General features: G+C 48.3%; 2 protein-coding genes across 5 annotated transcripts; both read left to right on the forward strand.

Moving 5' to 3' along the window:
- The first annotated feature begins 1358 nt into the window (after positions 1 to 1358).
- On the forward strand, positions 1359 to 21406 carry PEDS1 (plasmanylethanolamine desaturase 1). Of its 3 annotated transcripts, XR_009819828.1 has the most exons (7): positions 1359 to 1617; positions 4840 to 4959; positions 15144 to 15235; positions 16681 to 16825; positions 17458 to 17670; positions 17972 to 18172; positions 20230 to 20306. XR_009819828.1 is itself a non-coding variant. In XM_062008806.1 (6 exons), the coding sequence occupies exons 1-6, from the start codon at positions 1359 to 1361 to the stop codon at positions 20349 to 20351; spliced, it is 951 nt and encodes a 316-aa protein (XP_061864790.1). In that variant the 3' UTR covers positions 20352 to 21406. The 3 variants fall into 3 exon arrangements, 2 of the variants coding, with proteins under 2 accessions (XP_061864790.1, XP_061864792.1); XM_062008806.1 differs by lacking the exon at positions 17972 to 18172 and having other exon boundaries at positions 20230 to 21406; XM_062008808.1 differs by lacking the exons at positions 1359 to 1617; positions 17972 to 18172 and adding an exon at positions 3626 to 3887 and having other exon boundaries at positions 20230 to 21406.
- Positions 21407 to 25901: 4495 nt separating this feature from the next.
- On the forward strand, positions 25902 to 40904 carry UBE2V1 (ubiquitin conjugating enzyme E2 V1). Of its 2 annotated transcripts, none has more exons than XM_062008809.1 (4): positions 25902 to 25950; positions 36359 to 36507; positions 39715 to 39840; positions 40212 to 40904. In XM_062008809.1, the coding sequence occupies exons 1-4, from the start codon at positions 25929 to 25931 to the stop codon at positions 40356 to 40358; spliced, it is 444 nt and encodes a 147-aa protein (XP_061864793.1). In that variant the 5' UTR covers positions 25902 to 25928; the 3' UTR covers positions 40359 to 40904. The 2 variants fall into 2 exon arrangements, with proteins under 2 accessions (XP_061864793.1, XP_061864794.1); XM_062008810.1 differs by having other exon boundaries at positions 25903 to 25944.
- The last annotated feature ends 28817 nt before the right edge of the window (positions 40905 to 69721 follow it).

A 69721-nucleotide genomic window follows, 5' to 3' on the forward strand; every position in this document is an offset into this window, starting at 1 on the left:
CTGTATTTTATCTGATAAAAACATTTGTGGCAGAGGTTATTTTTTTTTATAGATGTGATGTAGGGGCTTTTTTTCCAAGCTGGGATGTGACCATGTAAAAGAGAAATCTAATCTGGGAAAGAACAACCCCATGTACCAGAATAGCTTGGGGAATGAACTGTTAGAGTAGCGTTGGGGAAAGGAACCTGGGGGTGCTGGTGGACATCAGAATGACCATGACCCAGCAATGTGCCCTTGTGTCTAAGGTGGCAAATGGCATCCTGGGTTATATGAGAAGGGCTGTGGGCAGTGGGTCAAGAGAGGTTCTCGTCCCCCTCTACTCTACCCTCATGAGATCACATCTGGAATATTGTGTCCAATTCTGTGCCCCTCAGTTCAAGAAGAACTGGTAGCTGCTGGAGAGAGTTCAGCTCAGGGCCACAAAGATGATTAAAGGAGTAGAATATCTCCCTTCTGATGAAAGGCTGAGGGAGCTGGAGCTTTTCAACTTGGAGGAGTCTGAAGGATGACCTCATTAATGTTTACGAATCTGTAAAGGGCAGGTGTCAGGAGGATGGAGCCAGGCTATTTATGTTCAATGACAGGACAAGGGGTAATGGGTATAAGCTGGAGCATAAGAGGTTCCAAAGGAACACAAGGAGAAACTTCTTCACTGCTCAGGTGAGGGAGCACTGGCAGGGGCTGCCCAGATGGGATGTGGAGTCTCCTTCTCTGGAGACATTCCAAACCCAGCTGGATGAGTTCCTGTGTGAGCTGGTGGCCCTGGCAGGGGGGTTGCACTGGATGATCTTTCGAGGTCCCTTCCAGCCCTCGAGATTCCGTGATCCTGTGATGTACCCGGTGTGTACCCCAGGTTTCCCGCGGCTGTCAGAGCGCTGGCTGCGTGACCGAACAACCGTGTCGGGAGTGACGGTGTCACGAGCGGCCGGAACCGCAGGAACCGCAGGAACGCAGCACGGCCGCCAGGGGGCACGAGGCAGCGGCCGCGGGGCAGCGCGGGGGGAGGAGGCACTGCGGGGGCTGCCCCGCCCCGCTCCCGCGGCTCCCGCCCCGCTCCCCGCCCCGCTCCCGTTCCGCTCCCGTTCCGCTCCCCGCCCCGCTCCCGTTCCTCTCCCCGTTCCTCTCCCCGCCCCGCTCCCGCTCCCGGCCCTCTCCGGCCCCGCTCCCGCCCCGCTCCCGCCCCGCTGCCAGCTGCAGCCCGCGGGGCGGGGCGCGGCCCCGCCAGATGCGCCACGGCCCGTGCCGCCACGCCATTGGCTCCTGCGCGTGGGGCGGCGCTCCCCATTGGCCCGGCGGCAGCGCCGCTGCTGGGCGTGGCCAGCCGCGCCCGCCCCCTCCCGGCGCGGCCCCATTTCCCGATGCTGCCGCGGGCCGCAGCGCTGGCGCCGGGCGCCTGGCCGGGGCCTGGGAGCCGCTCGCCGCCGCCCCCCGGCCGCCCGCAGCAGAACGAGCCGCCGCCGGGCCGGGCCATGGCGAGCGGCGGCGCCGAGAGCGTCCCGCGGCGGGCGGAGGCGGCGGGGCCGCCGGTGGAGGCCGCGGAAGAGCCGGAGGGCGGCGGCCGGCGGTGGGGAGCGCAGCACGCCGGGGCCCGCGAGCTGGCCGAGCTCTACTCCCCAGGTGAGGGGGCGGCGGGGCGCGGCGGCCGGGGAGGCGGCCGGGAGGTCGAGGCCCGGCGCCCCGCGGGGACGGGTGCTTCGCGCGGGGGGGCCCGGCTCCCCTCGTCCCCGCTCCCCGCCCCAGAGGTTCCGCGGCCGCTCTCGGCGTGGCTTGGAGGAGCCCGGGCGAAGCGGAGAGGCCGGGCTAGGCCTTGCTGGCGAGGCGGCCGGGGGCTGCCGACCGGGCGACGCCTCGCACAGTCGGCCCCGTGTCCGTCTGCTGCCCGCTTTCTCTCGGCCTGGGCAGAGCTGGGCAGCGTGGCTGCTTACAGCGGGTCTAAGAAGTCGGCTGTGCTGCTGGGGTGCAGCTCTGCAAACTGGGAATTTCTCAGAATGAACACTTCCTCTTAAAAACAACCAGAACCTTCAGCTTTCCTTGCAAAAGCAGATGTACACGTTAGGTTTCTAAGCAAGACAACAACAGAAGCTTTTGCTTCAAAATATTTATTCAGTGGGACAGCCGGTCTTGGCACTTCAGAAAGGGACGCAGGGATATGAGTTTTCATTTTGGTCTTGCCTCCGTGAAGTTTGCTGTATGTCAAAGCTCCCTAAAGTGACAGCAGCTCTTCAAAGATGCCATGAGAATAACTGCAAACTCCTTATAGTGAAATATGGAATGTGTTGTTTAGCTCACAGTGGGAGCAGTGCTGCATGTTATTGCCATTCTTAGTGAAATACCTTGCAGGTGAAGGATTAGGAAAGGGAAGCCATGTTTTCAGCATCTTGCAGTTCCCAGCAGGTCAGCTGAAAAGCTTAACTTGCACAGTGAAGGCAATTAATGGAAAAGGAGACTTTCATGCTTCCATGGAGGCCAATAATGATAAGAAAACAACAACATTTGTTAGTGTGTCAGTTTTTTAGTCTGCCCATTTCAGCTTGTATTGGTTACATCTTCCTTGCCTTGAGAGAAGTTGATGTATGTTATCTTTCAGCTGGTCTAGATACATGGTTCTGATGTAGGCAGTGACCAGTTCCTGTGCCTCACACCGTTTAGTATTGGGCTGTGCTCTTGGTCATAAGGGAAAGATTTCCCTACCCAAGCAACTTACTGCCCTTGTCTTTAGCTGTAGATGGAGCTCCTTGGGAAGTCTGAAGTAATATATGTATGGTGATGTCTGTCAGTAGTGAGCTGTGGCCATGTATTAGATGGGTAATTTTTTTCCCCAGCGTTACTTAAATGACTTAGGTAAATGATGTCAGAATATGTGTTACAGTGGAAGCACATGATGTTGAACTCAGTTCTTAAGCACAGGGACAACATATAATTGTGCAGAGTAAGCATGACTGGAGTATTTCCCCTATTTTTTTAAGCATATGCTTTGTGACTTTGCTACCTTAATCTTTCATGTGGGATGTACTTTTCAATTTGAGTGCTCTTTAAACATAAGTTGTTGGTGCTGAGTCAGCTCCTGATTTGCCTCCCCAGCCTGTCCAGAGCTGGGGCTGTATTTCTGGACTCTGATGTCTCCAGACAGCCAGCTTGGCTCCCAGTGTTCAGAGTACAGTGGTGTTGGCCTGGACTGAACTTGTGGGACTTGCTAGAGAGGAGCCTGGTGCTTTCCCAGCTAATTGTTGCTGAGAATGTACCCACTTAGCTCCTCTAATCAGGGTGTGGTTTTCTTGTGCAGGAAGTGGGTGTTAATTAGCTCTTACTTTCATTACTCCAGGGATCTCTTTATAGAATCTTCCACATTGTGACCTTCTGCTGTCTTGAAATATGTTTGTTCTTGTGTTTTAATTTAATTCTCTGCTAGTGCAGAGGATGTTAATTTACATACTCACAGCCTTTCTACAACAAAACTCTGAACTATAAAATCTTTGTTCTCACTTCTCTAAAATATTGCGATTTAGGCACGTTGGAGGTAATATTGATCCTCCTTTGATGTTCCTAATTTCCTTTTCATTGCATGGTATAGCTGAGAAGAAGGACTTGATTTAGCATCTAGGGGGAGAAATTTGATCAGGCAGTAGATCAACACAGAGGAGTAGCAGGAAAGAAGCTCATGTCCTGAACATGTGCGAGGCGTGTGAATGTACCTCTGCTCCTGTGAGAAGGTGTGCACCTCCTGTGCAGCCCTTGCTGATTGCTTCTCTGCATGATGCTGTGTCTCAAACTTCAGTGGTGCAAAGTGTCTAAGGCTGCAGGAAGGAGTGGGGAATGGGCTGCAGGGTCAACTCCTCTGGGAAGCCCTGAGCAAGAGACAACTCTGCTAACTAACCCTTCTAAAACAGGTGAGGACTGACTGACCTCTCTGCATGTGAAGAGCAAACTACAGCCAGGGCCCTTTTGGGCTAAGGTGGCAGCTCAGATCTCCCATTTGGATTAAGGCATTAAAAGTCTATCTGATGCCTTAATCCCTCTTGCACCAAGTGTTCCCTCACTGTCAGCATTGGTGCCTTGTGAGGATCTAACAGTGATTGATAGGCAGAAGCTTTCTGCTGCTAATCTGAATATTTAAAGTGTAACCAGGTTCTGATGTGTCTGTTCTTTTTATGGGTTTTTGTAGAGGTACAAAATGGTATAGCAAGGTACAAGAGAGAATTTGTGCCAGTTCTTTTTCTTTGCTTCTTCCATCTCTTGCCACCTCAGGGTGAATGAGAAGTTATTGTCTTCTGCCTCTGACAAAGAAGGCAAATACAAGACTGTAGGAGTTAAATAAGCAAGCTTAAGTATACCTGTGATGTTAGTAAAGCAATTCTAGAGCCACCAAAATAGGGAATGATGCTTTTTCCTGGTAGTACAACAGCTTTATTTACAAGCTGTGAGTTTTTAAGTGTTAGATTTCATAAGGTGATTTAACGAGAGGGCATCCAAGGCCAGAAGCTTGTTCCCAGATTCAGCCATTCCAGCAACACTGAATGTTGAATGCAGTGCAAATTGGAAAAAAGATGTGGAGGAAGGTTACGCCAGCAGCTGCAGGGAAAAGGAACCTAGGGCAGCATCAGATGATGTTGCATTGGTCCCTGTTATTTGGGCAAGGGCAGAGGGGGTTAGTAGTGGCTTGGGGAAGAAGAATGTCATTTAACATACTATGCACACCTCCCATGGATAAATAAGTCTGTGTTTCAGTTTGTCGGACAAGTGGACTGAGTCATCCAGGCACCAGAGTACGCTGTAGTATTTCTGGCTTCAAAATGTCCTCTCACATAAAAATAAAACATGCTTTTTTTCCTTTTCCAACAGGAAAGAGACTACAAGAATGGATCTCTGTCATCTTATGCTTCTCTCTGATCTGTTTCAATTTCTACAATCTCCTCCTCTACTTACGACTGGAACACACGCTCTCCGTTATTGTTGGGATATGTAAGTAGGAACCTCTCACTGCATGAACAAGGCAAAGCTGTTGTAATGCTGGAAATAAATCTGACCTTTTAGGCTTGGCTTGCTCTTGGAAAGGGAGAGGGACATTTGTGCTTGTGCAGTTGTAGTGCCTCTGGAACTGAGACCATCTGCAAAAGTTGCTACTACTTTCTGTATTTCATTTCAGTGGCTTCTCAGTATCTCACAAGTGATGGTTTTAACATAGTTATTGATAAGTTTGATGTTCTTATGTAGTCCTTGCAAGTGTAAGGACTATTGAGGGGGAAGGTAGCTGTCAAGACTGCCAGAGTTGGAAACAAAATGCATTGATGGACAAAAACGTTTAAAATAGTTTTGCAGAAAGCAAAAGCCTAAGAGAAATCTTTATAAAAGGTTTGCAGGAATCAGACAGGCTTGGTTTGTGGGGACCGATAACTAAACCCAGCTGTTTTAGAGCATTCTGCTTTCAAGTCAGGATGTGACATTTGGCCTTTAGCCCAAGTTAGAACCTTTTTTCCAGCGGTATCAGAAAAGCTGAAGCTTTCTCATGGTAATAAATGTGACTCTTGGTCTCATTACTTCCTTCGACTGGAAGCATTGGCAAGCAAGCTCTGCCATAGATGTGTAGGGGTGTTTAAGTTGACTGGATCTTGGCAGTACAGAGCTAGCTGGTCTAGGTGCAATATGAGGTGGCAATTCCACTTTTTAAGTGAAGGAGGGGAAGAATTAGTAAAGGATGCTGTTTTGATGCTGTACAGCTTTACCAGTAGCATCAGGAATTGCATAGAATTAAAGGAAAAACTTCTCAGAATAAGCTGGGGGTGTGAAGGGACCCCACAACATTTGTTACATTATTCAAAGCCTAAATGTGTGTACAATTTGAATGTTGCTTGGTGTGCAGACCAAAAAGTAACAGAGTTTACAATGAGCTTTGTGTTACTAGAGTGGTATTGGAACACTGTTGCACAGCAATTTCCTTGAGAACAGGAGAGAGGGCGGGGAGCTGGCTGAGCTGAGGCAGGTGCTTCTCTGTGTCTGACTCAGGCTGTTGGCACGTTACTAGTAGCTGTCTGGTCGAGTAGGTAAGGTGGGGGAATGGGAAAAGAGGAGTATTTAGAAATGGGAGTCAGCTCTGTGGTGCATACCTTTCATAACTTGCTGATTAACTCCTAATGCAGAGTGAGGGAGGGAAGAGAATAGCAACCAAGCGTTTCACCAGTCTTCTGCCCTATGTGCGATGCAGATTGAATGCAATATTAACTTCTGGTGGGTGTGTATAAATGTTTGCATGTTATGTGAATTGCCTTGTTAACTAAAAGGAGAACAAATGATGTTATTCATAAGGACACCATGTCAGCTACCTGCAGGTGCTCAGTTTCCATGCTTTATAATAAAAGTAACTTTTCTGTGAACGTGAGGTGTCACATGCTTTAGAAGAGCATTGGACTTGTTCATAATCACTGCTGTGTATTGCTAATGATTTTTTTTTTAAAGACAACCAAAACAAAAAAAACCCTCTCCAAAACACAAACCTCTCCAAAACATATTCAACCACTGAGATATGTTAGAGACTGCATTTTGCCAAAGCTGAGAAGTGGTAAATTCTGATGTTGATTTAAAGGTTATTGGCTTTGTGGTAGGGCTAAGGGGGAGCAGTGTCCTGCTGGGAATGACACCAGCTCACTTGGCTAATTTGGATGAGGTGGAGGTATTGAGACCAATAATGAACACAGCATGAGAGCTGCCCCATAGTGATGGGGACAGTTGTAGACAATAGTGTCAGCAATGTTAGTTAACCTGTAGTGCAATCTATTTGCTACTGGCTTTCATCTCAAAGTTAATATTGATAAAAGCTTGATTTCTCTGATATCCTGGTGAGCAGTTTAGCTGATAAAATAGTCAACTCACTGATAGTATTATTTAAGTAGTAGTGAATGATTAAAGCACTAGAATCTGGATTCTGTGTAAATAGTGTGGAAATAACTGATAGTGTTTATAAAAATGAGCTCAATAAAATAACAAGTGCTGCATAGCTGTCTTCCTTCAGTACATTATTTCTCCAGGTAAAGCGTGAATGATATGTCCAATTCACAGTGGTGATTAGATTTTACAAAGTTTTATGAAGCTCAGCTCCATAAATTTGCTGATTCCTAAGTACCACATGCAGTACAGCAGGGAAGATGGGGAATGTCGTCACAGATATGGTCAGACGTGTTCCACTTCAGAGCTTTCCTGAAGCTTAGGTTGGAATATTGACCATTGACTTGAGATGACAAAATAAACGTTTGACTGGCTAATAAAGACAGCTCTGGATCAAGTTCATGTCAGGTATTTTGGAAGTCTGGAAGTGATCAGTGACCCAGTAGGCTGAATCTGATCTGCTGCACAGACCTGCTCATTAAGATGTGTTGTTGGGACCTCTGTCTACTCTTATGTAAATATTTCTTTGAAGAAATTGCTGAAGGTTGCAACTACTGGCTGTGTTTCTCCTGTCTGAAACCTTTCATCTACAAGTAAAAGCTGTGCTAGGTTTTTTTAAATACCTTTAAAAGCAGACATAATTGTAACATGGATAATACTGTAAATACCTTGATCTAAAATGTATTGGTATGAAAAAGATCTGACCCTCCATTTACTGGCAGCCTGGAGGCATTTACTTCCTTGTGTGGGGTGAGGCAGCAGCCTGCTGAGTGTGAACTCGCGGGGCAGGCCCTCATCTGCTGCCGGGCTGGGGCAGGAACTCTGAAGAGAGAACTTCATGGTCTTAGTTTAGAAAAGCTTTTGAACTGGATTATTTTCTGCTGACTAAAGGTGAACTTGACAGAAAGGAAGAGGCATGTGAGTTATGTCTTCAAGGCTGTTTTAGCAGAGATGAGAATTCCGTTCCTCACTGATACTGGGCAAAGGATGGGTTTAGTTGTTTGCTGTTGTTTCAGTGTGAAGTCCAGTCTTGCCCTATTCTGAGCATCTTCAGCTGCTGAGAAATTCACCTCGTGCAGGCTGACAATTATATGGATTTGAATGTAGTGTTTTATTTGCATATGCACATGGTTAACACAGGGCAGCCTTGGTTGTGAAGGCTGGACGTGGTGGAGGTTTAATACCCCCATTTTTTTTCCAGCTGCAGTGGAACACCAGCCTAGCAGTGCTGCAGAACCAGAGCTTGCCTCTGCCACTGTAATAGGAGACCAGTAGTGCTGGGGATGAGGCTGGCATAGGCATTGCTTGTGTGATAAGCAGAAAAGCCTGACCAAAACACGTTAGATTAGGCTTGAAAGCTCTTATACCATCAGGTGAGTTTGTGGTGTCCAGCATATATACATGAGTTGTGTCTATAGGTGGTATATTAATAGCATCTAGATAAAAAGTTTGGCAAGTCACACTGTGGATTCTGGTTTTCCTTTCTCTCTCTCTCCTCATGTTTTTATGTAGGGTTTTTAAGTGTCTTTTTAAAGTGTCAGACCTAAGTCAACTAATTTTACTTTTCAGCCACATTTGTTCTTAATTTTTTAGGACTGCAATAAACAGTATGTTAGTTAAGTTTGTGTTGTAACCTGTTTATATTCATAAGAACTGTCCCATGTAGGGCAGATATCTTTAGAAACATCTTGTGACACAACACAAAATGAACCACTGCTGACTCGAGAGATGAGGAAATAACTTTTTAAAGATGTTGAGGTACATGTTTCACTAATACAGGTGGTGTGGGTTAGCCAGAGAGCATGCAGAAAGAAACCACTTCACTTTTGAAATAGAAACTTGCTCTGATGGAGGCCCAGACCCTTTTTGTTTCAAGCTTGAGCAGCTCTGCAGAGCTGCACTTAACTGCATTGCAGAGCCACATGGTGAGTATGCAGTACCTATGAAAGCTCTGGCACATGTTGGAATAAAAGCACTTCAGAGACCATCAATGCTTTATGAAATGAGTGGCTGTGGCTGTCTACATGCATCAGTTGCTTCAAAGTCTTGCTGCCTTACAGCAGGAGACAGAGCTGTAAGGCTGTCACTTCACTTTGGATTCACTTTAGGTTCAGTTTTTGTACATTTGTTTTCATTTGCAATTTTATTTTTAAAGGTGCTTGAGATTACACCAGAGAAACCTCAGTTAAAGAAACACTATCCTTTACCTCAGTCTTGGTCCAAGTAAGCCAAATCTTTGTCACCTGCTGTCTCATCCCACCTGAAGTAACTATCAGTTACTCTGTAGCTAGCTTTGTGCTTTCCATCCTAAACTGTACCTTCTCAAAGATAGAGACTCCACAAGCTGTGATTAAATAGGCAAAACTTTGATTCTATGTTTTGTTGCGCTGTGTATTTTACAGCTAAAGCTGCATTGCACTAACACACTTTGTATTGCATCTTTTCTTGATCCATTTTGCAGCAGTTGTGTTCTCATAGAAGTTCTAGACCTTTCCAGCACCAAAGGATCCTGGATGACATTGGTCTTGAAAGTGGAATTACAGAGTGCACTTGCTGGTTTGCACTTGAGCTGTTAATGTTCACACCAGTTACCTGTTCTTCATGCAACTTGTATTTAGGACATGAGCTTCTCAAGTGTGTTAGCAGCTGTTCTGAGACAGGGTGGATGAAGACTCTGCCCTGATAGGAGAGAGCTGAGCTCTTCTCCTTGTCTGAGACTGCTTACCCTGGCAGTGAAGGAAAGCTGGTGACATGGCCCCATCTGTGCTCTCCCCGTTGTGTGCACAGTGGACGTGCTTTTGCCCTTCAAATGAGCAACAAGGACTGAGACAAAGGAAGCTCTGTGTGCTTGCTGAGTTCTCAGGGGCTCTCTTAAAGTTGCAGGGGACTGTCTTGAGGATTTAAGAACTGTAGTTCTTAGTGGCCTCAATTCACTGGGAATTGTGCTTCTTACACATCAAAACATGAACACATGTTGGAGTGTTCCCTGATAGAGTGGTTTATAGCAAGTGGTGACAGAGATCAACTTTAATGAGAGAATGCAGGCCTTGAACAAGTCCAGCAACTATGGCTGCTTGTGGCCCATGCCAGGCAAGTGTTCTGGTATCAGGTCTCCTCTGGGTGCCAACCTGCATATACAAAACTGCCCAGTGCTTCAAAGAGCTGACTCAGCCTGCTTAGTTGCTGGGATCACTTTAAATGGATGAAACTGGAGGGTCATACTAATGAAAGTGTTGGATTTTTTTTAGTGAGGGGAAAACTTGTTCTTGGTTTTCATATCCATTGTTCTCTTTTAATCACTTTCCTCAGGGATGGCTTAATTGCATTTTCTAGTAATGCATTTTGGGGGAAAGAAGTGCACACAGTGGTACTTTTTGTTTCAGAACCTGAGACCTAGGTGAAGTTGTCAGGGCTTTGTCACTTAAACGTGGCAAGGGCTTTGCAAGCATGCCAGCTGATGGAGAAACAGTAGGAATACCTTACTTTGTGCTAATAAATGAAGATTAAAGATATGAGCCCTGTGCCAGGGCTCCCTAACAGCAAAGAAGTTTCTCCTTATGTTCAAGTGGAACTTCCTGTGTTCCAGCTTTTGCCCATTACCCGCTGTCCCGTCCCTGGGTATGACAGAAGTCTGTCCCACTACAGACTGTCCCCATCCTCTCAATGCCCACCCTTTAGGTATTTCTAAGCATTGATAAGGTCCCCTCTCAGTCTCTTCTCCAAGCTAAACAGCCTCAGGTGTCTCAACCTGTCCTCAAAAAGGGATGCTCCAGTCTCCTAATCATCTCCCTAGCCCTGCACTGGCTTCTCTCCAGCAGTTCTCTATCTCTCTTGAGCTGAGCAGCCCAGAACTGGACACAGTACTCCAGATGAGGCCTCACCAGTGCAGAACAGAGGGGCAAGAGATCCTCCCTTCACCTGCTGCTGTTCACACTCTTAATACATCCCAGAATGTCATTGGCCTATGGGTCATGAAGGCACATTGCTGGCTGATGTTTAATTTCCTGCTTACCAGCACTCCCAGGTCCCTGTGCAGAGCTGCTCTCCAGCAAGTCACTCCCAGCCTGTACTGGTACATAGGATTGCTCCTCAAAAGCAAAGAAATCCTGGTGTTCTGAGCAAGTTCTGCAGCTTACTTCTTGACTGCAATGTCTTCTTCCTCTCCTGTGTTTTCTGAGTCATCATCTTTTCAGATACAGGCCATAGATGGGCTGATCCTCCATCCCACCTCTCAGCAGGCTGGAGTAAAACTGATATGTACAGAGCAGTATTTCTCTAATGCTTTGCTGATCTTGCTTCTAATGAGTGTGTGAGTCCACTGTTTGCAGTTCATATGTGTCTGTACTGTGGATATCCTGTTTTCTCTGGCTTTGGTTAGCTCTTAATTCATGTTCAAGGCTGTCAATCTCTCGCCCTCTCAACCTTGGTGGTGGAGCATCAAGATCTTATACCACAGTAGAGAAGTTGCTGAGCATCTGTGCCTTGGTGTGGTTTTTTTTTTCTCATTTTAATTAGAGACAGTGCTGGGTATATGATAATATTGGGTTCAATTCCTTGCTGTCTGATGTGCCCTCAGAATCTTGAGACAGAAGGTAAAGAAACTGTTACAATGCTGGTTGGGTATAACCTTTGGTACAGTTTTTGCTCTTTTATTGCACCTTGTCATACACAAGTGCTGAGGAGTGAGCAAGCCTTTCTGCAGTACAGCTGAAATTTCTGGTAGCTAGTTTTTCTTCAGATTGCCTTAGTAGTATGATACACAGCTTCAGGCACCCCTCATTCTTTCCTCTTAGCTTTCTACCAGCTTACATCAAAATAGCATGCAAAATATCTATTGAACTGTCAGTATTTTGCCTCTATTTTTCTTGGTCTTCCTGCTGTTATTTCAAGATCTGAAAATGCAGTGTGCTGGAGGCAATGTGGGTTAATAGGGCGATTACCTCAGCAAGAATGGTATTTTAGTTGTTGCAAAGTGCAGTGGTGTTTGGATATCTTCCCCTTGAATCAAGGCTGTTTGCTCTTTCAGCTGCTAGGCGCAGATCTAAAAGCTGTTGTGCTCCACCCTGTCCCAGAGTAGCTCGTATCTGTGGTCTGAAACAAAACCAAATATGCAGAATTTACTGCTTAGAAAAAATAAGTTGTTCTTCTGTAGAATAAGGTGATACATAAAGAATTGTCTCCTGCTGTATTTAAGAGTTTGGACCAGCTGGATAATGGATTCAGCATCAGGGACTGATTTTGGATATGAAAAGAAAGCCTTTTGAGGGAGTAGATGCCACACTAATCCTGACTCTTATTTCTTCTCCCTTTTTGAAAAGGAAAGGTGAGAAGGACTGCAGAGGTGAGGGATCAGCTAAGCAAAAGGTAATCACAAGGGAAGAGAGTATGTGAAATATGCCATGCTGCATGCACTGTAGGTGAACCACTGTGCCCTGAAGATCCAGAGCATTGATCAATTGCAACAAGCAACCTCCTTTTTCATGTTCTAAAAGTTACCTGTTCTTCAGCAATCCTGCTAATATTACATCAACAAGATTTTAACTTTGTTAACAACTGGACTCTCAAGGCAGCTGACTTAAGTGATTGGAGTAGGAAAGTCAGGCATAGTCAAGATCACAGCCAGGGTAAATAAAAGTTGTGTGATTTATAGGGAAACATAGACATGTGCTGGTTTGTTTCCTGCTATATCTCAGATTGCTTTTAAGTTTCGGTGATGGAAGAGCAGCAAGATGCCCCTGAGTCAAAGCAAGATGAACCAATATACCAACCATTTTAACTTTTGGGTTGGATTACAGGTACACTGTAATTGTCTTGCCTAATGTCTTAGCAGGCAGAATGGTACCTACCCATCACAAAAAGCCTCAATACTGTAAATGAGAAGCTGTGCTTGAAGAAAGTCTTCAGACACATAGAGAAGCAAATACTGGCTAATGGAGGAGGAAGCCAGGAATTCTCCCAGCTTTGCCAAGTTCTGAAGCAGAGTTTGTAAGGCAAGCAAAGCAAAACATAAATTTCCTGCCTCACCTCTAGTTTCACAACTCCTACTGTTCATGGTGCAAAGTCTGTGTTACAATAGGTGACTTCTGCAAGCAACTTTATTTTTGTCAGGTTTTAAGTATCAATGGGGAAAGCTAAAGAACTATGTTCCAGCTCCTCTGACCTGGCCCTGTGACTGCTGCTCTGGTTGACATGGACTCAAAGGCTTCTCTGACAACTGCCAGACGTGCCAGTAGTAAGTTGCTGTGCCTTATGCTCTTAAGAGCCAAATGAGAGTAGGGAATTGCTAACTGGGTTGGTCTGAAACATATGTTTTGAACACACTTTGCTGTGACTGCAAGATGAGTGTATAGGGCTTTAATTGACATGGAGTTTGTTGTATGATTTTGAGGGATTTGTACTGAGATCAGATGCTATCATTTCCCAGATATGTTGTATTTGCACAGCATGCAGCAGCTGTTTTGAAATCTGGGTCATGGTTTTGCTGAATTCTTTTAACCAGACCTGCAGGTGAGAAGCATGAGCTGTCTTCCCCTTTCAGAGCCTGAGCACGGACCCTGCAGAAAACCACCAAATACACTGGTATTCACCAGGTGGCTGATCTCAGGAAAAAAGGAACAGAAAGATCTTTTTGTTTATTTCTATTAATCTGAAGGGATCGTGGTGAAAATAGATCTTAATGCTTAGTCTGATTCATTCTTAGCAAATGTAGACTCCATTTGGATCTGTTAACCTCTCTTGAAACCTGCTCAGAGCAAGATATGCAGGCTTGAACTGGCACCTCAGGGTTCCTCCATTTTTTTAATGACAGGGTCTGACCCTCCTAAGTCCCTCAAGCATAGAGATCCCAAGGCAGTATCTTGCCCTTTTCCGTGTTTCTGTAGCCATATTGCTGTATGCCACATGCTCCCAGCTTCTCTCTTAAAAACAAGGGAACTTCTTCTACAGTCCTCTATGAATTTTCTTTGTTCAAAGCATTAGGAAACTGGCAGTAGAGCTTGTGCGGGAGCTATCAGATTGTGCTGTAGACTTCATTGTGAAGGGGATTGGGAACCTGGAAGTTAGGCCTCTTCTGCAGGCATAGAGGAATAGGTATCACAATCTTAAGGCTTGGAAGGGACCTTGAGAGATAATACGATCCAACCCTTGTGCCAGAGCATGGCCTCCTAGAATAAGTTACACAGGAACTTGTTCAGGTGGGTTTGAATGTCTCCAGAGAAGGAGACTCCACAAACCATCTGGGCAGCCAGTGCTCCCTCACCCTCACAGTGAAAAAGCTTTTCCTTGTGTCTTTTGTGTTCCAGCTTATACCAATTTCCCCTTGTCTTATTGTTGGACATCACTGAGAACGGCCTGGCTCCATCCTCCCGACACCTGCCCTTTACATATTTGTAAACACTATTTCTGTTAAACACCATCTGACAGATCTAGGCCTGACTGGAAAATATACTGCTGTTCTGATCAAATAACATCTCTTATGTCCTTACTTGAAATTTCAGGATTAGCCAGAAACTTGGATAGATGGATTATCCAGAACATGAAGGGAAAAGTAGTTCTTTAAGTGCAAGAACTGGAAATGAGCTTTCCTTGAAAGCAGTTTTAAAGTTATGGTTGGCAGCTAGAAAATTCTTTACACTTGTTGCTACAACCTCTATTAAATCACTTATCTAACTTAGTATGCAGATATGCAAAGGTACAGCACCCTATAGAGGGAATTGTGCCAGGTTTCTGGGGCCTTGCTCTTATCTCTGCAGATGCCACAGTCTTGAAATTGTTTGATGTTCTAATCTTATTTTGTAAGTGGTATTGCTGTACCAGGGAGTGGCTTCTTAATTAGTGCTTATCTGTTGTCACTGGAGTTCAGTGATTCTCCTTTACAGATGTGAGGCACCAAGGGAGGAGAGGAAAGGTCTGCAGAAAATACTATCTGTTGGGTTGGCTTTAACAGCTATTTTATAGCCAAGTAATCTGTTAAACACAACTGAAGATGAGGGTAGGCAGATCTCAAGTGATTGAGTTCTAATATTTTCAGTACCAGCAATTGTAAAGATCTGTCAAGCTCTTCTGTACAAGTTAAAAGCAAAATCTGAGTATAGATTTAATGAAGACTGTAACCATCCAAATGATGTCTTTATTACCTTTTTCCTATTTTCTTGACCTTATGTTTATTCAGAATGGGTAGATATCATGTAGACTTGTAAGACAAGCATAAAATGTGAATACATGGGTAAAATGCTGTGTATATCTAACTGTCTCTCTCCTCTTTCAAGTTGCAGGAGTCATTACAGCTGACTTTCTATCAGGATTGTTTCACTGGGGAGCAGATACCTGGGGATCTGTGGAGCTACCCATAGTTGGAAAGGTTTGAGATTCTTATCCTTAAGCTTGAAAAAGTTATTAAATACTTTTGTGAAACACTTCCAGTATTCTCAGCAGTGTTGGGCACTATCCAAGCTGTTTGTTTCTTGCAGTCTTGCCAATGTCACCAGCTCCCCCACCCTCAGAACCTCCCTCCACCAAACAGCACAGTATATTGCTGGTGAAGTGCCATGTTTATGTGTGGCCTAGGTGATGTGTGCCAGGTGACACTATTCTAACACTCTTTGAAGGTTTGCACACAATTTTGCAATACCAGTGTTTCCAGACCTTCCCAAGTTATTGTAGGAGTGGCCTGCAATACCACAAGTGTAGGCACCTGCCTAGACTAGTGTAGATCCTCTGAAAGGCCAATAAACACAGATATGGAGAATTGTTCCTGCAGCTAAGCTCTCTAAAAGCTGTCTTGTAAAACACAAAGACACTCCAGTAAGAAATCTTCCCAGTTCTCTGTGCTCTGGCCCTTATTGTCCATGTAGTTGTATTACAATGGTGATGACTAAAGATCAAGATTTGAGATATTTTACATCTGCAGCTACAAATGCCAGATACTCAGTGGAAGGTGCACTAACTTCTATAATAAGCAGTAATCTGCTTTTTTAAAGTGAACTTCATCACAGCTACTACTGATTACTCCTCACAATGCAATAAAAAGTATATGGGAGTATTTGTTGTAATTATCCAGAAATACAGGAACCAGAACAGCAGTATTAAGACTGTTTGGTTTAGACTTATTTTTATTCACTTTCAGTAGGTCTGGACCATAGTTTGAAAAAAAAGACACTGCAGGAGACTGTGTACTAAAAACAGGAGTTCAGACTGATGAGGACACCTCTGTGTAGACTGTACATGATGTCTGTATTAAAGCAATTAACTCTACTTGTTTTACTGTCCCAGTTCTGCTTATCACATTTGCTCCGTCTCCCCTGGGATTGTGTGTTCTGTATAGTTTACTTGACTTACCTTGGTCTATCTAGTAACTTGTATCTTGTCTGTTAATGGTGTCATCTCTAGCCCACACACACTATTAGGCTGGGTTTTCTGGTTTTCTTTTGGGTTATTTTGTTTTCTTAGTTTCTTCTGCTTAGTAACTGAGAACTTCAAAGGTTTATTTTATCTGTGGATCAGGATGCTGATGCTTTGTCTTTGAGATCTAGAGACTAAAGGTCCTAAGTGAAAATTAAGAGTAAAACAAGCAATGAAAAACTGGATTTCAATCTGGAAACTGAATTGCTTTGCAAATGTAAATTAAATTACTTGGAGTGCTGTCATCACACAAGTTTGAATCCTGCTGGCATGTTTTATACCATGGAGCTCTCAAACTCAGTCATCAGATGTCAATGCATGTGATGTTTTGGGTTTTTTCTGTATTTTTCTTGCTAAGATTGTTATTGAGCCATGGTGTCATGTTTATCCATTTGTTTTTTTCAGGCATTCATCAGACCCTTTAGAGAACATCATATTGACCCCACAGCAATTACCAGACATGATTTTATAGAGACCAATGGAGACAACTGCTTTATGACACTAGTCCCATTGGCAAATATGGCATACAAGTTTGTTTCTTTTTCCCCAGGTAAACTTTTATTTCTGACTTACATAGATTTAGTGTTTTTGTTGTTATTTAAATGAACAATTGTCTGTGTGAAGCTAGAGAAATCAATGAAGGTGAGGTGACATGCAATAGTTGTTGGAGGCATGATGCTGGGAAGAGAAAGGGGAACATCTTGAAAATGAGGCAACTAGAAGGTGAGACAGCTACATTCTGTAGGTCAACAGAGTCTGTGACTGAAGAGTCTTGCAAGGAAGCACTAGAAGCTTCAGTAAATACTCTTAATGTTGGACTGTGTGCAGATAAAGAAACTCATTGTTCTAAAGCATATAAAAATACTTCCTTGATAGAAGTACTTTATTTGCAATCTAGATGTGCAGGGATTAAAGGATTAACTTAATTTTGTAGGTGCTAAACTCAATTTAACTTCCCATGTATGGTAAGCTGACAAACATTGACACTTACCAGTGTGTCTTGTGAACTTTTGGGATTGCATGTGGCTCCCTGGCTCTAAAAATGCTTCTGCCAAAGCAGCTTTGTTGAGGCCTTTGTTAGTTCCTGCAGCACAGGCAGCTCTGTCTGGGCCAGACATTGTTTTCCTAGTAAAACTTACCTTTTCATAAATGGGATTTAAAGATGTACATCTTGTTTTGCAGAGGCACTGTATGAAACGTGTCCTTGGGAGTGTTACGTCTTTGCCCTTATCATCTTTATCACCATGACAAACCAGATTCACAAGTGGTCGCACACGTACTTTGGTCTTCCACGCTGGGTCATATTTCTCCAGGACTGGCATGTCATCCTGCCACGGAAGCATCACAGGATCCATCATGTGTCTCCACATGAGACATACTTCTGCATCACAACTGGTACTGCCATCTGGTTCATACTGCAAGCTCTCTTTAGTAGTCTTTAGTAGTCTAGTGCAATTCACCTGGCAAGATGTAACTTAGTGACAGCCTGTTAAATAACTAGAAAGTGACATGAAGTTTGCTGTTAGCTGCACAAGCTCTCAGAAAAACTGTAGTTGATGTTGCATAAGAAATGTGAGAGGAAGATTTGTAATTGGCTACAGGGTAACTTTCAGCTTGATGGAGCAGTCAGTGGTACTGATATGATTGTGTGATATCTCAGTAATCTCTTGCAAGTAATGGGGTTTTTTCATTACAGTCTTAAAGCTGCTGTTCCTTCAAAAGACCATATGATCTGCAAGTGCAGCTTACCTTGAATGCTCATTTCTAAAGCGAGGCTTCTGGATTTTCAGCATTTCATTCATTCTGATTTGGGGCAGAGGAGTGGACAGGCTTACAGAAAATTGGCTCGAGGTTCCTCTTGTATCTGTATTCAGTTTTCTGCTCACAGTACAAGCAGGTATTCTCAATCACCAATGTGGCACAACCTTGAATAGGTTATGAAGTTAATCAGAGCTGGAAATAAACCACCGGTTCTTCATTCTCTCATCAGCTTTGACAAAGTGTTTTTGTCAGTTTTGAAATCTCTGCCATGAAACAAATCTAGTTCTCGTGACCAGAATGGTGCCATTAAGACAACTGACTTGACAGAGGTGGCAAAAAAACCTGCTAACCTAAGGGTGTTTTTTCAGTCTTAGTGTGCACTGAAGGTTTAAACCAGGCCATTATTATCTGTCTTGGGCTAGTTGCTGTTCTCATTTGAAAAGAAAATAAGCATGTGTTTCTGTTCCCTCCCTCCCTTCCGTAGCTGTTCATACCATAGTAGTCTGACATAACACAGCATGATAAATGGTATACTGGGATTTTCCAGTGGAGCAAAGTGTTTCTGTAACCCTCATTTTCTTTCTTCTGTGGTTGAAGTGAGGAGGAAGAAGACAGAAATATGTGATCAGTGCACTAGTTAAAAAAGACCTTTACAGAGTGAGGTAGAACTAGTTATTGTAACACAGGTAAGAGTAGCTAGCCAAGTCCAAGGAGTAATACTTTGTTTCAGAGCTGACCTGGGTACATAAAGGTCTGCCACTGTATCATTTCCAGGGAAGGTGTCAGCTGACTGAGCTTTCTGGCATTCCCACTGTTAAAGCTTTTGGCCAGACTGCCATTTTCAGGCACCAGGAAGGAGTTGTCCATTCCTTGAGGGGTGATGGCTGCGTTAATGAGAATGCATGGGCTCACTTCCTAAAGGGCATCAGGGTACTTAGTAGAGCTGCAGGATTGCAGGTGAGGTAGGAAAGGTCATGTCCACCTACAGAAAGTGTCTGGAAACAGTGCTTGTTTCACTAGATCATTAAAGTTGTTGTTGTGCCTCATTAGGAAGGAGCCCTAGCTCTCCAGAAAGCAGTGAATATCCTGCATGTTCTTTCCCTGCATTATCAGGTACTGAAGTGTACCTTCAGTATCTCTGCAACAGCTTTCCTGTGTTCTAGGATTGCCTCTTCATGCTCTCTTCTATCAGTTATAGCTAGGTTGGCATCAAAATACAGTATCAGAAAATCAAGTTAATGTGCTAATTAATATCCTAAGATGGAAACATAAAGCCCTTTGGAATGCAGGATGAGGTGTGTTAAGCCTCTTGAGTTCCAGCTTCACAGTCTGCTCAGTGCAACATCTCTACAAAACATTGCGAATACCCTAAATCTGCAGGCCACAAAGGTGCATTAAACTCCTGTTGCATGCAGAACGTGGTGGCAGTTATTGCCATTTTTACATAAAATGGTAAAAGCCTGTCCCATGTCAACCCATTACAGCCTTTCTGGTTATTGGGAGGGAGAAGGGCTCTGTTAGGTGAGTGTGGAGTGTGTTGTTGACTGTGCTGCCCTTTTAATCCAGGAAGTATCCAATGTCAGCTACTGTAAAATGCAGCATGGTACTACAAGATTTCCCCATCCCAGACGTCATTAGCAATCTGTTATGCAGAGTTTAATTTTGCCTAGGGAGAGCATAATACATTTAAGTACCTTAGAAATGAAAACTGGCGTGGCAACTAGCTAAGCTTCAAGAAGAAACTTTTAGCTTGCTGGGCCTTAGTTAGTGATGTTTAGGTCCCAAACAGAAATCCTGATGATTTTTTTTAATCTTTTTTTTTTCTAGAAACTGTGGTGCTAGCAATGTGTTTGAGAAACACAGGGAAAAGATGAGCTGGCTTTGGTGGTTGGGAAACTAATTGAGGGGGAAAAAGATGAAATTGTTGCACTGGTGGTTGTGGTTGATTTGCTTGAATTTCAAGACTCAAATTTAGGTACTACTAATACAAATGTCTTGCTTCTAACCAGTCATTCAACTTGATGGTCTCTTTCCTGATAGCTTTGCAAGGGCTATAGAGTAGTCTACCTCTGAACTCCTCTTACATTTACCTTGTGTTTGATTTAAAGAATGTTATTAAATAAACATTGCAAGACATTGAACTTTGGATACTAAGACAAACTAATCCTTTTTTTTTCCTTTGCAATTACTTAGGTTGGCTGAACTATCCATTAGAGAAGATAAGATTCTGGAGATGTTTGGAGAACATTATCCAAGCAGTTACTGGGGAGAAGCCAAGAGCAGATGACATGAAATGGGCTCAGAAAATTAAGTAACTTTTGCCAGCTGTCTGCAATCCTTATCTTGTTGCCAATGTTGGTTTTAAAAAAACAAAGCCATCAGCCAAATTCAAGACCTGCAAAGAAATAATGGACTCTAAAGCACAAACTAAAAAGTGCTAACACAGACTGTAATGAAATGAACTAATTCTTAAAACAATACTTGAAATGAAGATGATTACTCTTACTGAGCACCTTTTTGTTTAGCCATGTCTGCTCACATCTTAGAAAGTCCTTCATCGCTGTATCTCATAAGGCTATCGGGTAAGCCAGAAGGCAGGACAGTCACTCCAGTGGTACGTGGTGGCGTAGCAAAACATGTGTTGTATCAACATTATTTAACACTTCAAAAAGAGCTTGTTGCCTAAGACCTATAGGGAGAACAGTGACAATGGTTTGTCACTTAGTGTTTGAGTCCAAATGCACTGCATGAAAACAGTGTGTCAGAGTAATGGAAGCCTATAAAATCATCACTGCTCAATGCACTTAATGATTGATGAATTTACAGCTCTATCTTCACTATAATGTTATATCAAATTGATGTAATGTGGAGCAGACTTTGAGAACCCCACTCTGCCAGTGGGCCATGAATCCTCAAGTGTCTTCAGTTTCCCTTAAAATAAAGTTGTTCTACTCTCCATGGAATTGAGCAAACCGTTTCTGCATAAGCCTTCAACTTAAGCCTCTGAGGAGAGGGAGGGCACCCAGTACAACACATGCTCGAGTTTGTTCATGTGGAGTGCTCGCTGATGAGTCTTCTATTAAGTGTTTCCTACCCTAACAATAAATGTTCAAAATAGTTCTAGCATTGGGCACATTGCAAATAGCTGTATTCAAGAGCTCAAGGTATCAAATTTGTAATGTTAGAAGGGAAATGTCAATGACTGGTGTTTTGGTTTTGTTTGTTTTTTTTAAGGTGCTTGCTTGTTTCTGTAAATAATATAAAGCCTTAATCTCTTCTGGTGTAATGGAATAATATTTTAATGTGATGTTTGAATGTATATAATATATTTATAACAAAGCAGTTGGATAATACTAATCATGTTTGTTAAGTCTTGTTGCTGTTCTTCATTCGTGCATTTTCAGCACTTGGCCACTGGTTGCTAAATGTTTCATGCTGAAAGGCTTTGCAGCCTGTGAAGTCTCATTTAGGTTGAAGTGGTCAGTTTTTTTTCAGTGTTGTAGGAGCTTGACACTATACTATGCCAGACTTCAACACTTTTCAAGAAACACAGATAATTCTGCTTTGGATGCGAAGGAGTAACTCTGCTGGACTAGGGGGAGAAGTTTCCCCCAAGAACATCCAACAGCCACTTTACCAAATTAATGTGATTTGGATCTAGCTTAATTCTTTCCTAAACAAAAGCTTACTGATGATGAAATCCCTTCCCTAGTTGTAAACTGAGTCCAAACTGTCTTTTCCTGAAGAGTATGGTAAGGTATTTTTGAGTCATAAGTTTAGACTGACTTTGATCAGCTTCTTCATATATGATGGACCACAACTTCTTGAAAGGGTTGGGACTTGGCAACTGTCCTTCAGTAGAAGCTGCTGAATGCAGACATGTATGGGCTGGGCTCTGCAGATCAAAATCGTAATTGGTACCTTGGTTATGAAATATTTAATGTGTTTAAATGATTCAGACCTTTGGAGAACTTTATACTATTACATGAAACTATTGTCTATTCCAGTTGTCACAGTCAATATCGGGTCTTTCTTTGTGTAGCTCTGACAGGAAAGAATACTCAACTCTAGTAGGAGTCTCAAAACACTTTCAGTTGAAATTGAAGGAAGAGGGAGGAATACTCTAATTCTGTTACTGTGGAAGATGGATGTGTGATTTCATACTATCTTTGGTGAAAAGAGCAGTGTTTTCCACTTGTCCCACCCACGTCTTCAAAAGCATTGGCAAAGACGATCAGGCAGAAGGTAACACAAAGCACTGGGGTGAGCAGCCAGGGGGTTGCAGGCTTGGATAGGGAGAGTTGCTGCATGCTGGCAGGTTCTCTGTTAATTATTGCCTATTTTTCCCAGATCTGTGTGTTTAAGAGGTGTAATTCTGTGCTAAACCTATGCACTCTAAGTTGTTCCTAGAAGCAGTTTTATCTCTCCTTGTTTTCATTTGCAGCTACAGACAGTGTAGTCAGTATTTTAGACAGCATTAAAAAATTGAGATGTGAATATAAGTTTGGGTGGGAAGAAAGGTAACTTCTGCTGTTGTGGAAGTCAGTGTGGTGAGCAGCACTCTGAAGCAGTGAAGTTAGGTCTGTGAGTATTTGCTGTTTGTGGATAAAACTTTTTAAGCATTTATTTGGCATAGCCACTGTGCCAGGTGTTAAACTGGATATGTGCTGGTGAGGAGAGGATGCACACTGCCCTGTGTCTAGAGCAAAGAATGCTGCTGCTTCTTTATGTCCCCTTCCAGTGTTAGTGTCCTACAGTTTTAGAGGTGGAGAAATGCTTATGAAGTGGTTACTTTCTGCCATCTTGACCAAAGTTTAAACTCAAGCCTGCTTCTACCTTGAGATCCATAATTCCTATTCTAATGTATTTGTAGTTCTGCCCTCATCCCTTTGCTGAAGTAAACCAGTGTACAGAACTGGTACAGAACTTGGGGGATGCTCAGGACTCCTATGTAGTACAGCCTTTAGCATCAAGTCCTTTGACAACTCAGTTGTTACTGCAGATTTAAATGCCAAGTGGTGCAGTGTATATAACAAGTGGATTTGAAGCGCACACATGATCAGAATTTGTACTTCAAGTGTGCTGTTAAAGGCAATTGCTGCTGCCCAAACCTCTGTCAGCCACTTGATCTATAGTCTTATTGGAAACAAATCTGAGCTAGTAATACTGGTGACTGCTGGGAATATTTATCTCTTAATCTTGCTTAATTATGAGAAACTGGGACAGCAGCTGATCTCCGGATGCTGTTTCACATGCTGATGCTGTGCTTGACTCCTGAGGCAGCTCTTGCTCAGTCACTCAGCACATCCCACATGGCTGGCACCTCCCAGAGTCCTGTATTGCTGTCACTGTTCATAAAGCAGTGGCAAGGGGCACAGCCTGTGAGCAAGTTCTGAGTTTTATAAGCCTTGATCTTTCCCTCCCTTCTGTAAGATGAGGTGTATCTTAAAGCTTCCTACTCCTTGGAGGAGGGTTAATGAATGCCTGTATGAATTGGCTTGTTCTTCAGTTGTTTTCTGGATGCTTTTCCACCAATTTGAAGTAGAAATTGCCATAAAATCAATATGGCAATTTAAGAGCAAAAGGGTGCACAGATCCTTCTTAACAGATGTAAATCTGGCTTAAGATAAATGTGTGCTAAGTTGATTAGGAACAGATTAGAGCTAAAGCAGAATAAGGCACTCCTTTTAAACTCCACGGGGATGGTCTGCATTTCAGTTTAAATACATTTTTAAGAGGTTTTATTTCAGTCTTTCACCTCCACAGAAAGATGTGGTTAGTCTCCTGTTCCCTGGACCTTCAGGAGAAGGTCTTTTGAGTCCTTGAGCTTCTGCCAAGTCTGTAGTTGCCATCGCGAGCTGGCTGCTCGTGGTCATGCGAAGGCTTAGCAGGAGCACGTGTATGTATTTATCTATGTCTGTGGCATTGCAGAAGTCTACAAGCAAGCTCTTTGGAGACTCATCTGCAAGGGCAAGCCTTTGCACTCTTGTAAATTGAGAAAAACTACTGCAAAGTGCCTTAAAAATCTCACTTGGCCTTTTCTGAAGCCAGTCTTCTGGGCAGCCTGATGGGCTTTGGTTTGGTGTTTGCTTTTCAGTTCCTCTGGATGCACTTCAAACTGCTCAGCTTTCCCGTGTGTCTTGACTTCTTGTTTCATTTTGCTGGTGGATCAAGTTATGAGTGTTCAGTCACCTGTAGCCTTGACCTGTCTGCTGCCTCTGAAATCTTGGGGGCAAACACTGAGCAACCCTGCCCTGAGACAGCTCCAGTACTGGAGCAAGCACAAGGCAGTCACACCAGGAGGAGATGGGGTATGCTTTAAGCCAACCTGCAGACCACGTGCAGTGACAGTCTTTCTGGCATGTTTTTATTCTGCACTATTTAAAAAAATCTCCAAAAGACCTGTTTTGACCCTCAGCTGTTTGCACGAGACAGCAGGGCTGGCAGCAGCAGACTTGCTTATCTCTGGGGAGGGGGTTAAACTTGCCCCCAAAGCTACCGCTTATGCTGCTGCAGGGTGGGGGGCTTTGCTTGCTACGGAGCATCCCTCCCATGCTGTGCTCTGCAGCAGCACCAGGGCCTCTCCTGCAGGTGCCTTCCCCAGCTCCTGGCCAGGTTCCCTGAGCTCTCATGCCACCTAGCTGCTTTTCTGTTATCTTCATCTGCAGCTGCTTGGCCACGTCTAAAATACGCCAGTAGAATGAAATAAAATCCAACCAGTAAAGCCAATGTTGCTAGTTCAAATTGGCTTCAAAGAACAGTTGATAGAACCAGTAACTTGGCTCTTGCTGCTAAAAGCTGAGCACCATTGCAGTTGGCTTAACTGAGGAAATGGCTTAAAATGCACTGTGTCTCCAAAACGTTCTGCTTTGTAATTGGTTCTTCAAATTTTCATATGCTGTCTTAGGGCAAGTTTTTTTTGAACATGTATAGCAAGACAAAGCCAAATTCACACTTTTCCCCCTTTCTTATCACTCTATTAACCAGAGAGGGATAAGGGGAGATGTGCTATTGATTAAAGCACAGCATTGTTGCTCTTCCTCCTGTTCCTTATGTCTCTTCTGGCTCCAGCTCTTCTAGATTCATAGCAGCTTGTTTAGGCCTGAACCTCGTTTTTGGTGCTGTGTATTGGGCAGCAGCAGCCTCCTGCACTACAGTCAGCAATACGTGGCTGTGCTCCATGGCCCCTGTCCTGCAGAGCGGCTGTCCTCACGCTGCCATGTGCTGAGCTGGGACTGGCAAGCTGGTGGGCTGAAGCCACTTGCCTCCTGTTGGCGTGTTCCTGCACAGCAGTGCAGCCTGCTGGAGCGGAGATGAGGGCTGTCACTGCCGGAGGGGTACAAGCAAAAGGCAGCAACTGCAATTCCCTGCCCCGGTGCACGGCTTTGTCCTGGGGCTTCCCCCGCTCAGCCCTCGCGGGAACAGGCTGCGGATGCAAACGCATAAACAGTCTCAGGTTATTACAAAGTGACTAGGTGTGTTTGTAAAGCGGTGGGAGAGCGAATGCTGCTGCTCTTCGGGACGTGATGAACAGAGTTTGCCAATGCTTCAATTAATTGCACTTGAGTTTTATAGGCTGTTAAATGCTTGACAGCGCTGGCGTTTCAGCGTTCCCCGGGGAGCTCGCTGGGCTGCTTTCTCAGGGTTGCCTGGCGGGGGGAGGGAGCAGCGGTGGCCCTCCCCCTCCTCTCTCCGGCAGCCCCCGGCCGCCGCCCGCCTCCCGGCGGCCCGCCCGCATAACGGAGCTCTGGAGCCGCCCTCCGTGCACCACAGAGCCCTCCGCGCAGCCGCGCCGCCCCTTAGCGCGCCCGCCCGCGCCGCGCCCTCGGCGCCGCACTTCCCGCGTTACGTTGACGTCCGGGGGGGCGGGGCTCCGGCGGCAGCGGCGCAAGATGGCGGCCACCACGGGTGCGGGTGAGCGGGCGCCGGGCGGCGGGGCCGCGGGCCGGGGGCGCCGGCGGGGCCGCTCCGCGCCGCGGGGCTGCTGCGACCTCCGCAGGCGGCGGGGCGGGGGGCTGCCGGCGGCCAGGGGGCCTGGCCCGCCGTGTCGGGGGTGGAGGGGCGGCGGCGGCGGGCGCTAGGCCGGGAGGCGGCCGGCGGAGGGCTGAGGGCGGCGGCGGGGCCCGGCGCGGCCCGAGCAGTGCGGTGTGGTGCAGCCGGGAGAGGCGGGGGCCTGGTGCCCGGAGCCGGCCCTTCCCTTCTTCGCCGCGGCTCCCAGTGGGCCCGGCCGGCGCCTCGCCTCGCGGTGGGAGCGGCCCTGGCAGAGCGAGCCCGGGTCTGGGAGCGGGGAGGGGAGCCGACCCTGCGGGGACCGTGTCTCGGCGCTCTTCGGGCTGGCCCCGGGCGGCGGCCGCGCTGCCGCGGCTGGGACCCCTGTTCCGGGCCCGCGGCCCTCGGCTGGGTTCCGAGGTCCGGTCGCGGGGCTGACAGCCGCCCGGTGCCCCCGGCCCCGCGGAGCCGCCGTGCAGGCGCTTTGCTTAACGTGCTCCTCTTCTGGCGAGTCCTGAGTGGTCAGAGCTGACCCTGGGTTCTCCAGTCTTGGTAGTGACTGAGCCGTGACTGGAGTTATGTGGGTGATTTAGCTGCTTTAAGAATCTTTTTTCCCTGATAGTATCTTCCTGTTACATCAGAAGGATGTAACTTCCTTGTCAGGACGTGTATGCTTCCAGAAGTCGTTGTCTTTTTTTTGCCCCTTTAAAACTGCTACTTGCCAGCTTCGAGTAGCTAAACAAATCCTGCCTTTGTGTCTATCGTTACATGTTAAACAAAAACACTGCAACTAGCTTTCGAGTGGGTTTTTTTTCTTGCTGACATCCTCTAATGAACTTCGACGGGTCAAATAAATTAGTTTCACTTCTGTTTAGCCACTTTCTTTTTCCTGTTTTCTTAAGTCCTTACAGGGTTTCAAATATGCCACTGTAATACTTGTTTTCAAGTTGCTTCCTTTGAAGTTCACGTAGGAGCTCACCAGAAGCCTGTTCTTGAGGATGTAACAAAAGGAATAATTTCTTTACAGATAGGTCTGTATCGATGACTACTCTCAAGTTTTGAGAATAACCATCATAAACACAGATAATTCATGGTAATCAAGTTTATAAAAAGCCTTCCTGTGAAGGATGTTTTACAGATCCGTGTCTGAACATGTGTGATTGTGAGGTGTTGGAACAATTGATTAAAATACACAAAGAATGTAGCAGAGCCTTCTTCCCCCTCTGATGTCACATTATTCTGGCTACCATATTTTCTCAATAATCCTTTCAAGCTGCTGACTTTCTATTTGGCTGGAAGAACAAGGAAAATATTTGAAGCTAGTGCAGCTTTGTGAATGAATCACCTGGGTGGTCACAGAGGGCTGTGTGTGGAAAGGGACTCGGGCTGCTGTGGTAAAGTCCAAAGCTGGTCCTCCTGCACAGCTTTCCTTTTGCAGCAAATGGTCTTTGTGATAAACTTTTATTAACCATCACCTGCTAGCCACATTGTGTCTTTTGGGTTGCTTCCTGTCATATCATGGATTTCTGAAAGCTGTCTTGTTTCTTCAGTGCTGGAAGGGTGAAGCAATATGCAGCCAGGTAGATGTGAGCAGGGACAGCAGTTCCCTGTGTCTACAATGTGAGCATTTGACAAGCTTGAGCTGCTTGTGAGGTCCTGTGTGTTTAACTGCTGCTTGGGTGATGGGGAGGAGAAAAAAAATAAATCAGTGTGTGAGTGACCTCCAAACATGTGTTGCAATAACACTGAACTTTTGCAGTAAGCCCCAAACCCAGTGTGGGAGAACCTTCAGGTACAGACCAGCAGCTGACATTGATGACTCCAGCTGTAAATCACAGGGTGCCCTGCCAGCAGTGCTCTGCATTTTTTAGTGGCATCAGTAAAGGGTGCAGATTTTCCTCTTCTGGAGAAGAAAATGACATAGTGTCCAGTTCCTGATAGTGGTGGTGGCACTGCAATGCAGGTTGCATGGTTTCTTCTCAACACTGCACTGAAGGCATTGTCCAGCACACACTGATGAGTCTGGAAGGGACACCTTGTACTGATTCATTTGCTGGGAACCTTAGGGCAAGTAGCTTACTCATGTAAACCAGATCTTGCTAACACTTGCTTCGTGGAGTTTTAATGTATTCCTATTTGTTTATAAAACACTTGAGTATGTTTGATATCCTGAGTTTATAGAGGTTCATCAAAGGAGCTTAGAGATTGAGAATGGAAAGTACTCAGTCTATCTTTAAAAGTAGGTAGTGGCCCAGAGGAAGAACCAGTAGCAAATGTCCTTGTAACTTAAATTCACGGGGAATTAGACAGGTAAGCCTTATATTTGTATCTGATAAACTGGTCGAAATAACGAACAGGGAAAAAACTTGACCCTCACCTGGAAGAAATCATGGTGCAAGGTCCATCAGTATCACATAGAGGAGAATTCTGTGTGGATGATGATGTGAGTTTCCCACACAATTAATATAGGGATGAACAGAAACTGTAGTCTTTCTAATAAGGCTTTAGGAGTCTACAAACACCCAAACTGTCAGCGTCTTATCTGTCCATCCTTCAGACTGAAATGTCCAGCAGGAACGCTCAGCTGGCTCGGGTACCAGAGGGGATCTAGCTGAGAAATCAAGGGTTCCCCAGAAGCTGTGCTGCCTAGAGTCTGTGTTGCAGTTAAACTAAAGGAGCTTGCTCTGCATTTGCTGTCGTGCAGACTCCAGCATAATAATGGCTCCAAACCTGACTATACTGTGGAATCCTATTTGTCTGACTTCCATCCTGGGAAAAGTTTGATCACTTCATTTAAGCCAGTTTTCTCTCATGGGTCATGTAAAGGGGAGGTCTTTTAAAGGGCTGTGGTTGACACTGTTTAACAACAGGCTGAAGGAATTGAGTAGTAAAATGATTTGCCTAGGTTGAAGTTATTCAAGTCAGAGGAACGTGACGAACTCCAGAAGGACAATTCATTAGGTGTATGGTCATGACAGAGAGAAGAGCACAGATGGTTTTAGTACAGTATATTAAAAGTACATATTTGTAATTGTTGAGGGACTCCTTACATCGCTGTAAATTCAAAGTTACACTTGTGAAAAGGAAATGAGATACTATAATGAAGAAGGAACCACGTAGTAAAGGCTACGGAAGGTGAACCCTACCTCTGCAAATGGAGCAGGCTGTCTCCTTTGGAGTGCACTGCATACAATAGTCATTGTTATCTCAAAATAAATACTGCCAGCCACCAAGGACTTTTGAAGTCTGTAAGTAAAATACTCAAGGGTAAGGAAAAAGTAATTGAAGAGAAAAGGGGAAATTATACCTTCTTAAATAAGATGGGCTGTAAGAGCATATGAAATGGCAGGTGCTGAAAGAGCTGGCTGCAGACCTTTGTGCACTGTAATGGAAGGATGCTGTAGATTAAATAAGGAGGTAAATAGTTCAAAATCCATTAAAGAATATACTCAGTTGAATCTTTTCATGTGTCATGATATACATTACATAACATGTTTGAAAAGTGCCATTCTGGCTGAGAGCTTAAAATGATTCCTTAGGGCATTAGGTACGTAAGTAGGTAAGGATCATAGGAGATGTAACACTGACAGATTGGGGGTTGCACTAGATGATCTCTAAGAGATCCCTTCCAACCCCTACTGTTCTGTGCAGAAGCAAAGCCCAGGTTGGTGTGCATCCTGCCCTGCTGCTCCCCACCTCTGCTTGCCAGCTCTGCCTTATACCTGGAGTCCCCCACCACACGGGTAACTTTGGCAGAGTCTGGCAGGGTGACATCTTGCTCTTCAAACTGTGTCTTAGGATTGGTGAACCTAGTTGTGTGTTCACCTGTTGGTGGTGGTGTGAGTGTAAGAAACCGTGGTGCTGCTTTGTGGGTGGAGGAGGCGCTCAGTCAGTAACAACCATTTCTTTTCACGATGCAAAAAGGAAACGGTGGGTTTTCCCTGGTGAGCTGTAAAGATACTGTCCAGGACACTTGTTCATGGTGACTTATTTTCCAGAGTAACTTTTATCTGAGCTGGTAACATTTTGCTTTTCAGCTGCCATGCAAGCCATGCAAGCAATCAGAATGTATCTGATTTTAATTGTGCTGCTGCAGAAAAACTTTATTTGGCTTCAGACCTCAATGATGCTGCCAGTCTGCCTCAGACAAATGCTTTAAAGTGATCTCTTTCCAATTAATGTGCTTCAAGTGTTGAAAGACAGAACGGGAACGCACAGAACAGAAACCACTTCAGATTGTTTCAAGTGCTCAGGAAGTTATTTTGGTTGTGCAAAATATCTCAGTACCTGTCTCCTTTATCAGAGTGGAAATCATGACTATAAAGACAATGCAAAAAATCTAAATTTCCTGTCTCCTGAAAGTTTTTGTGACAGTTGCTGAAAGCCTTTTATTAATTTTTAAATACTCCATCACTTCAGAAGCTTCATACACCATTGTGACATGAAACAATTTACTTATTTTTTATAATTGCAGTGCTGCAAGGACAAGCTATCAAATTGTCAATAGTGGCAATCTCTGCAGAGATGAGAAATGTTTTGGAAAATAATAAAGCTGAATATCAAATACACTAAAACAAGCAACAGAAGAGCCTTTAACATATTAAGCAATAGAGGTGTTTAAAGCTATTGTATTTCATTTAAAGCTATTGTATTTCAGTTCCTGTAAATCAGGAACTAGTACAGAAAGAATTAAAATTGACCTGAAAGGCCAGTGAAGGTGTGTAGAAACCTTCAGCAAAAAGATTATTCCTCTTTTTAGAGCTTCTTACAAGTGAGGAGCATTTTCCATGTCCTTTGCTGAGGTCTTATGTGCAGTATCTTTGTGCTTTAATCCTGAAGGGAAATCCTTGTAATTTGATTTCACTTTAGAAAGGAAAGGCAAATGTATTCCTGAAGTGTTTTTTTGTGAGACGTGTTTATTTTGGTCTACTGACATCTTCAAAAAGATTCAAGAGGAGGTTCTACCCTGAAAGGCATATTATCCTCTTGTTTCACTGTGCTGTTTTCAGCTTGATAAGATTTCTGAATTTGAAATTGCTTCCACTATATAACTGGGGGAAATGAAAATATTAACCAGTGTAGTCTGTCAGAAAGTGTTGGTTTTAACTCATTAAAAACATACAATGTGCCTCATGTTAATGTACATTCGAGATGACAAGAATCTCTGACTGGTGATACCACTCTTAAAACTGTCCTAAGACACATTCCATCCTGTGTCTTTAGTCATGCTGTGATATAAAATAGATCTGAGAGTACTTTAAGGTCTTTAAATGTCTGAGTTGGCATGTAGCTGTCTTCCAGGAGTACTCTTCTTTCATAACAGAACTTAGTAGGATTCTGACCAGACACAGTCAAACTCCTTTTGTCCTCATTTCAGCTCTTTGTCTCTCAGTGTTGCAACTCATTCCTTGGAAAAGAGCTGGGTTGTGAGGTGCTGTGCTAGCAAAGGCTCATCAGTACTGGTCCTCCTGGCAACAATGCTCTCAGGCAAAATTTTTGACAAGGAAGACAGAAGGTCCTGATTCTGCTGAAGAGGATGTCACTCAAAACCTAGCAGCTTTTTAACTGCATCTTTGAGCTCTGTAAAGCACACATCCTGACTTTCTGGAAAACTTGGTCTGTGGTTTAGGTTGGTTCTCTAGTTTGCTGTAAAAATATTTCATGAACTTTTGGTGACTGGTCAACTAGTGTGTGGGGTGGAGGCTTCACAAATGCACCTTTATGAAAAGGTGAACTCGTAGAAAGACTGTACAAACCTGAGTCACTGGAGAGCTTGTCAGTACATTCACAATTTAGTTTTCATAGGTTTGCTGTTGCAAACAATAGCAAATATCTCCTTTTGCCGTGAAATGTTTCATCAAATCCATTTCTGGGGGGGGGGGGGGTATTTCTGTGCAGTCAAGCAAGCTGCAAGTGAAGCAATTATTTGGATATTATTGTATTTTTGTATCAAATGAAGCTGCTATTTGAGAATCTTCATGAACCATAGGGAAGGTAAATTAAAATGCATAACTGAAAGTACTTTCAACAACCTGATTACTTTTTAATTGCCTCTTACTTTGTTTAGGTTTTCTTGTGCTAAATGAAGGACTCTTAGAAAAACAGGTTTGTTTGGTTACTACCTTGAAAGGCTCAGTTGCCACACTGAGAAGATTATGCAAGGTATTTATTGAGAGGTGGGAGGACAGCACACAGTTGACTCAAGGTTGTGTCAGCTGGCAGAGGGCATTCCTAACTCTGAATCTGCAATGGTTTAACCATAGAGGTTGTTGGGCAAATACTGTCTATGCCTAGAAGAAGTCAGATCACTTTCTAGGAGTCTTGGTGGACAGCAAACATGATGATATGTTTGCATATGACCACAAGTGATAAAGTTTGTGTGGTTCCTGAGGTTGATGTCCCAGCAGGATGTGGTAGCTGACCGTGAGCGCCCCAGGGCATTGCAAAGGAAGAGGGGACTGAGTTGGCTTCTTGCATCTTTCCAGGCTGACCAGAAGGATTAATCTGGTTTTTTATTCTGCCTTGCTTAAGAGTGGGTTATGTAGAAATTATTTAAAGCATTTATAATCATGGGTTCATAGTTTTTAATATGTGTATATGTGTGGTTTTCTTCCTGTGGAATCGCCTGAGAACGTATCAGGGAGGGAGCTGAGTGACCGTCTTGGATATGACTCTGAACTTGCCTTCTGTAATGGCTGAGGTGCTAGTCTGAGCTTTAGCATAGAGATAAAACATTTTTAGAAGGCAGTGATGCTGTTGGACAGAGTGATTTGAAGTGACCAATCGTCTCCCCTGGCCATTTTATTTTCTGTGAAGTGCATAAAAACTCGCACATGTGTACTTGAGGCTCCTGTAGGGCTCACAAGGGAGCAGTTGCTGTGTAATTAATATTCATTCATATTAGCTTTTTCTGTGTGATGGGAGCCAGCGCACAATGTGACTAGCTAGCTCTGTACCGACCTCAGGCTTGTCAGAGAACTCAAAGATCCTGTGTGACTTCTATGGCTCTGATTCACACTGAATCAGAGCAGCTGTGTCTGAGGCGAGCTCGGAAATCACGTTGCCTTCTCTTCCTGTAAGGTTGTAAAGCCAAGTGTAGCTCTGGTTAGCAAATGTTGCCTTTCAGCCTTGGCTGTGGCCTCCTCAAATATATATGTGATGATGTAATTTTTAATTACATGATCATTTAATTTTCTTCAGGCAGGATTCCTGCCTCACCCAGTGAGCAGGGTACGTGATGCTCAGAGGATGAGACAGGTGATATTTTTTGTTTGCTTCTGTGTTTTGTGGCCTGTGTCTCCTTACCATAAAGCTGAGGCCTCCTAGGTTATTTGTTTTGATCTAAGTAAATATCAGTAAATTATCTTTGCACCACTGATAAATATGAGGTAGTTTATCAAGTACTGAAGTACAGAGACTGGGATGATACTGTTGAGCCTGGGCACACTGAAGGCAGCTCTTCTGCTGGCTTTGGCGTCTGTGAGCAGGGAGAGGCTCAGGTCAGGTTTCTAATAATAGCCATGGACAGTTTCCTTTGCAGCATCACCTGCCTTGTGGACTGAAGGGTGGAGTTCACCCTTAGAAAGGACCTTTTGTTTGTCCTTCCCTGGCTGTTTCTTTTCCTGGGCACCAGCAGGCAGGGCTGGAGCCCAGTCAGCAGCTTCAGGCATGGTGCAGCTCTGAGTCATTCCCCATCAGCAGCTCTCCCATGCATCCACCGCAGCAGAAATAGTGAAATAGGTAGGGTATGTGTAAGGAAAGGTAGCACCTTGTTCTTCAGTTCATAATCCATCTGTTTCTCATGTTCCTCGCCTCTCTTATTTGCTGCATTGGAGATAGATTGCTCTCTTCTCTGCCTCCCCCAACTACAGCATGGAGATCACTGAGAGTATAGTTAAAAACAGGCTGGCCAATCTGTCATGATTCAGGCATGAATTGCATACTTGAACCATCATATGCCCAAAGTACACAAGAGACATACTTTTAAGACTTTCTGGGAGGAGAGAGGCTGGAGTTTTTTGTGCAGGGGAAGTGATAGTAGTCCCCAATAGGCTCCATTACCACCAAGGGTTTGGGACTTGGTTAGTCTTGTGGCGATGGCTTCACCAGCCCCAACTGACTCATTTCCTTTCACAGCCAAAGATTTGTATTACTCAGCAGCCATGGTAACAGCACGGTGTCCCTGGGAGCCGAAGATGTTAATCTGGCATGGACTTATGTTTGAGCCATGCTCAGCAGATCCTGTACGTGTGGTTTGGCGTAACTAGTGCAGGTCTGACATCTTCTGATGCTGCTTGACTAATTCTGGGTTTCTCTTCATACTGTTGCTACAGCTGTGTTATTGGATTGTGTTTCCCCAGAATATTCTTGAACATGATTATTAGATATGTAGCAAACTGGCCAACAAACTAATTCCTCTAGTAATTTGCTTTTTTTGTTTCTTTTATACTTGCTTTGTAGTGAACAAAATTTGAGCAACTCTGAATCTGCAGTGAAATCATTTAGTTTCTTTAGGTCATTAATATATTAAAAAGGGATTTTTAATTGACTTACTCAATTTTAAGGACTGCTGCATTTCACAATGCCTTGGATCCTCTGTGGTTTCCACATGGCCAAGCAGGTGCAGAGGTGATTTTCAAAGCCCTTAGTCCCTTTCTGATGTTCTCAGAGGTTGGTGCCCCAGCCATGCTGGAAGTGCAGCCTTCTGACTTCTCCAAGTTTGCTGGGTTCCCTTTGTAGGCTGATTTTCTGTTATTGTGTGCTGGTGGGTAGTTAACTTTATACTGTGGGGGGAAACAACTCCAAACCCCAAATCCAACCTTTTTTATGTCACATTAAAATAACTTTATTAAATATATCCTGGCAACAGTTGTGCTGTTGTTGGAGAGTGACATGCTTCGTGTAGGTGCTTGGAAGGATGTAGTGGGTTAACCCTGGCTGGATGCTCACTTCACTCTTGATTCCCCTCCTCATCTAGGCAAGGAAGGAAAAAGGTACTGCAAAAGGCTGAGGGGTCAAGATAGGGACAGGGACATCACTCACCAGTTATCATCATGGGTAATACAGACCTGACTTAGGGAAAATTAATTTATTACCAATCAAATCAGAAGTGGGTAATGAGAAAATAACAGCTAAACTTTAAAACACCTTCCCTCCACCTTTGCCTTCTTCCCAGGCTTAACTTTGCTTGATTTTCTTTACCACCTCCCCTGCAGTGGTGCAGGAGCATGGGGAATGGGAGTTGTAGCCAGTTTATCACACATTGTTTCTGCTGCTCCCTCCATCTCAGGGGGAGGACTCCTCACACTTCCTCTGCTCCAGTGTGGGGTCTCTCCCAAGGGAGACAGTCCCTTATGAACTTCCCTCCCACAGGCTGCAGTCCTTCAGGAACAGACTGCTCCAGCATGGGAGCCACCCACTGACTGATGCCCCAGCAGCGATCATTCCCCCCTCAGCCAGCTCCCCCCAGTTTCTGTACTGGCCATGACATCCTATGACATAGAATAGCTCTGTGGCTGGTTGGGGTCAGCTGTCCTGGCCATGCTCCCTCCCAGCTGCTTCTGCACCTCCTCACTGGCAGAGCACAGGAAACTTGAAATGTCCCTGACTTGGAATAAAGGCTACTTAGCAGCAACTAAACCATCACGTTATTCTCACACTAAACCCAAAACACAGCCCTGTACCACATACTAGGGAGGAAATTAAGTCTGTCCCAGGCCAAGCCAGAACATGGGGATAAGAAAATTTCTCCATTTTGCTGTGTGTTTTGAGGATAAATGTGCCAGGAGTTAAGTGCTGAAATTCCTCGGTGGTGGAGGTCATAAGTCCAAAGGATGCTATTGCTGCTGACAAAGCCCACTTAACTTCAGATTAACCTACGAATGTTATGAAAGAGTTTTATTTGCTTTGAATGATATTTTTAAAAGCTCTGAGTTGAGTGATGTCAGACCTCTCGTGGTGTCAGTTTGTAGAGTCTTTTACACTTTTCTGCTATGAAATCATACAGATGAGTGCTAATTAGAGTTCCATAACACTGTTTGTATCTCTGAATGGACAGCGATTCCCTTTCATTTTACTGCCTGTCCTAATGCCTGAGCTGTCACCCTTCTAGCATGTTTCATTGTGGATACTTTGATTTTGCTTGTAAAGTTCAAAATAAATATGGGGATGTATTTTTCATAGTATTAAGACATGTCATTCCAAAGGCAGTGATATTTTAATGTTTTTACTCAAAGTGGTTCCTACAGCCTGACCAAAAGTGTCAGGGAAGTTACTCTAGCTTTGCTTCTTCACTAGATTTTTCAACTCAAGATATTTTTCTCATTGTTTTCAGGAGTAAAAGTTCCTCGTAATTTTCGTCTGTTGGAAGAACTTGAAGAAGGTCAGAAGGGAGTAGGTGATGGGACAGTTAGCTGGGGCCTTGAAGATGATGAAGATATGACACTTACAAGATGGACAGGAATGATTATCGGGCCTCCAAGAGTGAGTATCCCCTTAAATATTCAAACAGTATCGTTACTTTTCTTTTTCTTGCCCCATTCCTTCTCTGAATCATCCCACTGCAGTAGCAAACACCACAAATATTTTTAGTACCTTCCTGGTTAGTTCTTTTACATGTCTGCTTTATATTTACAGATTCATTAAGACCTAACTTTAGAGATTCCAGGATTCTAGTACTCTTGAATACAGCAAGGTTTAAAATCCTTCGGCTAGTGAGATTACATGTGGACCTGATGTAGGTACAACGTGGATGTTTTGTTCAGTACTGCTAGTCTTTCTGTAGCTTCTGGTTGAGTTTCTGGGATGTTTCTGTTGCAGCAGTACTCGTTTGCTCTTGTAGAGTTTCAGCTAACTCATAAAACACAAATGTTAATGAATTCAATTTCTTCCCTGAATGCTCTCTCCCAGAGTAGCTTCGTACACTGCTACTAGTCCCTGTGGTAGCATTGTTGCTTTCTCTCTCTTCTCCTCCCAAGTCCTACTAAACTGTAGGTCTCCACTCTGATAGGGAACTTGAGGATTGAATTATGTGTTGTGTGTATTCATGTATTCTAAACCCCAAACTTGTCTCCAGTTTCACTGTTGATCTCTGTTCTGTTTCCTTAATATCCTTACCAGGAAATGGAAGTAGCTGATTCTCCTTCCTGCAATAATAGATATTGCCTCCTGTATCTGGCCTCAGCATCACTTTTCAGTAATTCCAATGTTCAGTCTATTATATGCAAACCTTTACAGACCTTTAACCATGCAACTGCCCTCTGTGTTTCCATTCTGTCTGTTGCCTGTTCTGACACATGATGAGGTTGTACAAGAATTTCTGTTGTGGCGGCATTCCATATGCAGTGTTTTCCATCTCATCTGGAAGTGTTGCTTACTTTGTGTCTACTCTTGTGGTCATTTTGATAGTTTATGATAAGCCCAAATCATTTTTCTAGAACAGCATTTGGTTTTAGAACTTGAGGAGAGTGTTAATGAACCTGCATTAAGAGAGTGAAGAAAGCTCACTGTGTGCATACACTTCATGGAAAATTTAAGCAACATTGAAATGTGATTTAGAAAATTAAATAGAAAGTGAAATGTGCAAACAGGCACATGATAACCTGTCAGCAGTGAGAGAAGTTTGTATGTCCTACTGCTGACCAGGGCCATGGGACTATCACAGAAAACGATTCCACTGTGCCTCTTTTATCTTTCTGACTCACTTAAAATAGAGTTGTTGTTGGGTTTTTTTTTTTTCCCAAAAGAGCCTTGACTTCTTTTGAGTTTATTGCTGGAAAGCAACAGGCTGTACTGAGAGAGTTCTTTGGGAACTTTGTCATTCTTGTTTGCTGAGTGGCCATCCTGCTTTTGGCACTTTCATACTCAGTTATATTATTACCGTTATTTTTTCTTCATAGTAAGTGGGAAAACTGGCTCTGGACTAAAACGTGAAATCCTGTTTTCTTCTGGATAGAGAGCAGTCATGCCTGTAGCATGTGAAGGATCTCATGTTGGGCATGCCAGAGGGAAAAATGAACCATGTTAGGGGGGGAGTTAGATCTGTACTACTGCTCTGAGTGGTCCTGCTACCATACATGGAAGCATGTGTCTGCTTCCCAGACTTTGTGTGGATGGTTTCACAGCCAGTGATTCATCTTGTTCGTACAAGCTATTTAAAAACAATGGCACTGTCAAAACTTGTGCTTTATCTCTACATATTTTATATTGGCTATAGACTTGTGGACAGACAAGGCTTTCCCTCACCAGCCTGAATGTGGTGCAGTTATTTGCAAAGAACTTAAAAAACTGCACAGACCTCTGGGCTGTGAATTTCTCTGCACACAAGACACACTCAGGGGCTTGATCAGGAGACCTGGGCAGGCTGAGCAGCACAGGCAGTTGACTTTTTTCACCAAAACTTTGTGACAGCATTCAGTTTGTCACTGCCCTGGCTGGGCATCTGACAGGCTCCCTGGCCAAAGCTCTGCAGGAGTGAGGGAGGCCCCAGTGCCAGTCAGCACTGGTTAGATGCTGGTCCTCCCCTGGGTGGCTGCAGGCTGCTCTAAAGCCACTTCATTTGCACAGATGAGAAGTGGCTGCATCGGGAAGTCAGTTCTTGTATTTTTCTTAGTGTTTTGCATCAAAACACATGTTAATATGAAGGGAAATGTTAAGAAATTCAAGGGTATAACAGATTCTTGAGAGTGATGGCAGAGTTTTACATTGAGAAGCTTTTATGCGTTGAGTAACCATTCTTAAAATCCTGATGGAGACTGGATTTTTGCTCATGGTCACTGCCATGTGAGTTTGATATTCGTTGCAGCGTTGAAGGTGAAGGAAATTATGTCAGAAGCTCTAAATCTATAGAGCTTGTCTGCCTAAACTTCCAGTGATGATCCTGCTGCTGTTGGACACTTGTGCTGGCTGCCTGGATGGCCCAGCTTAGCTGGAGCCCTGTGCCAGCCTGCAGCAGATCAGGACATCAAAAATAGTTGTTCTCAGAATGCAGAAGAAAACTAACTGTTGTTTCTTTTAATTTAAATATTGAAGAATCAACGTAGCCATGTTTCATTTCTCTCTTTTCTGTACCCATTGCTTGATTAGTGAAAAACTTGTGATCCAGGATTTCTCTCGATTAGCTGTGAAGTACAGCAGAGTGTTACTGCAGTGGAGACAAAGTGATAGTGTTGTTGGGGATCAGGATGTACTCTGCAATGTGTTGAGTCTTGGAGCACTCCCCTTCCTGAGAACTGGCACCTTGGTTTATGACCCAAGAATATTTTTCAGGCATGGTTCTAGGACAGGCTGACTTTAGATAGTTGCCTAAACTAAAGCTTGTGGCTTCAGTTTCAAGGTAGTGTGATTAGTAAACTGCTGAAGCTGCTTTATAAAGGTTGCCTGAAAAGTAGGTATCTGAGTTGTATGATGATTACACAAATCATTGCAGTTGTTGAATGGGAAGCGGTGCCAGCTTCATTCTTTTCATGAAAATTTGATGCTCAAAAGATCAGAAGAATTTATTACACTGAAGAGGTAACATTTGATGCTCTGTGTATTACACAATGAACCCAAAACAGAGGTGGCCAGCACAGCCTATAAATGGCTGCCCTTCTGTTTCTCAGTTCACATGTCCCTAAAGTAACCACTGTTTTAACCAAGTGCTTATTGAACTGCCTCATGTAATTCTTTCCCCCTTTCTTTTCCCCTCAGACAATTTATGAAAACAGAATATACAGCCTTAAAATAGAATGTGGGCCTAAGTATCCAGAAGCACCTCCATTTGTAAGATTTGTAACAAAAATTAATATGAATGGAGTAAATAGTTCTAATGGAGTGGTAAGTTTTTTGGTTTTATTCCTTTCAATGTGGTTTTCATGTACAGCTTTGAATTACTGCTTTGTTTATACTTGCAACTTGCTTAAGTACTTACTGCTCAGTGATATCGTTTGCTTTGAGGAGGAGAGGGGGGTAGAAGGGAACACAAACCAAGTAGGCCCTGAAGTCAAAACATGGAATTTGCTTTTCCTGCCTTTTTGCAACTCACAAATAGTTGCATCATGCAGGGATTTATTGTGCTTTTAGACAACCACTTGCTTGGTTTCTCCCACTTAGATTCCTTATAGGCTCTTTAGTTGGAGGGGGTGGGGGGTTGTTAAGTCTATCCAGCGTATTGATTCTGACAGGAATGGTGTTTTTGTCTGTTTTAGGTGGACCCCAGAGCCATATCAGTCCTAGCAAAATGGCAGAATTCGTATAGTATCAAAGTTGTTCTGCAAGAGCTTCGGCGTCTAATGATGTCTAAAGAAAATATGAAACTTCCTCAGCCACCTGAAGGACAATGTTACAGCAATTAATTAAAAACAAAACAAACAAAACCATGCCCCCCTTATTCAATTTAAGCTATCTTCATTTTCCACAGTAGTACATTTTCTAGATGCATCTTGTAGACCTCAGAATACTGGAAAGGAAGTTCCCACTCCAAGGAAGTTTTTCTTGAGATACTGTAAATGATACTAATTTTTTTTTCCCATTTGAAATATAAGTTGTGCTATAACAAATAATCCTGTCGTGTAACCACTGTCCACATAGCTGAACTTCTGGTATCAGGAAAAGTCTATTTAAATTTATTACTGTCAAGACCAGTGTGGCACATCTAACTTAACTGTGAAAGCATACATCCCACAATCACCTTGCTGCGTGTCTGGCCTGGGTTGTGGTTGGGTTTTTTTCCTCTTTTTCTGTCTTTTGCAATAGAGTCGAAGCTCAGGGCTATTTATTAGAGTAGACACAAAGGTTTTTGCTTCCAGTACTACGCTGGGCTTTATGGACTACTAATGGGGATGTGTGCTAACCTCAGTCATCCCTCCCTTTGTGCTATCTCTAGTAAAGGCTGAATGTGACTGTGGTCGTTTTTGGGTTTTTATTGTTTTGTTTTTAAATGCCCTGATAATCTGGGGCAAGCTTTCCTTCTTCCCTTTGGCCAAGGCATAGATTGTATTTCTCTTCCTGGTCCCCCTCACCAGTGTCCTGGGCTTTGGGTGAGGGATTCAGGGTTCTTTTAATCTCTTCCCTCTTCCCCTCTTTTTAGTGGGGGTTGCTGCTTTCTTTAGCCCCTCTTTGTGACTCTTCTCACCCCTGGCCCGCAGGGGTAAGTGTTGGGGCAATAACTTGACCTTTTTCCCTTCTGCTTATCGTTTTGGTTTTGCAACAAATTTAGTCTTCACCAGCCTGGGAAACAAGAGTATCTGTTCTGCTGGCAAAAGGATTTGCCCTGTCCCTCCAGCACTGCTGCCACACCGCCACGCTGGCCGCGGCCCACTCCCAGATAGGCTTTTGACATGGTGAAAAGAGCAGTAATTTACCAGGATTGCCGAAAGCTGCTGCTGCCAAACTGTAATGGGGGAGCTCTGAGATTCTGAACACACACTCCAGCTCAAAATAGTTGTGTTTTGGTGCTTCGGATTGACCCGAGAATGTTAATTAACGAAACGTTGCACTTAACGTTTGGCCCTTCTAAAGACATGACGACTCCAGACAAATCAAACCCCTGATGTAGGTTTTACTAGGGTTCTGTAAGTCTTAGAAGAGAAATCTCTTTGGTGAAGATTTTGGGGAAGTGGTGCATACAGCAGATTAAGGACCTTTATTGGCTTTGCATCCTGGCAAATCACTGCCTTTTCTGGTTTACTGTTTTGGACCACTAACTGCTGACATGTGGATGCAAGCTTACGTTACAGCCAACCTAGTGTGTCCTCAGTTTTATGACAAATTCAGTGTTTGTGTAAAAAAAAGGAAAAAAAAAAGGAAAAAAAAGAGAAAAAAGTAAAAAGAAACACATTTTAAAGCAGCAGCTATCAACTCAATGAACAATTGATGTTTCCATTAACTCTTTTGAGGAAAATAATAGTTGTAAGGATTTAACATCCTCTGTAATTAAAGTTTAACATAACAGTATTCCATAAGCAGCCTTTTTATTGTATCAGACCATTGCCTGATTTTAATATAATAAAAAGTGTGCATTAATATTAGAAGGCTTTAATTGTATTTATGTTCAGGATTTTGATCCCTTATGGAATTCATGATTTGTTGGAAGTATTTTCCTACAGATCACCTTTAGCTAAGAGTATGTGAACTGGTGGTGAAAGGCAATTGTCTTTATCCAGCTGCTGCTGCTGTGCCAAGGAGAATCTTTAGTTTCAGTTTAAACTCAGACTCCTGTAGACTTGGCAGTTGGTGATGTTACCAGCTAAGGGACTGCTGACATGAGTTGGTAGGTACAGGTGCTGTGTCATTGCAGTGACCTTTACATGCTGTAGTCTGAGGAAACCAACTCCCCGTACAGCACGTTAGCGCTGTCTGTCAAGTTCAAGGAGAACGTCACAACCTGAAATTTTACCTGTTTTCCCCTCAAACGGTGAAGTGTAAAATGCTGACCTTCTCTCCCAATCTGGATAAAAACGGGGCTGTGACATGTTGGCCTTTTCCAAGGGTAAAGTGTGTCCACTTCAGAAGATTGCCAGAAGGTGCTCATTGTGCATTCCCTTCAGTGATGTGGTGGAACAAGCTTCTTCCTGGGTTAGGAATGAAAAAGGGAATAACTTTTTGTGAAACTTTGTGAAACTTGCTGCTGGCTTCCAGCCTGGAATACTGCTGGAAGTCCTTTGGTAGCTTGGAGGTTATCTGTGAAGACAACACAGCTAGTACTTTGTCTGACTTCTGTGTGTGTGTGTTTATTTTAAATAGCTTGGTATCTAAAGATGTTAAATGGGAATCAGAACAATGCTGGATAATTATAGCCTGCTGCTTGATTATCTCTGCTTTTTCAGAGCTATTGTAAGAGTGCCCTTGCTCTGTTCAGGAGGATATGGTTGGTGCATGTTCAGGGCCTCTCGCAACCTTCCTACTTCAACTTTAAAACCTTCAAGCTGTTTTGCTTTGCAAGTGGTACAGACGAGAGCTTTGCACCCTCACCCGGGCTGTGTCCCCGCCAGGAGCTGTGCTGGCAAGAGCTGTGTGTTAACATTTGCCACATGAGGTTGAGTGGTACTTTAAAAAAGAAAAAAGCGAGTTCAGTGTGAAGTTTCTCACCCAGGAGTTGCAGCCTGTGAACACGTCATTGCTCTGTGGGTCCACTCGGCCAGATGGGAGCCCTATGGACAAAGAACACCCTAAGAGTCATCTGCCACTGAATGTACAGGTTGTAGCTTTGTCAGTGTGGGAAGAACCTTGTTGTCCAGCAGCCTGGCTGCTTGCTTGGGCTTCAGAAACGAGGTAGGGAGACAAAACAGCCTCTAACCTTTGCTCATCCAAACTCTGGCAGTGTAGAGGCAAAGTGTTGAGTTGATCCCTGCTGACCCTCGCTCTGTGTCCTGAACCAGTGTTCTCTAAGAGGGGGCAGTAGATAAAATGAGTGGATTTGCCATCAAATAACTGCTGTTGCTTGGAGCAGGTGCTGCTCGAGGTGCTTGGTCAGAGCAGGATATAACTGTGGCTGCTCCTTGCTGCTTGCTACAGAGGATCCCTGCGCCCTCCTGGTACCTGATGTGCCTAGAGCCGCCCCCGCCTGCCCGTGCTCTCCGTGGAGCCAGCCCTGGAGTGGGCTGGCGGGGCGAGGGCAGTAGAGGGAGCCAGCGAGCCGTACAAGGTGAGAGTCTGAGGCGCACGTGGTGCTCAGTGGGATGTTAACTCTTCTTGTGGAAACCGCTTTTTTACCCTGAATCAGTTTCAATTGTTAAAGCCTGTTTATCGTGGCTTTCTCACATCAGCTTGCTAGGGAGGAGCCAGCACTGCAGTGAGATTTGAGTTGTTAGTGAAGACTAATGGTTGGTTGCTTCTTGCTTTGTTGTAATTAAGGTCTCTCTGTGTGTAGGGACTAATATGCTTAAACATGCCTTTGCTATACTCCTGGCAACTTCTTGCAGTGCTTTGGATTTAAAATTTCAGTTTCTTCCACTACCATTAGAGTAATAATGTTGAAGCCAAAAGGTGCCATCAGCTGCAGTGTGAGGCACCAAAGGTGCCATCAGCTGCTTTGTGAGGCTCACCTGACAGTCACACAAAGACTCAGAGCAGGAAGAGCAGTGGGTGAGTGTGGCCCTGCCCATCAGTGGGCAGCCTGGCTGGGGCTTTATCTCTGAGGTGCTTTAGGCAGAGATAACAGAGCTCCCTGGGGCACTGCCAGACAGACCCGATGCAGAGGAGCAGGGTTAAGTTCTGCTGGTTTGAACAAACCCACCGGAGATGGGCAGAGGAACGTGCTCTTACTCCTTTGCCAAATAGCAGCCTTTGTAGCATCTTGCCAGAACTGTAGGAGCTATTTGTGGCCTTCCTTGCTGTTTGTGGGAGCTGGCTGTTAGGTGTCTGAGGTTGGTGTTTTACCTACAGGACAGGGTTTCCTACATGAAGAAGTGAATTCAGTATTTCTTTCAAGCTGGCACTGGCAGCCACTGAAACAAGGGAGTTCCAGTTCTGCATGTACCTGTAGTTGCATGTGTGCTTCAGACTCTACCTACCTTGAGCTGGAGGAAGGGGCAGAGAACTGACAGTGATATTCTCAATATCTAAATTTCTTTTTGCAGAATCTTTTCTATTTAAGAAGCTTTTTCTGATGGTTTAGAGTTTCCCTAAGTCAGTTTTGCCATGTTGCATTAATTTGGCTGGAGTGCTTTCCACAGCACACTAACCTTGCTGTTGACAAAGATTCAGGTCCCTTCAATAGCTGCTTATTTTTTTCTGATCTTGCTGTAGCAGATTGCTGGAGAATGTGCTTAACTTCTAAGCCTGTGAAGAGCCCCAGCAAAGTCAAATTTAAGGTAGGCACATGCTTAAGTGCTTTGTTGGAGCAGAGCCAGCACACTCAGCCTCTGCTAGGAAGCCTTTATGGAGCATCTTCTTCCTAGACTTCCCTTCTTGGTGCTATGTCCTTGGTGCTTGTGCCTTTACATTTTCCCTGGTGTCTCCCACATTGGTTGTAACAAAAAGGCAAAGAGCAGAAGGCAACATGGAAGATAAGGAGATCAGCAGGATTCTCATCATTATTTATCTGTCAAGCATCCTGTCACCTTTTGCATCCTTATCTCCTTTTAAATAAAGCCTGCAAAGGGTTTTCAGAAATGTGAGTGCTGCCCTAATTTTCTGCCTCTCAGGCCAGGTTGTTGGTGGCTTTGCCCTGACATGTCCAGAAAGCCCAGCAGTGGGTCATAGGAGGGGAGAATAAATGTCAAAATGGTCTATCTGCAAGTCCCTTCCCCCTCTCGATTGCTCAACCTCTATTCTTTTATGTTGTCTCATGAGCTCTCCAGTCACCAAAGAATGTTTCAGGATAGCCAAAGCTCAAGTTTTTTTTTGAATCATAAAAACCAAGCAGGAGTTTTAGGAAAGAAAAGGGAAGGGACCTTTTGAGCCATCTTTATGGGAAGCGATGAGTCTGTTTTCCCTTCTACCTGCTCTTTTTTTAGAGCTGCTTTAGAACCACATGTTGATAATTGGCCTGATAGTGGCCTCCAGATCTACAGAGAGCAGGAATTGTTTTGGGCCTGTGGTGGAGGCTTTCTGGGGCAAATCTGTGCTCGATTGTTGGTTGTAAGTGCAGGCAGAGGGGAGACAGAGCAAAGGGGAGGCCGGTGGGCTGGCGGCACCAATCCTGCACACACGCAGACTGGGGCAGGGCAGGGGAGAAATGTGTGCTGTTGTGAGCTGGCAAACAGCTGCTTGCCCTCCCCTCGAGTCAGGGGGAGCCCAGGCAGTCACACACCTTCCAGAATACTCCCAGAGATGAGCAGCAATGTCTGGTTGCAGCTTTTTGCAGCCGCTGGGACTGGGGTGGTGTGTCGATGGGATGGGGACAGCCACCGCCTGTCTGTGTCATCCTGCAGCAGCGAGCAGGACTGTGAGAAACAGCCAAGGCAGAACAGAGACCTTGCTCAGGGATCTGCCAAACTTCTGTCCCTCCAAAGAGACCTCTTAAATCCCTGGGCTACCAGATTAGATGCTGTCCAAGGTTAGCAGCCAGATGTTTCTCAGCTGTTTGGACTGCTTTCCAGCTGAGACCAAATGAGTGGCTATCCAACATGTAAGTATTAATATAAACATTTTAGAGGCCTTGCCTTGAGCGAGCCATTAAAAACTTCCCACGATACTGTGAGCAGTGCTGGCTTCCTCAGAGAGCATCAGTGTTTTGGACATGGCACTTGAACGCCCTGAGCGGGTGAGGCGCGGGCTGCCACCTGCTCCTGCGGCGCTGGGGCCAGGCCTCCCCCTTGTTCTCGTGGCGCCAGAGCAGTGTGGTCCCTGGAATTTGATTATTTGTGTTAGCAGATAATTTAGGCCAGAAGGCTGAGAGTGTTCCCTTCCTTCCCTGGATGTCGTCATGCTTCCCAGGAAAGCACAGGCCCGGGCCCTGTGTCCCTTCCCCTCCCCTCGCCCTGCAAGTAACAACAGCATCGCTTTCCATGTCCCTTCTTCCGGAGGGTCACTGGCCACTCGTTTTAAGCTTGGTCTCGGCTCGTGCAGGCTTGCCAGGAGGGGAGGCTTTTATTACATACAGCATGTAGAGCCATGGTTTTAATTACTGCATGCATTAAAAAAACAGAACTGAGTTTCTGATGTGTGATTCTTGTGCTGAAATACTCCTACTGCCACCCGTGAGCTTTGGTGTTTGAACGTGAGTGGTTAGAAATGACCTTCTTGGTCACCCACTGCCGTGAAGTAAGACCCTTCTAATGTTCTCTGTCGTTTTAATCAGGTTTTAAAGCTTTGGTTCTCCAAGGCCTGGCCTACTCCAGCCCTGAACTGAGCAGCATTTTATGCCAAAGCCAGGTCCCACCCGGGGCAGGGAGTATTTATTTGTGGAGTCAGATGCTGTTCCACAGACGAGAGTCTGTTGGGGATGAGTTTGCACCTCAGGGCTGGTTCCTGCAGCGAGTGCAGCAGCTGACCTTGGTCTCTTTCCTTTTAAGTTGCTGTATCATGACCTGAGAAGACGTGGAGGGTATGCCTGGGTTACTGGTTGGTGAGAGCCGCTGCCGCAGCAGCACAGGGCACAGTCATGCTCACCTGTCTGGTGATGGCTCTGCTCCTCCAGATAGATCCTGCTCCCAGGGAAGGCTGCTGAGCTGCTCAGGGTAAGGGGAGAGGGGGAGTTCACCTCGTGGAGGTGGTTTTATTCGTATGAAAGATTGGAAATGCACAAGTGATAAGGGCATGGGCAAAAAGGGAGGATTTAACAACAGTGATTCTGGCCTTTAGGCTGGAAGGGTTAGTGGAAGCACTGGCAGCTCCACTGGGGACAGCCAACCTGGCCAAACTGAAATAACACCCCCACAAACCACGCAGCTTATTTACAGCTCTGCTTGCAAAAACCCCAAATATCACCATGGGAGATGTTTGCTGCATTGGACACCAAACAGGAACCCCTCAAACTGGGGGCCATCGTCATCAGTGGCAGCCCACAAGCACAGTTCTTCAGTGTTTGTGTACAGTAACACCTATGTTTTAGACATGGCCTAGTGTGAATGAGAGCAAAATGTTCAGCTTCACTGCTTGGTTTTTGAAGGTTTTAAGAATGTCAGTAATGGAGATGCTCTGAGTAGAGCAGTGTAATGAGCCCATTCCCAACCATGTAACCCCTGTGTGTGCCTGCTGCTGTCCTGGCAGAACTGCTGGCCATGTCTGCAGCTCCCACAGTTCAGACATAACCACAGAGTTTGGGCTTTTTGTTCTCTAACGTCTCTCCCTGTGTGTTCTCTGTAATCCTGCTCCCTGGTGCCAATCCCCTCTGTGCATCCCAGTAACCCTTTGAAAGGCGACAGTGGGTTTCTGCTGCTGTTTTCACCATCATTTCTTGCTCAGCCAAACTTCCACCACGGAGCTTTGCTGCAGAAAGCGCTTGTCTGGCTCTGGTGAGCTGGTGGGGTTTGCAAACACCCTCATGGGCCCACAAGCATGCTGTCTTGGGCTTGGTGGCCGGTGGGGTTGCAGCGAGTGGTGTGTGGGAAGGCTGCGGGACCTGGGGCTGTTCAGCCTAGAAAAGAGAAGACAAAGGGGGAACCTTGTCAGCACTTTATAAGTACCTAAAGGGTGGATGTCAGGAGGATGAGGTGACTCCCAGTGAGTCTCCAGGGACTAGGGATGGTGGACATAAGCTGGAACACAGAAAGTTCTATTTAAACACAAGGAAAGACTTTGGTGCTGAGGGGAGGGAGCCCTGGCCCAGGCTGCCCAGGGAGGGTGTGGAGGCTCCTTCTCAGGAGGTTTCCAAACCCACCTGGACACGTTCCTGTGCCCCCTGAGCCAGGGGAACCTGCTTTAGCAGGGTTGGAGGAGCTCTGGAGGGTCCTTCTGACCCCAGCCATTCTGTGATTCTACATGCCTGTGATGCTGCATCCCTCAGTGGGAGCTAATGTGTGCCAGTGCTAATCCCAGTCGGAGTCTAGGAGCGGTTGGATCGGGGGCTGGGAGTTGGATCCGTTCCTCTTTCCATTCCCTGCAGCTCGGCATCCCCATCTGGGAAAAGGATGCAGTTTGTTGAAAAGAAAAATGAGAAGTTATTTTCTCTCTCTCTAGCACAGAAGGCATTCCAGTGAGTGGGAATTGTCAGCCCTGGATGCTGGGATGGGTGTTTTCAATCATTCCATTTCCTTGTGTTTCTTGCTCATTTTTTACCCGTTTGGATTTATTTTTAATGGCTCTGACACCCTTGTTTATAATAATAAATAGCAAATGTGTGGACACAATGAGCCTGTTTCAGGTTGAAGTGTTTTTAATAACCTTGCAGTGAGAAATAGACCCGAGCTGAAGGCTGGAGAAACCTGATGAAGAGTCTCTGGTGCTGCAGTGAAATGGGATTTCGGAGCGGCTGCTGTGCAAACAGCCCCGGACAGCGATCGCTTCGCCGCTTTGACTCCAGGCCAGGCTTTTTAGACAAGACTCCCCTTTGTATCGCTCCAAACCCTCACTTCCAAGCACTGTTTTTGTCTTCCAGACATGACCTGATTTAAGCAAAGGAGAGACAAGGGGGTAGGTGGGGAGATGGTGTTTGGGGGGTGTTATTTCTCTGTGCCCCCGCAGCCCCCTGCGAGCAGCGCCTGGGCAGTTCCCGTCTGGGACGTTGCAGCGGTGCGAGGCCAAGGGAAAAAGTGACGATCAGCATTGTGAGGCCTCGCACTGTTTAATGAAGTAAAACCTTATTAGCTATTTTCAATGGTTTCACAGCTTCAAGGGAGTCGGCGTTGGCCAAGAAAAATAAGCAGGCGGGTCTGGCGGGAGCCGAGGAGGCTCCTTGTGCCTGGAGCTGGAGGCAGAAGGCAGGGGCTGGCTGCTGGAGACGTGCTGCCCCGGGTCAGAGGCAGGTATCTGCCTTCTGGGAAAACAAGGATTTGTGTTTGGAGAACCAGAGGATGGGAATGCAACCCCTTGGGGAGTGGGCAGCCCCTGTGGCCAGAGGGATCCCCAGCAGGGCTTCTGCGAGGGTGGCAGAGGGCAGTAGGGCTGTCTGGGCAGTCCCTGGGGTGAGGGTCCTGCCAGGAGCCCTGGGTGGCGTTTTGGACAGGCATCTCCTGCATGGCTCCAGCTTCAGCAGCTTGTCCTGCTTCTGTGTCTGTGGGCGCTGACAAATCCTCTCATTCATAGTGCTGCTCCTTCCCTGCTCACCTGTGGTGCTGCAGCAGCCCCATACCTTGGGTCAAAGACCTGCCCACATCTCCCCCTCCCAGTGCTCCCCCTGCAAAGAGATGCTGGGGGCTGAAACCTCCTTGGCTGTGCCCTTGCAGGGCTTCCCAAACCTTCCCTCAAAGGAAAGGGCCATTTCCCTGAACGTGGCAGCTCTCCCATAGGGCTTTCCCCTGCTTTGTCCCTCCCACCTCCCCAGCATCTCTCCTGGGGGCACGTGTAGAGGATAGCTGTAGTTATCCCACGCTGTGCTTGTCCTTGGCATCGAGCCGAGCTTTCCTGGGCTGTTCAGGGAGCAGGGCCACCTGGCAGAACAAGGGAGAGAGGGTGGTGGTGGCTAGTAGTGGTTGGCAAAGAGGTGTCAGATCCCAGCAGGGGGAGAAGTGTGGGGCACCTTGCAACCTCTGCATCTCCCTCCTGCGTGCCCTCGTGCCATCTGTGGCCCTGCGATGCCAGGGGATGGCCTGTAAATGATCATCAACCTCCTTGACAGAGGAGCCCCTCCAAGTACCCCTGTGCTGGAGCAAATCCTGCCCCACTGGGGCAGCCCTGGCCATAGCCTGGGGCACGGCTGGAGCAGCCCCAGGCACGTGCACCGAGCTCTGCACGTCCTCAGCTGGGGCTGGGAGCGGGAAATCCTCTCCTTGTTCCTGCCAGAGCCGCCCTGTCCCAAGGCCAAGCGGGGCCACGCTCAGCCCTTTGTCTTTGCAGGGTCTTCTGCCCTATTTATCTTCCCCAAATGACATCTCCCCTCCCCACCCCATGCAACACCCCCTGAAAAATAATAAACGGCGGCAGGCTCTGTAAACAGAGCCTATCTGCAGAGCTGTTTGAAATGTAGACAGGCTCAAGTGAATTAGTTCAGCGAGGACTTAATTGCCGTCCTGTCTGTCAGCGTGCGGCGCTGAGGGGGAGCAGGGGAGCAGGGCAGGGAGATGGATGGGGTCCTGTGCCGGGGTGGCAGCCGGGGTCACTGCTCCACAGACCACGTCCCGGTGTGACCCCCACCGAGATAAGCGGTCTCTGCGCCGTCCTGTTGCTCTGACCCTCCCTGGCCTCTCCTGAAATCCAGCCCGGAATGAAAATGCTGGGAGAAGGGCCTGGGTTTGCAAAAAAATGATCTATCATCCCTTCCCTACCCCCAGCTGAGGGGGGGGTTGGTCTTGTTGGGGCTCAGGGCTGCTGGTCCCCAGGGGCCGTGGAGGGGAACGGGGGTGACGCAGCTGCTGATGTGTCCCCAAGCACGAGGCACTGCGGAGGGGCTGGCTGGCAGCTTTCACCTTCAGGCGGGGAGAAAGCCCTGGCAGGAGAAATTCCTTCAAGCATATATGAGAAGAGCAAAATATTAATCCCTCTGTCTCTTCCCCAGCAGAAGCAGAGCCCCATCGCTCAGGCATCGCAGACCAACCCCGACAGCCCCCAGCAGCACCCAGCCCTGACAGAGCTGCTGCCGCCCTTCGGGAAAAGCCAGGGGCAACTGTCCCTCTGCTTCGGCTTTCAGAGGGGAAAGATGGGAGAATTCCCAGGGAGGGCAGACGGGGAGCCTGGATGGGTGACAGGGTGGCAGAACCCTCAGGTACGGTGCAAACGGGGCGTCCATGAGGGAGCTGCCGCCTCGCCGTGGGGACGGGGCTCTGGGGAAGGCAGCCGTCAGCAGGGCGTCTGGCCGGGCTCTTCCCCACCTCCCTGGTAATTAAACGGCAGCCTCTTATGCATGTGCAAAAGGAAGGAGAAAAATAAAACAAGATCAGCGAGCCCAAGCCCTTAGATTACTGTTTACCCCCTCGAGGAGCACAGAAGTATATTGTCCATTTAATAGAAGCCTATAAATCACTGCAAAACATTTATAAAATAATTGAAGGTAATGGGAACCATTTGTTTAAATAACATCACGTTCATGCCCCTGAGGTGCAATAAAAGTTAGATTAATTGATAGGATTTTATATCTCACTGTGAAAAAACGAGTCACATTCTAGACACCGACAGTTTGGGAAAGTTGCAAATTCATCAGGCACCCAGCTACTATCAAAATAGTCTCTTCCATGTGAAGAGGCACATTTATATGACCCTGAAGGGTTTTGGGATGAGAACTATTTACTTAAACTGTGAAGTGAACTAGCCAGTGTGAGATCCTGACCCAGATTGGGGGTTTTTTTTGCCTTCCTCTTCTATCTGCTGTTTCATTTTTTTTCCCCATTATGATAAAAAGCAAATAAATCTCTCTAAAGCAAAGGCTCGTCCTAATCCGGGGCTGAAGTGTCCCACGTCTGTGAGGCAGCGGGTGAGGAGGCTGGTGCAGGGCTGTGTGGGGCTGGCTGTGCCTGGGCTGCTCACCCCAAACCTGATGGGTGCCAGGCAGCCGCCGTGCCCGTGTCCTGCCGTGGCCCGTGGCAGGGCTCGCCACCCTCTGCTGCCAGCCGGGGCCACCAGCAAGCTGCTTTCAGCTTGGAAACTGCTCCCCCTCGCCTCCCATTTTCCCCTGTAAGCATGTTTTGTGGTTTATTCAGTTCAAGGGCAGGAAAAATGAAGCAAAGCCTGGGTTTTAGCAGAAGGGCAGTTGGTGGGACACAAGGGGCCGCAGGTGGGCAGGGGCTCCCCAGCCCAGACCCCGCACTGCTTCCCCCGGGGCTCCCTCGCTGCCCATGCTTTGCCCTGGTTTTCCTCAAACTCCATCTTCACTTCTTTCCCCTCCTGTGTGCCTGGGAGCCAGCCCAGGTGCTGCCAGATGAGCCAACAGCACCCCCGAGGCCACCCCACGTTCCCACAGCTCCTCGCTGCCGGCACAGGGACCCTGCTCTTCCCAAAACACACTTCAGGGCTCCTCCACAGCAGCTCAATCAGCTCTGCTGCAGAGGTGCACCCCAAACACAGCCCCTTGGGGTGGGTGGCACCGTGGGGACCCACCTTGCTGGGAGCCTCCTGCCAAAAGCTTTCCAAAGCGCATCCCCGGGGAAGGGCTGGCTCCCACCGGCGCTGCAGCCGGCCTTCGCATCGGCTTTTGATAAAGGCGCCCTGTCAAACAAGGGCTGAATAAATCATGATGTGTTACCAAGACGCATTACAGCTTTTAAAACAACCACCATGGCATTCTACCCCACGGACTGATGAGTCTGGGGATGCCAGATCCCTGGCGCTCCGCAGCCTTGCTGGAGCCAGCTCACATCTGGAGTGCAGTAAACGTACCCAGAAGCAAGAAAGCAGCTCTGTAAGGGTCAGGAGTACAGAGAGCGGCTGCTGACTCCAGGCGCCACCCCAAAACCCACATGCATTTCCTTGTGTAAACACATGTGGCCAAAAGGCAGCCATGGTCACCTTTCTCCAACGTGAGCCCTATAAAACCGCCAGCAAAGTGAGGAACAATGTCACTATTATTGTTTTAGAGGAATTCCTCCGAAGCAGAAAAGCATAGCGGGGCTGCCAACAAGGGTGTCTTTAAAGCAGGGCTGACAATTGACTCCAGAGCCGAGGGGAGGGGAAAAAAACATCCCCCCGGGGTTGATCATTTGCAGTTGTTGGGGGCTTCCAGAGCCTCCTGTTAACCTGCTGGGTCTTTCACAGGCACAGCTGGGCACTCAGAGCCCTCACACACTCATCACCCCAGTGGGGCCACAGCCAGGGCAGCCTACCTTGGGGATGAGGTGCTGTGGGGCCGGCCCTGGGGTGAGCCCAGGGTGTTGTTTTTGGATGCTGGTGGAAAGCAGCCCCTGCAGCTCCTTTGGTCCCAGCAATGCCCAGCGAGTCGATTTGCCAAGAGCCAAGCACACCCAGAGACCGCTCCCCAGCCTGCCGGGGTTTATAGCCCATGAATGAGGATTCCTACTCCACCCCCCACCCCCTCCCTGTATCAGCTGTGTCTGCAGCCCTGCTGATGCAATCAGGGCTCCCAGGGCCTGCATCCCTCAGAGGGAGAGCTTACTTTACCTCCAAAAGAAAACCCTGTGCCTTCTCAAGGGGAGGTGACCAGAGCAAATATTTGGGGTCTGGAACTGCTTTCTCTTGGGGGGTCCATGAGCAGTTGAATCGAGACCTCAAAGCTGCTTCTCTCTGGGGATTTATGGCCCAGCAGCAAAGCCAGACCTGGGCTGCCAGAAGCAGCAGGAGCGATAACCCGGGGCCAGATCCTGCCCATAAATTGGGAATGGCAGCCTGGAGCTGCTCTGGCCACAGCCCACGGCCCCTGGCCACAGAGACCCTCGGTGCTGCCTAGGCAGGGCTGAGGACTGGTGGAGGGCACAGGGCTCCTGCCAGCGAGGCATTGACCCTCCATCCAGCCCGAGCTGAGCAGGGCTCCAGCTCCAGCAGCACTGGGAGAGTCCTGGCAGGAGGGTTTTGGGGACAGGGCTGTGCATACTGAAGGGACTGAAGCTGGAGGCGTGCAGACAGGGTGAGTCTCCTCATGCTTAGCACCTGATCCCTGATGGGGATGACCTTGCTCCTGGATAAGAGGCTGTCCTCAGTGAACATAGATGAACATCTGAATTTCAGTGATAAGCCCATCAAATAGTTAAGTGTGTTAGAGGCTGTACAAACGCCCCACAGAAAAGGTTTCTCCAGTGAGTCAGGGTCTCAAAACCCTTTCTTTAGGGAGCTTATCTTATCGGGCAGGGGATGCAGGACTCGGAGGAAACGAGGCCAGCTCAGCCTGAGTAATGGGGCTCTGAGCAAAAGCATTGCAAAACTAAAGGTGCTTTTTAAAAAGCCCTGACATTGCAGACAGAGGGGTGAGGAAGGAGGAAGAGGAGGCTTAGTCACATTGGCCATCACCCAACACCATAGTGCTTCTCCAGGGCAAGATCTTTAATGTCCTTCCTAGGACAAAGCTTTACATCTGCCTTTCCCCCTTTCCCTGTGAGAGCAACCTGGGGGCTGTTCCCAGCCAAATCCGCTCCTTAATTCCCTCCATCGGAGGCTGAGGCCAGCGAGAGGGATGCTGCTGGCATCATCCCGAGGAGCCGAGCCCCGTTCCCCCGCGGGGGCTCGGCGGGTGCCGCAGCCGCCGGCCGCGGTGACACCGGCTGTCCCGGGGACACCTGCGCAGCCTGTGCCCTGCCGGGGCCGGCGGTGGCTGTGCGGGGATGAGCTGTCGGGAGCCACCAAGACCAGCAGCGAGTTTGATCCTGAGCGAAAACAAACCAGCTGGCCAGTGAGCTCCCGTCCTCCCTCCCTCCCTCTCTCCCTCCCACTGCAAGAGCTGAGCCCGAGCTGGAGCTGAGCTCGAAAACCCTGCGGTCCTTCGGGTCCCCTTCCCACCAGGAGCCAGGCAGCATGGGAGCCCAGCAGCCTCTCGGAATAACATGCAAATACCGGCCACATTTTTCAAACAGATAGAATTCCTGGGAAAGAGGAGTATCAGTGTGCAGGGAATAAACACCCCGAACGGTCTCCAAAGGGACGGATATTAGTGTGGGAAGGTGATGCCTGCCCCGCTCCTCCTTTCTCCCCGTGTTGATGGAGATCACGAATTTCCACCTACTTGGGAAATTCTTCCCAGGGTGAACGCCAGCACTAAATTAAAACCAAATTGGAGCCTTCCCCTGCACGGCAGCACGTCCCAGGCGCTCTCTGAGCACACCCATGTGCAGACGGGCTCCTCGGAGAACACGGACAGTCCCTGTAGCCCGGGATTCCCGGGGCTGGCGGGGCAGGAGGCCTCCTGCCTGTGGGAAGCCTTTGGTTTCTGCCTGCCGTTTGCCTAAATCCCTGGACACCCACACACTGGCCGAGTTTCTCTTGCTGATCTCTTCTGAGAGGGGGCAAGCTGGTGATTTGCTGCATGTAGATGGCGTAGAAGTGAGGGAATGGCTCTGCCGCTTTCAGAGCAGAGCGATCACACTCTGATCTTGGGGTAGGTGGCCAGGACACATTAGTCAGGAGGTGGCTCCGGCACTGAGCAGAGCCGAAGGTGGGTGGGTGTGGGGGGACCATAGGGCTCTCTCCTCACGTGGGCATGCAAGGGTTAAGGCACTTGCACCTCTGGAGGCTTCCCAGGCAGCAGCTACAGGACATGTGTGATTATTATTGTCATTCCCTTCATTTTTTGCATTTCAGAAAGTAGATGCCCTTAGAATGGGGCTTTAGAGGAGGCCATGGAGGAGCCAGCAGCGTTTGCTGCTGGGCTGCTGTGAAGGTGGGAAGAGAAGGAAGCTTTTAGTGTGGAGCTTTTATAGCTAACAAAAGAAAAGAAAAAGAAAAAGAAGATGGGACTCTTTAGCCATGGAGGAAGGAAGTGTCACAAATGATTGATGACGTTTTGAGCTCATTGTTGAAACATGGTCAAAGCCATTGGGTGAGAAGCATTTGGGATTGGTTCTGCCACCCACTCACTGGGGAGCCAGGACCCAGGGCTTCTGGGAAGTCAGGTTGCTCTCTGGCAACCTTGGGCAGTCTCCTGTGATGCCCACATCCCTCAAGCCAGCCAGGTGGTACAGAACCTGCCCATCAGCTGCTTTCCCAGGGCTGGGAGAACTTCCCCCATGAGCACCCGGTGCTAAGACGCGCATCATGGTCTGCCCTGCATGGATGCTGTTCTGGGGAGGGTCCAAGAGCAGGTCACACCAGAGGACATCACCTTGTGCAATGGCACATCACTTCTTCAGCATCCTGAGGAGACCCAGGCAGCCTCAGACCCTCACTGAGGCAGAAGGTAGGTGCAGAGGTCTCTGGGGAACACTCCAGGTCTGTCTCTGTGGGGCCTGGCCTGTCCTCAGCACCGGCCCAAGGCATGGCCCTGCTGCATCACCCCCCTCCATAAAACCTCCACAATCCCATCCCGCCTCTCTTTGTAGTGCTATTTTTAAAACACCAAAGGAGAACTCCCACCTCCGCCTGCTGGAAACGTGGCGTCCCCCGCGCTGTCTGCAGCAGGCAAGAGCCCTGCTCATTCTCAAACCCGCCGCAGTTAGCTTTAGATATAAAACCAAACAAGCAAGCTGAAAGGGGCTTGTTGTGTAAAAAAGTTCCTCCGAATTAGTTATATCTGGCTTGTGATCCCTTTTTGATTGAATACTTAATAGCAGCCAGGTGCAGGCAATAAGGGACGCTGGCCCGCGCCCCTGGAAGCAGCCTGGGAACACGGGGCGGTGGGGCAGCCCACGGGCGACTCGGTGTGTGGGCTGCTCCTGCCCTTCCTCTGCCTCCCCTTTCATCCACGGGGATCCCAGCCTTTGTTTCCTTCCCCGACGCTGAAGGAGATGCACACATATGGATCTGTACGTTTGCATGCATGGGTCTAGAGAATGAGCCTGGTGAGGAGCGGCTGAGGGAGCTGGGGGTGTTTGGTGTGAGGAAGAGGAGGCTGAGGGGTGACATGAGCGCTCCCTGCAACTACCTGACAGGAGGCTGGAGTGAGGTGAGGGTCAGTCTCTTGTCGCAAGTAATGGGAGATAGGACATGAGGAAATGGCCTCAAGTTGCTCCAGGAGATGTTTAGGTTGGGGCTGAGGAAGAACTGTTTCCCTGAGAGGGGTGTCAGCCCCTGTGCCAGGCTGCCCAGGGAGGTGGGGGATTCCCCATCCCTGGAGCTATTGCAAAGCTGTGGAGCTGAGGTGCTGAGGGCCATGGGTTAGTGGTGGGCTGGGAAGGGTGAGGGGAGGGGTTGGATTTGATGATCTTAAAGGTCTTTTCCAACCAGAATGATTCTGTGATTCCCACAGGCACATCTGGGGCTCTGTGTCAGGTGTGTGTGGAGCTGTGGGGACATGCACACGTGGTTCCTGCAATCAGGCAGGTAACGTGTGTGTAACATGTGTGTGTGTGTGTGTGTATTAGTGCACGTGCAGGCTTATAACCGTGTTCTCTTCAGCAGCTGGACCGTGGGGGCAGGAGCACTCTGGCCATCCTGCAGCAACACAGGCACGTGGCACTCGGAGACATTTTTCCATCTTGGCACTTCCCAACACGTCTGCTGGTGTTTAAGCCTATTTCCATCCCTGAGTACATATGTGTGCAGTTTTATTGCATTAATTTTAGAAACATACTGCCTTCATAGACGATAATAAAAAGTGGATGCCAGGGAGAGAGACTGTCCAGTGGCTCCCAAGTTAAAGACAGTGCTCTTCTGGAGCATGACACGTCCCTGAAAGCACAGGGCCCAGGTGTGGATGCTCCTGAAGGCATTAAAATTACCCTCATGTGCCTGACTCTGGGTCAGGACACAGCAATGCTGCTCTGCTTGGTGGTCCTTGGTGCCTGTTCCCATGCCAGACCATGGGAGTTGCAGTGCCAGGCAGTGAAGCTGTTGCAGCTGAAGATGCCAGAGCTGCTCGTGACTCAGTGTGGCCTCAGGGTTCTTTTCTATCCCATATCCCTGTTAAAAATGCACTTTGTTTTGCTTTTTTTCCCCCCTTCCGTTCATTTCTTTTCCCCAAGTGATGCAATTTCCACCCAACACCGTTCTGGAGAAAGATCTACAGCGTGTCGCTTCCGATGATGGTCCTGTGGTGCTGGCTGTGGCCTGCCTGCTTGCTTGATTTATTGAGCTCCCAAATCCTCCAGAGAAACTCAGTGATTTCATGCAAACAATTCCCTTATGCCTGAGCACACAGCCGGAGCACTTTCTGGGCGTCAGCATCCAGAAAGCGTCATTAGTGCCAACAGGAGAAGAAACTGTTACAGGCTTCTGAAATCTGGGGCAAACACTTTGTGCGTTGCAGAGGTACCAGGTGGACACATAGGTTTTAGATCCTGCTTTCTTGGGCTGCAGAGATCAATATCAGGCTGGTCCCACTGCTGTTGCAGGGAGTTTTGTTGCCTTCTGTGGGCAGTGGAGGCCAGGGGAGAGCTGATCGGGCATGCAGCCGGTGTGGCACAGATGGATGAGATGTCAGCTGGCAAAAAGCCAGCTGGACAAAACTAACCTGTCAAAATGTTTTCAGTCTATATGCTGAGGCAGAATGTGTTTGCACCAGATCAGCTTCAGAAGTGCTGAAACCAAATCTCCTCTGCTCCTGAACCATCACTCCAGTTCTCCACCTGTTGATGGGGCCCTTAACCCTACCAAGCTATGGAGAGGGTGGTAAGATTGAATGGCAAAAGGCTCCGTGCCAGAGTCAAGTCTCTCCTTATGACCTCAATGTTTCAGATGTGCACAAAGGGCTGCAGAGAAAAATCAGTGGAAGGCCTGTTCCTTCTCCTGGAGGGCAAGTGTTTGTAGGATTAGGGCATATTTAGACATGGTAGAAAAGGGATTCCTAAACAAAGGCCTGAGGGGGGCGAGTCCCTGTGTCTCTGCCACCAGTTCCCAGACTGCAGAGGGTTTCCAGATTCGCTCCTACCTGCCTGTGGGAGTAAAGCTGTCCAGACCGCAGCCTGGCGCTCGCCACTTCCATTTTAGGAGGTGATAGAAACATCTAAACACTTCTCCCCCTCCTGCCTTACTTACCGGAGCAGCTGAGGTGGGCTGGGAGCCCGCTGTGCCACACTGCCTGCTCCCTCCCACACTGCTCTGGGGGCACATCCATCCCCACACACACTAACCAACCTCTGCATGAGCGTCCCCCCACCTCAAGCACCATCACAAGAGCCACGCTGGCCAAAAATCCAGCATGCTGCACAACCTACATCCCTCCCAAACAATACCAACCCCCAGCTGGCTTTGGTGCCAGGGCCCCTTCACCTGCTGGTGTTTTGTGTTGGTCATGGGATGAAGGCCCTTCTCCATTAATGGCCACAAAATAAATTGGACTTAAATGCTAAATTGCAGCATGGTGAGCAGTTTGTACTGATTTACTTTGGGACTGTGTAATTGGCACTGGGGAGTGGGCAATTCTCTGAGGGTCGGTGTGCAGGAGCAGGAGCAGCCGTTTCCTACGAGGAGCTGGGGGCTGGCTGAGAGAAGGTGTCAGTGTCAGCTCAGCCAGCAGTGACAGGCCTGGGCTACTTGAGCTTTGGCCCGAGTATAGGAAACTGTGTGCTGCCAGATCGCTGTGATGGGGCGAGGAAGGGATGCTGCTGAGGATTTCAGGTGTTGGAAGCGGAGAGCAGGAGCTGCACCACAGGGGTGGTGGGTCATCTCCCTTGGTCCTTGAAAACCTCCCTCTGAGAGGAGGTCTCAAACAGCTCCCTGCTTTCTCCTTCTTGTTCTGTCTGTGCTCAGCTCAGTCCCCCCACACGTGCAGGGACGCAGGCGTGCGTGGGGCGAGTCGCTCCCAGCGAGCACAGGCAGATGCAGGGAGGCACATGTGCTGGGCTTGGCTTGCAGCAGTGCTGCATGTGCAATTTTGTTATTTACACCCACAATCAGTTTATAATCTCTGGCCAAAACTCCATCTCCTGTATGGGAAGATTTGGCCCGTGGAGAGACGTTAACTCAAAGGCAAGTGGGAAATATGAAAGGGCCCTCTATGTGGAGAGCAATTTCAGTTTGTCTCCAGTACACAACTGTGGTTTATTCCATCCCGCTGGATTTCTGCTCGGAGACGTCTTCTCACCGCGAGCTCTGCCTGGGCTGTGGCGAGTGCTGCCTGTGGCTGGGCAGCCATGGCCAGGGCTCCGCTGAGCTGGGCTCCATCAGCACCCGGGGGCCCTTGTGCAAAGGCAAAGCTGGGATCTGTGCTGTTGGGCCTTTCAGCCCTGGGGTGCTGAGCATCTCTCCAGGAATGCTGCCACACTCCATCCTGGCGGACTAGCTCCGTGCCAGGAAAGCACCAGACCCAGCAGCTCTGGCTGGACCTCAGCCACCCAGGGAGCACCCTGGGATGCTGCATTCCCTCTTGGCCCTGGAAACGTGTGATGCAGGCAGCAAGCTGCAGCCCTGTCAGCTTGGCACTGAATTTCCTTCAGAGTTAATAAAAAAGGTAAAAAGAAGAAAAGCATCTTGCTGTAAAACTCAGAAGAATAAAGGGTGGAAAGGAAGAGGCTGCTGGTGGGCAATCAATCTGCTGACTCAGCTGCCTGGGCAGAGAATGGAGGAAAATCCCCTGGCCACAGAGACGCCGAGCAGTCAGGAGCCTGGCGGTGCCCCTGATGGTGTGGCCAGAGGCACTGGCTTGGTCCTGGTGCTGACCTGGCCCAGGGTGCCCAGGCAGATGCTGCTCTCACACGTGTAATGAAGGTGTGGGGCCTCAGTTCACAGCCTGCTGGCTGCACCAGCCCCTGCCCTGGCAAAGCTCCACTGTTTTCTGCAAAGAAAGAAAAAATCATTTGGGGAATAGATGGAAAAAGGAGATAGCGTCAGGCAGTCATGGCCTGTTCTCCACCTGTTGTTATTTTGGTCTGGCCCAATCAACCTGCTAGCCAGGCTGGAGCCAGAGACCATCTGGAAAAACTGCCGTGTTTATAAAACTGACATGGAGCAGCACCCCAGGGCCCTGACCTCCCACACAAATCTGGAAATGATTAAAATGGCCCTGGCTGCCTTTGCAGCGGAGCTGCCTGCAGAGAGCAGCCCACCGGCCGCATTTGGAGTTCTCATCAGCGGGGCTGGGAACACACATCCTCCTCCCCAGCACCCTGCCTGCCCTGCCCCAGCTTCCCCGCGGGCAGGGCGCTCAGGGGATGCTCTGGGGAGAGGGAAGGCTGCTGCAGCAACACATGCCGATCCCACTCATCCTACGGTGCCTTCCCCCTCTCTGAGCTGCCTCGTGCAGCACCGTCCGAGCCTCCGTCCCAGTCTGGGTGATGAGCACCCACTATCCAGCCCTGCACCAGTCCCTCTGTCAGCCACGGGCAACAGTCCCTCTGTCTGCAGGAGTCCTCTATTTTCATAGCTAGTTGCTATTAAAGAATGAAATAGTGTCGAAGGGTCTGGTTTCAATGGGCATTAGAAAGCATCAGCAGTACAGGCAGTGAGTGAGAACCCCAACAGACTGGCTGCGAGCTCCAATGAGCTCCTTCTGTGAGCATACAGTTAGATCAATGCACTGCACAGCTCCAAATCACTGCTGTGGGACTGGAGCCACATCCAGCCCTTCCCCAGCAGAAGAAAGGCTCTGGTGAGGTTTTGGCTCAGGCCCCAGGTTTAGAAAAACCCTTCCCAAAGGGCTGCCGCCCCCCCCCCCCCCACTGCTCTCAAACCTCCTACCTCCAGGTTGGCGCTTATGAAAGCAGCTCTGTGTCCTGTGCATAGCAAAGGGTAAGTGACACCAGGGCCAAAATTCAAGCCACATTGGACCCTGCTGACCCACACCAGCCAGGGGACATTTGGCTGGTTTCAGCCTTGCCTCGCCTGCTGGGCAGCGGTTTAATTAGGGAGGTGTGAATAATGAATTATCCGTGACTCCGAGCCATCCACGGAAAATCCAAATCAACCTGCTTTTAGTTTACAAGACGTCAGCAAACTATCTGCCAAGAGAAAGCAGGGGGAGAGAGAACAGCCAGACTGCTCTGGGTGAGGGCTGGATGCTGTGTGGGGTTTGGGGAGAGGGGGTGCTCAGCCCCTCGGTGTGGGAGGCAGCGCTGTGGCTGCCGGGCCGGCAGGGCGGCTGCTCCCGCTCCCCCTCAGCCAAGGGGGCGGCGGGTGGGCTGGGAGCCATGGCCTGCAGTGCTGGGACAGTGGGTCCTGCTGCTCAGGATCCTGCTCCCCGGGCTCCCTCCAGCTTCCATTGGCGCTGGCACAGGGTAACAGCGGCGCTGCTGAGGCGGGGGCAGCGGCACTGCTGGCACCCCGGTACAGATGCGGAGCAAGGGCAGGGACAGGCCCTGTCTGCAGCCCACGGCACGTGTGGGGTGGGCTCAAACCCTGCTTGCAAATGGTGCTGCTGGGATTGATAGTGACAGCTTCGGTAAACGCTTGCTTCACCCCAGCACAAGGGACCTAATCCCTGACAGGGCCCTGGCCTTGGGCCCAGAGGAGCCCGTTCTGCCATGTTTGTCTTGTCCCTGCTCTGCTTTACCTGCTCAGCTGTGCTAAGCTCTGGCCCTGAGTTTGGTGCCACCGCTATTGTTCCCTGCGTTATCAGAGCAGGATGATGGGGACAGGGCCAAGAGCAGGGGGGGCTGGCTGAGCTGCAGAGCCTGGCTGGGGGGCTGCCAGGAGCTTGAACTTGGAGCAGGTGCCGCTGGGCTCGGCCAGGCGGGATGCTCTGGGCAAGGGCAAAGCTTCCCCGCACCATACTGCTTCTTACCCCAGTGTCCAGCCCTGACCTGGCTGTGACGTGCCAGCTCCCTTACCCCTTCCCTAACCTGTCCCACAGACATGCTCATCCTGCTCCTGCATGCCTGTGCAGGGATGCCAGGAAAGGCTTAGCTCCCATGCCCCCTCCCAGTGCAGGCACAACTTGTGATGGAAAAGCGTGCAAAAATTTTTGACCTGAATGTGAGACGCTTTAATGGGCTGCTGATAAGGAAAGAGAGCCCTGTGCTAGTGCTGGGGCTTTGAAATGGGCAGAAAACAGACCTGTCACGTCTTTTGTCCTGGGCCAGCTCTGCTCATTGATCTCTCTATCAGATGAGTAAACTGATACATATTAACCCAAAGCCAAAGCAAACATATTCTGAGTGTTGAAGAAGTTCAGATAAGTTCTTTTCTCCCTGCCAGGAAGCCGAAGCCCTGAGTGGAGGGAGCCAAGTGGTCCCAGACCGGTTTCTGGTGCATGTCTGTATGTGCCTCAGTTTCCCCAGTGCTGAGAGGGGATGGGATCCTCTGCAGTGGGTGGAGAGGATCCCAGGGTTTCAGCCCTCAGCCTGGAGCCTGCCTGCTCCCCTTGCTGGGAGCACAACAGCCCTCTTGTCAGCAGCCCTCTCTGCTTGTCGAGGTTATTAATTTAACCCCTGCAGTTTGTAAAAGGAAGGGCCAGTGGCTGCTAAACCCCTGTGAAAGGACGGGTGATAAGAGCAGGTAGCAGATAAACCAGCAGATAAACCCTCCTGCCACCCCCAGTACTCACCCACCTCCCACTGCCAACTCCCTCTGCCCACCACAGCTACTGCAAGCGCTTGTGGAACCCCTGCTAGACTATAACCTCTTATAAAACTGACTCAAATCTACTACACAAATAGAGTGTGAAAGACCTGTGGCTGATGGGGGCACTGGCCACGGACAACAAGCACCTTGGTTGTGGCAGTGGGGCTTACTCAGGTTTCTTCTCCCTTGGTACAAGTGAGCATCAGCTGGGTTTTGGGGGGCATTTCTGGGGGGCTGGGAGAAGTGAAAAACTTCAGCAGGACATGAGCATTTTGGTGCTTTTTCCCTGGGGGAAAGTTGAAGTGACTCATGCTGACAGGGGTTTTTGGTACAATGATGTCTGTGCCTGATGTTTTAATAAGTCTGAAAGTTTCATTTCCACATGATTGTCTTGGTTGATTTTGCTCTGATTTTTATATCAAGAACTGTGCCAGACACTTCTGCTTTGAATCTTCTATTAAACAATGTACTAGACACATTGTGAGCACAGTGAATGACATGGCCATGGTCATTTGGATGGTGCAAAATCCAGTTTTATGTAAACTGCAGCCTAGGAATGAGAAGGAAGGTCCATCCTTGTGCTGCCACATGGAGACATTGTCCTCTTCGACATTCCCTCCAGCATTCCCACTGCTGGCCAGCCCTGGCCCAGCTCCCCCCACCCTGGGAGCTGGAGGCAAATGAAGGTGGTAGAGGCACAAGTGGAGGAAAAGGGAAGTGACTGGTCTCTGTCATTGCCAGGCCACATGTCCAGTGGGGAAGCTGGGAAGCCATTCACCTCTTTTCCAAAGAGTGGCTGGCCCTGTTCATCTTGCACCCAGCAGCACCTTTCTGACAAGCAAACAAGACTAAGGCACCCACAAGGTAAATAGACACCACTCTGCTACGGGGAGGTGGGAAGCACCCAGGTGAGGGGAGCAGGACCACCACTGATACCAGCTTTGGGCTGCACCTTACAAAGGTTGGGCAGGAACGGGAGGAAACCACAGAGGCTGACAGCAGTGCCCAGAGGGAGAGAGAGGAAACCAGGACAGCCCGAGCACTGAGACCTTTCCTCCCTCTGGGAATGTGCTGACTTAGCAGGAAATGCTTGGGGGCTCCTTTGGCTAATTGGTCACAACTGCTGCAGCAGCCTTGGTGGGGGTCTGGGGAAGAGGTTTGGAGAAGCCCCAGCCAAGGGCATCCTCTGCAGTGACTTCAGAGAAGAGAGGTGAGTGCTGCACAGCAGCTCAGCCACACACCAAGTCATTTGATTTCTCACATGGGCCAGAGAAAAGGGATCTGACACGAGTCTTGGGGCAGAGCAACCCCCAGAGCTGTGGGTCAGGCCAGCTCTCACATCCCACTGAGGGGCTTTCTGGCTTCTAAGTCCCGGTGGCTGACAGACTTTTTTAAGTGGAAAGGAATTTACTTGGGAACTGGGGCAAAGGATGGGAAAAGCTGACACTGAATCCTAGTTTCTGTTCTCCTTCCACATTGTGATGTGTTTCTGCAGAGAAGCATCATCCTGCTCAGGGTGTGGAGCTGCTGAGCCCATCACAGGCACTGGGCTGCTCTACATCCCCCAGCCCCTGCCCGCTCCTGGGCAGGAACAGAGGCCACAGAGCCTGGCTCAGCTGGCAGACCCGAGCGTGGGCAGGGGCACCCTGGGCTTGGACACCAGGGAGCACAGCTGAGCCCCAGCCGTGAAGGACGGCATGGTGCAGGGATGGGAGCCACGCTGTGAAATCTGCTCCCCCCAACTACAAAACAAACCACTCCCTAAAGGAGCAGCCTGTGCTCGCTCAAAACTCAGCCCAGGTGAGTCCGTAACGGGCTCCAGATTTCCGCTGAGCATGGCTGGAGGTTGACAGCAGTTCAGGCAGGGCTGGGGCTCAGCTTTGAGGTGAAACTCATGGGTCTGGGGGCTGCTCACGGCCACTGAGCGCAGGGACTCCCCTGCTGCTGCCTCCACGTGCCTTCAGCTGAGGATGAGCACGGGAGGGGTTTTGTTTGGTGGGGCATTGGTGTCACAAGGGAAGGGGAGGCAGCTGGATAGCAGCAGGATGAGTCCCCGTAAGCGAAATCCCAGCACGCAGCAGACACCCTGCATGGGAAGCGGGAGCCCGCTCCAGCGAGGAAACGGTGCGAATGCCGTTTCTCTGCGGAGTTTTGTTGTCATTAAGTGCAGCGTGAGTCAATCCCTTCCTGGCAGCGCGGGCTGGCAGCCGCCGGGGCTGCTGGCGCTGGAAGCCCGGCACAGGAAGGGCAGAACAATGCTCCGGCGGCCCCGAGCAGGTGCCGGCTGGCCCGGCCTGCTGCCCACGGCCCTGCTGCCCGCACACGTGTGGCCCCGAGCTCTGCTCCCGGGGGCTTTCCAGGGAGGCCCCGATGAGCTGTGTGCATGAATCACGGGCTGGCGGGGAAGGGAGGAGAGACACGGTGATGCCGGGTGGGAATGGGAAGCCGGGGGGTTGCAGCAGCCCCTCGGGGGGAGCCGGGAACACATCTGTGCTGGGATGGCTACTGGCAGCATGGTCAGGGCTACTAGGGGAGGGACTGGGAGGGCATCCCGAGGCCCAGCTCTTGTGCTGAGCTGCAGCCACACACCCAGATCCTGTGTCCTGCCAGCAGCCCGGAGGGAGTGAGGGGAGAAGGTGAGGCGACTGTCCCTCGTCCCTCCCAGCACCCTGGCTCTGGCCCCAGCCCTGGCCAGGGATTTCCTGAGCAGGGCGGTGGCCCCGGGCCAGTGACAGCCCTAGAGCTGTGGTTATGGCTGGCTGCACACCGGCTGCTCCTGGCACTGGTGCCATCCCGGGCAGCTCATCTCCTTCTGTCCCGTCCAAAGCAAGAATGGGTGGTGAGCAGCCGCGGGTGTTTGCTGCCAATGCCAGCAGCTGTGGGGTAGCCAGGGAGCACCATGGCAAAGAGCGTGCAGCCCGAGCTGCTGTGAGACCATTCCAGCTCAGAGAAGAGCCCCTTAAGGGTAAAGAGATGGGAGCATCTAAAACTGGGCTGGTGCCAGCCCTCAGAAACTCCCTGACAGGATCTTGTTCTGGTTTCCCAGCTGCTTCACTTCTCCCTGAGGTGCTCCAGTGTTGGTTGGACTTGATGATCTAAAAGGTCTTTTCCAACCAAAACGACTCTATGATTCTATGAAAGCAAATCAAAGGCAAGTTGTAAATGTCTTTTACTTCTCCATCTGAGAGACACAGCCCCCATGCCCTCACCCACACCCTGCCCTTCTCCTACAAACACTGGGACTCCCCAACAGATATCACATATGAGCCAGCAGCTCATGAAAATGTGTCAAGGAGAGCCACAGCCGCTGCAAACCACAGCGACCTGCAGCCCAGAGGTCTTTGTGTGAGAAGCAGCCAGCTCCCTGCTTCCTCTGCCCCGCTGCCTGTGACCCACCGCGTCCTCCGGGCCCAGAGCTGGCCAAAGCAGGAAACAGGTGGGATAAATATTTGTGCAAAGCAGAGTGAAATTTCCCTTGAAGGCCCTGCATGTGTTTCCCTTGCAGTGGCTGTGAATGGGAAGGTAAAGGCTGGTGCAGTGGCAGGTGCTGCCGCCTTCCTGGGGAAAGTGAGCTGCTTACTCTTACTTCACCATGAAGGGAGGCTCAGAAAGCTGCTGGGGGCTGCAGGAACAGTGATCCCAGAAAAATCTGGGTGTGTAATTGTTCAAACCCAAGGCTCATGGGAGGGCTGTGGGGTAGGGGCCAGCAGACCCCACCCTGGGAGAGCTGCGGGGCTGGAGGATTGGCATCTCACCCCCCGTGCTGCTGAGGTGCAGCAAAAGCTGTTACAGCCCCAGCACCGAGTGTTTAAAGAGCTGTTCTCTGTTGCTGCCCCTTCTCCCCAAGAATACACCATGGTGGGAGCCTGAAGCAGTGGCACCTGCTTCCAGGAGTGTATGGGTGGGTTCAGATGGTTATTTTCAACTAGAATAAAAATTGAATGAGTTTGCTATCTGAAACAGCTTCATCTGTCTCATTTCAGAGCCAGGCAGTGGGAAAGGAGTGGGAATTTTCTGTGTAAAGAAGGGGGCGAGGGGAGCCCAGGCAGCACAGGATACAGGCGCCTGAGCTAACATGCACTCATTACAACCCCGACATCTGCTCTCTGACCTCTTGAGCTCTGATTGCTGACAAACCTGCTGCGGCTGCCTTCCCCCCTCTTAGATTTCCTCCTCCTCCTCCTGCCTGCAGAGGCCATGAGCTCCCTGGCCAAGGGGCAGGTGGGAGCTGTGGGCACCCAATTCCCCCTCCCCACAGCACTCTGGTAGCTGGGCCCTGTGATTTGGGGGCTGGAGGGTGGGGATGGACTCTGCAAACCAACAAGGGTTTCACAATAGTTTGCTTAAGGGCTTGTGACTTACAGGCTGATGCTCAGGTGCTGCAGGCAGGCTGGGAGCTGCCCCATCCTGGAGCTGCATCCTCGTCCCAGGGTACAACTGCACTGGGGACACGGTGGGAGGGCTCCAGCAGCCACCACCACCCCCTCAGCACCAGCTACTCCCACACACTGGACCTACTGGATCCAACCCCAGCAAAGGGCTGCTCAGCATCCCACAGGGCAGCTGCCTGGGGCTGTGCCATCCGCCCCGTAGAAAGCAGCACAGACAGTGCAATCCTTTCCCCTCCTCTAGCTCTCCTTCTGTTTTTTCCCCCCCTCCCTCTCCATCCCCCCTTCCCCCAAAAGCTCTTTGTGTCCAGGCTCTGCGGAGGAAGCAGACCTTCTGAAAATAAACTCTTTCTGCTTTGATCTGGTTTATGGGCACGCACTGTTTATAGCTCTGTGCGTACGACTTGACACCTTCCCACCTGCAACCTCAGCAACTGCTTCTTATCACAGCCACTTTGGATATTAACAGGGTGGTGGGGAGGGTGATCTGGAGGTCCCCAAAGCCCCCAGCCCTCCCCAAACCCCCCAGCCTCTCCTCCTCCCCAGGCAGGAGGGAGACAGGCCAATGTCCCCCTGCAAGTGCTAATTGCATCAGCCCATGTTTATTGGGATGTTTATCTAGGCTAGCCACGATGGGATGGGAGGGTTCTCAGAGGCCACATCCAGCCCTTCCCCACAGGAATTAGCTCATTTTGACCTGTGCTTTCAGCAGAGCCCAGGACAGCATTGGGTTCCCATGCCTTACTTCTGACCTGATGGATATACACATTCAGGAAGGGAGGACGGGAAAAGCCTGAAAAGCCCCAAATCTGGTTTATTTTGACCTGCTGAAGGGTATATTGAAGCAGGTGTCACCCACCTGGTCTGGACTGGAGCCCGTGCAGCCTGGTTGGGCTCAGTGCCGGTGGCCCAGGAAGGGGTGCTGGGGGGAAGCAAACTCTATGCCTTGGCTCACCACAAATCCCAACATTTTGGAAAGGAGCTTTGCCATGCAGCATGGGTCCTGTGGCACAGCAGTGGCACGGGGAACAGCCGGGTCAGCCCCATCCCTGGGTGCCATGACCTGCTGCCAGGGACCTGCTAAGGAGCTCTGTGTCCCCAGCACTGAGGGAGGGCAGAGGCTCCTCTGGAGCTTTCTGCTGTGCTAGGGTGTCCTGGCAAAGGCCCGAGATGTTGCAATAAAGTGAGTCTGCTAACAAACAACGTCAGGTCTGGGCTGTGCTTACAGTCCTCTTTTATCCAGGCTTGTCTCCAAAACATCCCCAACGCGGCACCTCAGCTGGTAACACGAGTCAGTGGCACGTGTCCAACAGCAAATCCAGGCAGGTCCCTGCTGGGCCAGCCCCACACTGCTGGGCTGGGGCACGGAGTCTGTGAGTATCCCAACTGCCCACGGGACCCCAGTATCCCCCCCCAGGGCTGCAGAGGTGGTCCCAAGTGCCCCATTTCAGCACTGACCCCACATAAGCCTGACACACGAGTCCCTGGCCCCGCAATACTGTACCCCAAGGGTCTCTGGCTGCATCCCCTCTGCACAGGTCAGCTCCAGAGCAGAACAGGAGACAGCAAACATCCACCACCATGCCAGGTCAGCCCCTTCCAACCCTGTGACAACACAGAAGAGCAGTCAAGGTTTTGGAAATCTCCCCTTCAAAAGCAGGGGGGGGGTTGTAGACGAGAAAATTCCAGGTTCATTCCCAACAGAAAGTGTTGAATTAGATCAGCTTCAGTCAGTTCTTCCATCCTCCCTCAGACACTCCTGAAATATTTCATTTTCACTTTGAACATGCACAATGTTTGGAAGTGCATTTCATTAGCTTATA

The sequence above is a fragment of the Colius striatus genome, chromosome 16 (assembly GCF_028858725.1).
Source record: "Colius striatus isolate bColStr4 chromosome 16, bColStr4.1.hap1, whole genome shotgun sequence".
NCBI classification, from domain to species: Eukaryota; Metazoa; Chordata; class Aves; order Coliiformes; family Coliidae; genus Colius; species Colius striatus.

Coding starts and splice junctions, on each gene's coding strand:
- UBE2V1 (XM_062008809.1), top strand. CDS start 25,929: ATGGCGGCCACCACGGGTGCGG. Junction 25,951..36,358: donor GGCGGCCACCACGGGTGCGG/GTGAGCGGGCGC, acceptor CATTGTTTTCAG/GAGTAAAAGTTCCTCGTAAT. Junction 39,841..40,211: donor TAAATAGTTCTAATGGAGTG/GTAAGTTTTTTG, acceptor TGTCTGTTTTAG/GTGGACCCCAGAGCCATATC.
- PEDS1 (XM_062008806.1), top strand. CDS start 1,359: ATGCTGCCGCGGGCCGCAGCGCTGGCGCCGGGCGCCTGGCCGGGGCCT. Junction 1,618..4,839: donor GGCCGAGCTCTACTCCCCAG/GTGAGGGGGCGG, acceptor CTTTTCCAACAG/GAAAGAGACTACAAGAATGG. Junction 15,236..16,680: donor AGCTACCCATAGTTGGAAAG/GTTTGAGATTCT, acceptor TGTTTTTTTCAG/GCATTCATCAGACCCTTTAG.